Source organism: Hypanus sabinus, chromosome 14, assembly GCF_030144855.1.
Source record: "Hypanus sabinus isolate sHypSab1 chromosome 14, sHypSab1.hap1, whole genome shotgun sequence".
Classification (NCBI taxonomy): domain Eukaryota; kingdom Metazoa; phylum Chordata; class Chondrichthyes; order Myliobatiformes; family Dasyatidae; genus Hypanus; species Hypanus sabinus.
The window spans coordinates 96,980,783-97,052,871 of record NC_082719.1 but is presented as its reverse complement, the minus strand read 5'-3'; the positions used below and the strand labels follow the sequence as shown (position 1 = coordinate 97,052,871).

Sequence of the window (72,089 nt, the reverse complement as noted above, 5' to 3'; positions counted from 1 at the left end):
AGAAAGGACTGTCTGTTTGGAGAAGGCCAGGGAGCTATAACACTGCCCGTAATTTTCAGTTCAATCAATTTGCTCTAAATTTGGGGACAATTCCTCAACACAAAAGGAAATCATAAGATGTAGGAGCAGAATTAGGCCATTTGAACCACCAAGTCTCCTCTGTCATTTCATCATGGCTGATCCATTTCCCTCTTAGCCCCAATCACCTGCCTTTTCCCTGTATCTCCTCAATTTCACACAAATCCACAATTTCCTGTTCCCAAATCCATATTTCTGTGGCTCCAATATTAAATGTTATTTTTGATATCATTTTACCATTGAATAATTAAGCTCCTTTCAATTTTGGGTACTAAATATTGGAAATAATATGGTGAATTTGCCAATGATACAACTGTTGTTGGCAGAATCCCCGATGGTGATGAGGAGGTATACAGGAGTGAGATAGATCAGCTGGTTTATTGATGTTGCAACTACAGCCTTGCACTCAATGTCACTAAGAATTGATTGTGGACTCAAGAAGGGGAAGTTGAAGGAATGCACACCAGTACTCATCAAAGGGAGAGGATGGGCAGTTTCAGATACTTGAGAGTCAACATCTCTGAAGCTCCATCTCAGTGCAATTACAAAGAAGGTATGTCAGCAATTATATTTCATTAGGATTTTGAGATTTAGTATACAACCAAAGATACTAACAAATTTCTACTGATTAACCGTGGAAAGCATTCTGACTGGTTGCATTGCTGCATGAAGGAGCCACTGCGCAGGATCAGAAAAAGCTGCAGTGACATGTAAACTCAGCCAGATACATCATGGGCACTAGCCACTCCACCATTGAGGGCATCTTCTAAACCGATGCCTCAGAAAGGCAACATCCATGATTAACAACCCCCATCTACCAGGACATGACCTCTTCTCAAAGCTACCATCAAGAAGGAGGTACAGGAGCCTGGAAATGCACACTCACTGGAAACAGCTTCTTCCCCTCCTCCATCAGATCTGTAAACAGACAATGAATCAATTCATGAACACTACCTCACTATTATTGCTCTCTATTTTGCACTTCATGTATGTGTGTGTGTGTATATATAGTAATTTATGTCAATTTTAAATATTGCAATATACTGCTGCTGTAATACATCAAATTTTATGGGCTATGTAGTGATATTAAACCTGATTCTGAATCTGATTCAGTGCCTCATTGTCTCAAAAATCCACTTAGCAACCAGCCTTGGTAGAGCTCAGGTGCTAACTCTAATAGCTCTGAAAACAGGCATGAGGATTACAATATGCAATTCACCCCAATCCCTTCTCTGAAAGGTGGGAAATGAGCCAAGTTCATGCTGCTTTCTCATTTGGCACAAAACAAAAACCACGAACCATGCTGTTCAATAGTTAGTTGCTTCAGCAGGGAGCCACTATATTGAACGTTACCAGTTAAAGCTGGACTACACTGAGGTCCTCTGTATTCTAAAGGGAGATGTGCATCATGGCTGCAGCTACAGAGCCATAATCAGAATCTGAATCAGAATCAGGTTTATTATCACTGGCATGTGACGTGAAATTTGTTAACTTAGCGGCAGCAATTCAATACAATACATAATCTAGCAGAGAGAAAAATAATAATAAATAAAATAAAAATAACAATAATAATAATTAAACAGGTAAATCAATTGCGTATATTGAACAGATTTTTTAAAACGTGGAAAAACAAATATTGTATATTTAAAAAAAAGTGAGGTAGCGTCCAAAGATTCAATGTCCGTTTAGGAATCAGATGGGAGAGGGGAAGAAGCTGTTCCTGATTCGCTGAGTGTGTCCCTTCAGGCTTTTGTACCTCCTACCTGATGAAGTAAGACATAGGAGCAGAATTGAGCCATTCAGCCCATCGAGTCTACTCTGTCATTCAATCATGGCTGATTTATTTTCCCTCTCAACCCCATTCACCTGCATTCTCCCCTTTGTCACCCTAACTAATTAAAAGCCTATCAACCTCTGCTTTAAATATACTCAATAACTTGGCCTCCACAGTCGTCTGTGGTAATTAGTCCCACAGATTCACCATCCTCTGGCTAAAGAAATTTCTCCTCCTCTCTGTTCTAAAGAGAGTTTCTTCTATTCTGAGGCTGTGCTCTTTGAAACTAGACTCTCCCATGATTGGAAACATTCTTTCCACATCCACTCTGTCTAGGCCTTTCAATATTTGGAAGGTTTCATTCTTCTAAACTCCTGCGAGTACAGGCCCAAAGACATCAAATGCTGTTCCTACTTAACCCTTTGATTCCCAGGATCATGTTCATAAACCTCCTCTGGATCCACTGCATTGCCAGCACATCCTTTCTTAGATTCTGGGGTGGTGGAATCAGGTACAATATTTATATTTAAGAAGCATTTGGACAAGCACTTACAAAATCCAGGCACGGAATAATATGGCTCTAATGTAGGCAAATATGGTTTTAAGCTCATTGCCTCCTTCCAGCTTTGTAAGGATTTGCCATTAATATAGGGATTTTATTTATTTATTGAGATACAGTGCAGAATAGGCCCTGCCGGCCCTTCAGGCCATGCCATCTAGCAATTACCCAATTTAATCCTAACCTAATCATGGAACAATTTACAATGACCAATTAATCTATCAACCAGTATGTCCTTGGACTGTGGGAGGAAACCGAAGAACCCAGAGGAAGCCCACGGGGAGAATGTACATACAAGCTCCTTACAGGCAGCGGCAGGAATTGAACCAGGGCTGCTGGGACTGTGAAACGTTGTGCTAACCACGATATTACCATAACAATTTTGCAAGGCGTGTTGAAGAACAAATTAAATTGAAATGCATAATGGGATTGATTTTGAGCTTAAATCTGAAGAATAAACAGTTTGCAAGTTGATAAAAGCATATGGTGTGTTGGCCTTCATTCATCGGGGCACTGAGTTCAAAAGCAGCATGGTAACATTAAGGTCTACACAGCTCTGGTTGGGTTCACACTGGGAGTACTGAGTTCAGTTCTGGTCGCCTCATTATAGGAAGGATGTGGAAGCTTTAGCGAGGGTACAGGAGATTTACCAGGATGCTGCCTGGATTAGAGAGCATATCTTATTAAGATAGGTTGAGTGAACTAGGGCTTTTCTCTTGGAGTAAAGGAGGATGAGAAGTGACTTGATAGAGGTGTACAAGATTATAAGAGGCAGATCCTGAGTGGACACCCAGAGAATTTTTACTAGGGCAGAATTGGCTAATAAGAGGGAGTATAACTTTAAGGTGTTTGGAGGTAATTAAGGGAGGTTATGTATTTAATATTTCAATAATAACATAGTAACCTTGTATATATTGGTTGATTAAGCATTCTTGTTTGTTAGATAGTTCATTATGGGTTATATGAAAAAATACGATAATTTCATACATAATCACATTACCACGTGATGCATGCACACCTAACGTAAAGTAAAACTTGAGCTAAACCTGCATAATTGGACTCCCATCTTCATTTGAATTAGTTTAATGTCTTGAAGTTACAGAAATAATGGGGGGGGGCGGTGGTGTCAGAGGGAGGTGTTTGTATGTGGAACGTGTTGCTAGGGTTGGTAGTAGAACCCAATTCTTAGATAGACACATGGGTGAAAGGAAAATTGGGGGTTATGTAAGAGGGAAGGGTTAGATAGGTCTTAGAGTCGGTGAGCAGATTGGTACCACATCGTGGGCCAAATGTTAATTCTATGTTAATTCCTTCTTATCATTCCAGTCCCGATCTTCCATCACTTTTTTTTATTGGTTTCAGTGTTTGATTCTTCAAAGTATACTCACTCTTCATTTCACACTCTACTTGCTTTCCGTGCAAACTCCTGAAATGATGTGAAGCAACACAGACAAAATGCTGGAGGAAGCCAGCAGGCCAGGCGGCACCTACAGAAAAGAAAAGACAGTCGACTTTTCAGGCTGAGACCCTTCATCAGGACTGGAAAGTCTTCTCCTCTCTCTTCTCAGCCCTGATGAAGGGTCTTGGCCAAAGACATCGACTATTTACTCTTTTCCACAGACCCTGCCTGGCCTGCAGAGTTCCTTCAGCGTTTTGTATGTGTTGCTTTGGATTTCCAGCATCGGCAGATTTTCTCGTGTTCCTGAAATGATTTGTTGAGTTCCATCTTTATCTATCTCAATAACTGTAACCAATACTATTCTCAAACCTGATGGCTCTTCATTGAAGATTTATACCTTTCTGCCGTCTTACTTTATTTCTGCACTTTCTGTCTGGAGCATTTCTGGTCTTTTATCTTTGAACTGTTAATTTTCTGACCTAATGTTTAAAATCAATCCCATTCTGCATTCAATTTAATTTGTCCTTTCCCATTTGCCTTCCATATGTCCTGCACAATTCTTTCTCAATGCTGTCCCGAGGCAATACTCCATATTATTTACATTCTTGCTACAACCACAGTCCAACTCTTGAGGCTATTTCTGCAGGCACTGTTGCTGTCACTAAGCCGTTGCACATTTTTTTCAAGAAAACAACTTTATACTTTGCAACAAACACAAATTGCTGGAGGAACTCAGTAGGCCAGGCAGCGTCTATGGAGGTGAATCAACAGTCAGCATTTCAGGTCATTAGGACTGGAGAGGGAAGGGAAAGAAGCTGGAATAACAGTTGATGCATCTGCTGAATCTCTTGTGTTTAAACTTTATACTTCATCAGCAAAAAGGAAAAATCAAAACTGCAGGTATAACAAGGAAGATCCACAATGATTATCAAACTTAGTAAACATTTTGAAAGTCTAATTATGGATTTGTGTTTGTGGCAGAACAACCTATATCAGAATCTGGAACATGGCAAAATGTTACTAAAACACTGTTACATCACACACATCTGCATCTGCAGACTTTCTCATATTTGTGACTAAAGCATTGTATCAACTTTATGCCACCCTTGTGGAGAGGCAGCAAGAGATATTTTACTTTAAGAGACGGCATGAAACAGGCCTTTCTGGCCAAATAAGCCAAATCACAGAATAATTCACAATGACCTCGTGCATCTGCAGACCATGGAAGGAAATCAGGAACCCAATGGCAATCCACATGTTCACAAGAAGGACGTGCAAACTCCTTTCAGATGGCACCAGAAGTGAACTCCGAAGCCCCAAGCTGGAATAGAGTCGTGCTAACCACTATGCTTCTGTGCTGCCAGTTACTTGGGATAAACAATAATACCAAAGCTCATATCAAAGTTAATGGAATACACAAAGTTAAGAATGACTCCAGGAGATGTAAGCAGGCAAACAGTTCATTGAAGGGAATGTGAGATATGAGCTCCTGCTGCCAGGTACACAATGCATTTTTGTGCACCTGGAGCTCATGGGAATTCTGAGAGATTTTGGCGCATTGGCTTTGATAGGGTACTGTGGTGGCATTGTGTATAGTACACCTCTATCATATATTGGGTCACTCCAGAGTTTGGAGTTCAATTCTGATGCTGTCTGTAAGGAGTTTGTATGTTCTCTCCATGAACTGTTTGGGTTTTCTCCAGGTGCTCTGGTTTCCTCCCACATTCCTTAGACATAATGGTTAGCAGGTTAATTGGCCATTGTGAATTCTTCTGTGATTCGACTAGGTGGGTTGCTGGGCAGTGGGGCTCATTGTGCTGGAAGGGTCTGTCTCATAAATAAAAGTACTGAATACAGGAGTTGGGATGTTATAATGACGCTGGACAAGATGTTGGTGAGGCAAAATTTCACCCACCTACAAGAAAGATGCTGATAGGATTGGAGGGGTAGTGAGAAAATTCACAAGGATGTTGCTGCAACTTGAGAATTTGAGTAACAGGGAAAGGTTGAGTAGGTTAGGACTTTATTCCCTGGAGAGAAGGAGAATGAGGGGAGATTTGATAGAGATAGACAAAATATTCTGAGGGGTATAGAACAAACTGCCAGTGGAAGTAGTAGATATAGGTTCGATTTTAACACTTAAGAGAAATTTGGATTGGTACATGGATGGGAGGAGTATGGAAGGCTGTGGTCCGAGTGAGGGTTAATGAGGCAAGACAGAATAACAGTTTGGCTTGGACAGGATGGGCTAAAGAGATTGTTTCTATGCTGTTGTGCTCTATGATTCTATGTCACTATGTTAACAAAGCTGCTAAATCTCTTAAAATAAACAATTACATAACTGCAGCACAGAAGCCAGCTCTTTTGTGCGGATTTAAGCCCCATTTCATCTGACATCTCCATTGAATCAGAAGCAAAAGGATCACGTGTGGATTGCTTCTGCTGGCAGCTTGTTCCACATTCACACTGTCCTCAGAGTGAAGATTCCCTGTAGATTCCCCTTAAGCATTTCACAGTTCACCCTTAACCTATGACCTCACCCAATCTCAGCAGAAAAAGCCCACTTGAATCTGTCCTGTCTATACCCCTCTATATCACATTGATGCTGTCAGCAATAATCTGGTATTGAGTCTATGTACCTGTCAAAGAGACTTTTAAACATATAAAATTACTCAAATTTTAATTCCTGCTTTAAATGGGTAACTGTGTGAAACAAGTTAATAGACATTTACTAATGCTAATTGATAACAAAAACTTCTATATTCTGAGTCACCAGATACCTAAGCAGTTGAAAACACCTTTGTCATGGTGAACCAGAGTTGACGGGCCAAGTGGCTTAACTTTGCTCTTATGCTTTATAGTCATTTGTAGTATATAATATAATTGCAATCACATCTGTGGTTTCCTCTGACAGATTCAGATTCATTTATCATGTGTACATTGAAACATAGAGTGAAATGTGTCATTTGCATTAGCAACCAACGCAACCTAACGATGTACTGGGAGAAGCCCATTAGCAGCATACCAACCTCCCTCTACATGAAAGGCTTGCTGCTCAGGTCATTTTTAAATACTTCCCCTCTCGACTTTGAGACACCATCCCTACCCCACCTCCCCCAGGAAAATTACTATAATCCAGCTTCTCAATGCCCATTCTGTAAAAGGGCTGGATGGTTTGGAGCTTGCAAAATGTGTGCAGGATAGTTTTTTGCAACAATACATAGAGGTACCAACTAGAGAAGGGGCAGTCTGGATCTGCTGTTAGGGAATGAGATAGGTCAGGTGATGGAGGTATGTGTTGGGCAGCACTTCAGGTCCAGTGATCACAATGCTATTAGTTTCAATATAATTATGGAGAATAGGACTGGGCCCAGGGTTGAAATTTTTGATTGGAGAAAGGCTAACTTTGAGGAGATATGAAAGGATTTAGAAGGAGTGGATTGGGACAATTTGTTTTATAGGAAGGATGTAATAGAGAAATGGAGGTCATTTAAAGGTGAAATTTTGAGAGTACAGAATCTTTATGTTCCTGTTAGGTTGAAAGGAAAGGTTAAAAGCTTGAGAGAGCCATGGTTTTCAAGAGATATTGGAAACTTGGTTCGGATAAAGAGAGAGAATTACTATAAGTATTGGCAGCATGGAGTAAATGAGGTGCTTGAGGAATATAAAGAATGTAAAAAGAATCTTAAGAAAGAAATTAGAAAAGCTAAAAGAAGATACAAGGTTGCTTTGGCAAGTAAGGTGAAAATAAATCCAAAGGGCTTCTACAGTTATATTAATAGCAAAAGGGTAGTGAGGGATAAAATTGGTCCCTCAGAGAATCAGAGTGGACAGTTATGTGTGGAGCCGAAAGAGATGGGGGAGATTTTGAACAATTTCTTTTCTTTGGTATTCACTAAGGAGAAGGATATTGAATTGTGTAAGGTAAGGGAAACAAGTAGGGTAGTTATGGAAACTATAATGATTAAAGAAGAGGAAGTATTGGTGCTTTTAAAGAATATAAAGATGGATAAGTCTCCAGTTCCTGACAGGATATTCCCTAGGACCTTGAGGGAAGTTAGAGTAGAAATAGCAGGGGCTCTAACAGAAATATTTCAAATGTCATTAAACACAGGGAAGGTTCCAAAGGATTGGCATATTGCTCATGTGGTTCCATTGTTTAAAAAGGGTTCTAAGAGTAAACCTAGCAATTATCGGCCGGTAAGTTTGACGTCAGTGGTGGGTAAATTAATGGAAAGTATTCTTAGAGATGGTATATATAATTACCTGGATAGACAGGGTCTGATTAGAAACAGTCAACATGGATTTGTGCATGGAAGGTCATGTTTGACAAATCTTATTGAATTTTTTGAAGAGGTTACTAGGAAAGTTGACGAGATGTTGTTTATATGGACTTCAGTAAGGCCTTTGACAAGGTTCTACACGGAAGGTTAGTTAGGAAGGTTCAATCATTAGGTATTAATATTGGAGTAGTAAAATGGATTCAACAGTGGCTGGATGGGAGATGCCAGAGAGTAGTGGTGGATAACTGTCAGGTTGGAGGCTGGTGACTAGTGGTGTGCCTCAGGGATCTGTACTGGGTCCAGTGTTGTTTGTCATATACATTAATGATCTGGATGATGGGGTGGTAAATTGTATTAGTAAGTATGTAGATGATACTAAGATAGGTGGCGTTGTGGATAATGAAGTAGGTTTTCAAAGTTTGCAGAGAGATTTAGGCCAGTTAGAAGAGTGGGCTGAAAGATGGCAGATTGAGTTTAATGCTGATAAGTGTGAGGTGCTACATTTTGATAGGACTAATCAAAATAGGACATAGATGGTAAATGGTAGGGCATTGAGGAATGCAGTAGAACAGAGTGATCTAGGAATAATGGTGCATAGTTCCCTGAAGGTGGAATCTCATGTGGATAGGGTGGTGAAGAAAACTTTTGGTATGCTGGCCTTTATAAATCAGAGAATTGAGTATAGGAGTTGGGATGTAATGTTAAAATTGTACAAGGCATTGGAGAGGCAAAATTTGGAGTATTGTGTACAGTTCTGGTCACCAAATTATAGGAAAGGTGTCAACAAAATAGAAAGAGTACAGAGGAGATTTACTAGAATGTTACCTGGGTTTCAGCACCTAAGTTACAGAGAAAGGTTGAACAAGTTAGTTCTTTGGAGTATAAAAGGTTGAGGGGGGACTTGATAGAGGTATTTAAAATTATGAGGGGGATAGATAGAGTTGATGTGGATGGGCTTTTTCCATTGAGAGTAGGGGAGATTCAAACAAGAGGACATGAGTTGAGAGTTAAGTGGCAAAAATTTAGGGGTAACACAAGGGGGAACTTCTTTACTCAGAGTGGTAGCTGTGTGGAATGAGCTTCCTGTAGAAGTGGTAGAGGCAGTTTCGATATTGTCATTTAAAAAAAAATTGAATTGGTCTATGGTTATATGCCCTTAATGATTTTATACACATCTGTAAAGGATCTTTCCAGGAAACCGAAAACTTTGGTAGAATTTACTTGTTGCTTCATTAACATACTAATATCCTTTCAGAGGCGATCCGCTACTAAATGGATTTATCTCTACACATTTCTTTGACTTTGGTCGTTAGACAATATCTGAGTACCTCCTGAACGAATAAAGTGGCCACTGAGTGTATATCCGTTGTCTTCTGCTGCTGTAGCCCATCCATGTTCTCTATAAACTCTAGAAACTGTTGTGTGTGAAAATCCCAGGAGATCAGCAGCTTCTGAGATATTCAAACCACCCTATCTGGTACCGGCAATTATTCCACTTTCGAACTCACTTAGATCACATTTCTTCCCCCATTCTGGTGTTCAGTCTGAACAACAAATGAACCTCTTGACTATGCCTGCATGCTTTTATGCATCAAGTTCCTGCCACACGATTGGCTGATGAGATATTTGCATTAGCAAGCAGGTGTATTGATGTACCACTGAGCGTATGAGGCATTGCCATTGAAATGTCGATTATAATCGATACCTGTACCTGGCTAGAAGCCCAGGATTATTTGGCTGATTAGATGTTTCCATTAATGAGCACTATACAGGTGTACCTAATAATGTGACCACCGGGAGTACATTTTGCACTAACGATCAAAAATTAATTTCTCCCATATCAAAACTGAATGCTCAACACAAGTGTTGTCCACTTGCTGCAGAACTCTTGCCTGTTATCCTTTTGAGTTTAAGATTATGCGGCATAGTTGAGTGGACAGCCAGCGTCATTACTCCAGTGCAGCAATGCCCAAAACCAGAGGATATCCTTTTAAGGTGAGTGGGGGAAATTTGAGGGGAGATGTCAGAAAAAAATGAGTGGTGAGGTTCCACGTGGCCAGGTTTAGAAATAGTTATTACCCTCCAACCATCAGGCTCCTTGACCAGCATGGAAAAGTTCACTCACCTCAACTCTGAACTGATTCCACAGCCTACTGACTCACTTTCGAGGACTTGACAGCTCACGTTCTCAGTGTTATTCATTTATTTATTTACTTTAGCTTGCGCTGTTTGCCTTCTTTTGCACATTGGTTGTTTGTCAGTCTTTGCTTATGTCAGGTTCAGAATCAGAATTTCTTTTCACTGAAATATCAAAGGTTAATTTAGTATCAGACAATGTGCACAGTATACAAACTGAAACCTGTCTTCTTCACAGAAATCCACGAATCAAGCACTCCCATAGAATGAATGATAGAAACATTGAAGCCCCGAAGCCCCCTCCCTCTCCCCTTGAACAAGCAGCAGCAGAAGTATCAACTCCCCCCCCCCCCATTGTGCCAATGGAAGTACCAACAGCCCAGAACACCCAAAGAGATCTTGATCCAGAGTCCAACAAAACTACAGTCCATAACTCAGCACTTCGGTATCTCAGACAGGCTCTCTCCCTGCATTTTGCTGGAGAGTGGCAGTACAGTGCAATACAGAAAATGCTATAAATTATAATAAGAAGTATATACAGATATATATATAATAAGTAGTGCAAAAAGAGAACAAAAATAATAGTGAGGTCGTAAGACCATTTTTTCATAAATTCTTATGTATTTCTTTATTTCCCTGTAAATGCCCACAAGTAAATGAGTCTCAAGGTGACATATCTCATGATGACGTATAATGTATGTAGTTTGATAATAAATTTACTTTGATTTGGGTGCCTGGAATGCCCTGCTGGTATTCATGGTAGAGGTTGATACAGTAGAGACGTTTGTGCTTTGGGTGTTTGATGTTTTCTTGAACAGATTCCATGGCGTTTCTCTGTTTCATGGCTGCCTGCAGTGGGGTTGAATCTCAGAGTTTATTCTGTATGCATACTTTGATAACAAATGTACTTCTGATCTTCGAAGACTCTTAGCTAGGCTCATGGATGTAAAAAAGATGGAGGGTGAGAGGGAGAGGGTTAGACTGATCATGATGTAGGTTTAGACAGGTTAGCATGACATGGTGGGCTGAAAGAACGTACTGTGCTGTACTGTTCTATGTTCCTGTGGCAGAGGCTTTACTGAGCTTCAACAAACATTATGCTGTTCGACAACCTCATTGTTTACTCTTGCTTTTCCATTTGTACTAATACAAAAATAAAAACTATATAAATTGAAAACGGATTGGAAAAATGAAACATCGCAGCAAATATCTGAAGGAAGAGATGAGCGATGTCTAGAGATCTGTTTACATATTACTGCAATCGCCATTAATTTTAGATTCAAGATGTCATTCCCAGTACACAAGTGGAAAAGGACAACAAAATAATTGTTACTCTGGATCTGATGCAACACAAAAAAAAACAATGAAATAAAGGGCACATTAATAAAAAATACATATGAATAGCTTATATACATAGATTGATTTCTGTAATGTGACACTAGGCACAGTAGTGTCTACATAAGACGACTTTGACAGGAAATGATAAAGTAGTGATGGTTGGGGGTGTGGAGGGGTGGGTTATTGGGTGGAGGTGTTGATCAACCTCACTGCTTGGGGAAAGTCACTGTTTTTAAGTCTGGGAGTCCTGGCATGGATGCTACATAGCCTCCTCTCTGATGGGAGTGGGGTAAACAGTCCATGAGCAGGGTGGGTGGGATCCTTCATGATGTTACCTGCCCTTTCCGGCATCTTTTGGTAATCGGTCGTTGCTGGGGATACATTGGGCAATTTTGACTACTTGTTGTAAAGCCTTCCTGTCCACCGCAGCAGCATGCAGTGATGCACCTCTCTTCTGTGCTCCTGTAGACTAGTGTGAATGTAGACGTGCATCGTCCAGCTCTCTTCTGCCTCATCAGAGAGTAGAAGCGTTGGTGATTCCATGCAAATTCCAGTACTGGTGAACATGATGTGTCATAATGCTTGTGACCATGATGACCATGACTTTTTGTCATCGACAGTGTATTATAAATAGGGCCCTTCACATCATCAATGATTTCTCCCATCTTCCAACAATTTACGAAGAAAAAGCATTTCAGGATGTATATTGTATACATTTCTCTGACATTAAATGTACATTAATGACATTAAATCCCATTAGTACAGGGACTGTTAGGGAAGGGAACAGCTTCACGTATGAAGTACCAGTACTGCTATACTACTTACCTTTTAACTGGTCTCATAAATACACATTATAAATGACAATCTTATGAATATATGTTTTTATTTGTTAATTTTTTATGAGTTGTGTGTGACTTACATGTACTGTGTTGTGTCCCTTGGTCCAGAGGTACGTTGTTTCGTTTGGCAGTATACAACTATACATTTGAATGACAATAAACTTGAACTTGAGTTTGTCTTGAACTTGAACTAGAACATTTCTCTGGAAACACTACCGGCCACTTACAGAGAAGCTCAGTTCCACAGAACTCTGTTTATTGCTGCTGCCCAGCTTAATAACATTCTCCCCACAGAATGCGCAGGTTTTGTCCGGGTGCTCCGGTTTCTTCCCACAGTCCAAAGACGTACTGGTTAGTAGGTTAATCAGCCATTGTGAATTGTCCCATGACTAGATTAGAGTTAATTCGAGTTGCTGGCTGATGCAGCTTGGTGGCCTGGAAGGGCCTGTTCTGTGCTGTATCTCTAAAATAAACAGAATAAATAAATATTCAGTCAGTTTACAGTCTTCTTTGAGTTTTGTTACATTGAGCTTTGGAAAGTGCTCTGTGAATCAAAAGATCAACAAAGACAATCTCCTCAAAGTTGGATGAGGTGGACTATTATTTTACCATTTAACCCTCTTTACAGTGATGATCCCCTGGGCATACAGGAGGTCTAGAACCACAAAGCTAAGGTCAGAAATTGTCAAACATGGTCAGGGACACTGAGAAAGAGGGTAAGACTTGTTCATCGCAATTGACATAATTCATAGGACATAATTCATGTGTAGTTTACACATATCTTACATTAATTTATTTTAATAATATATCACATGATTTACCTTGTAGTAATAAATATTGAAAGGCCTAGGTACAATGGATGTGAAGAGGCTGTTACCTACGGTGGGAGAGTCTGAGAGCTAAGGACATGGCCTCAGAATACAGGGACGTCCCTTTAGAACAAAGGTGAGCAGGAATTTCTGTAGCCAGAGAGTGGTGAATCTATGGAATTCTTTCCCATGGGCAGCTGTGGAGGCCAAGACACTGGGTATATTTAAAGCAGAGGTTGATAGGTTCTTGATTAGTCAGGGTGTCAAAGATTACAGGGAGAAGGCAGTAGAATGGGGTTGAGATGGATAATAAATCAGCCATGATGGAATGGCAGGGCAGATTTGATTGCCCAATGGCCTAATTCTATTCCGATGTCTTATAAACTGTAGGTTGCACAATCAATTCAGAGCTGTGTTGAGGTGGTTATCCACATGTATTCAAGAGCCTGGGGGTGTGGAACCTAAAGTTCCTGCCCAACGGAAAAAGCTATCAGTGAACATGGTCTGGATGTTGGAGGACCTTGCTGATGGATACTGCTTTCTTGTGGCAACGTTCCACATAAATGTGCTCAATGATCAGGAGGGCTTTGCCTGTGATGGACTGGGTTGTATCTACCACTATCTAGAAACATCTCCATTCCTGGTTATTGGTGTTTCCATACTAAGCTGTGATGCAACCATTTAAGATACTCTACACTCTGCATCTATAGAAATTTGTCACAGTTTTAAATGACATGCCAATCTATGCAAGCTTCTTTAAATTCCTCAGTGTTATCATTTCAGAGGATTTGTCCTGGGTCCTGAACATAAGGGCTGTTACAAAGAAAGCATAGCAGTGCCTCGACTATCTTAGAAGTTTGCAAAGATTCAGCGTGTCATCTAAAACTTTGACAAACTTCCATCGGTGAGTAATGGAGAGTATATTAACTGGTTGTGTTAGAGCCTGGTATGGAAACACCATTGTGCTTGCACGGAAACTCCTTCAAAAAGTAGTGAACGCAGCCCACTCCACCACAGGCAAAGCCCTCCCCACCACTGAGCACATCTAAATAAAGCACTGTCCCAGGAAAGCAGCATCCATCATCAAGGACTCACAACACCCAGGTCACACTCTCTTCTCGCCGTTGACATCAGGAAGAAGATATAGCCACCTTAGGACCTTCACCACCAGGTTCGGGAATAGTTATTACCCCTCAACCAACAGGCTTTTGAATCAGAGGGAGGAGATAAGAGGGCTCCAGAAGGCAACTTCTTCAAGCGCATCGTAGAAACAGCTTAAACTCCTCTCTTTAAAGTCTCTTTCTCCCTTTTCAAATCAAGGTGGCTGGGGTCCTTTCAGAGTCCGTAAGCTACAGCTGGACTCAAATTGCTGTTCTTTATCGCAGTCTCAATGTTACAGTCTGAAACGACACCTGTTTGAGCTCACCCAATTTGAGAACCATCTCAAGAAGGGATAAAAAGTTATATCTGTTTCATTCATCTCTTCAATCTGTCACCATTTGTTAATTATGGTCTTTCAACAGTGCAAAACAATTAGATGCTGAGTGGTAATTATCATTATGCTAAAAGTTAAAAGATTATGCCCTCTAACCGAACAACTTATTTTCACAAACCATGTCGTTTTTTTCTCACTCAGTTGCTTATTTCGATACTCTTTGTTTACCACCTTTTAACATATTTTGAGTCCTATCCCCACCTTTCCTTCTCTTCCTCTTCAACTTTCTGACTGTATTCACTGTAATTCTTTTCTCTTCACCATGATACCCTCTCTGATTTCAGAGCCTCCACCATGAACTCTCTCTCAATTTCGATACATTTCTTCTCAATTCCCTCTTCATTTTTATCATAGTCTGTATTCTATCCAGAGTGTCTATAATAACGCTGGCATTTTCTCTCCTTACTCTCCGTTTTCCATTCTATCTCTACATTTTAAACCTCTTGTTATCCATTCCCATCTCTGTCTCTGAATCCCCTGCTTTCCCTTTCGTCACAAAATCTCATTTGTTTTCCTAATTACCCACCTCACATCTACACACACACTCCTGCGAGCTCGCTCTCTCTCTCTCTCTCTCTCTCTCTCTCTCTCTCTCTCTCTCTCTCTCTCTCTCTCTCTCTCTCTCTCTCTCTCTCTCTCTCTCTCTCTCTCTCTCTCTCTCTCTCTCTCTCTCTCTCTCTCTCTCTCTCTCTCTCTCTCTCTCTCTCTCTCTCTCTCTCTCTCTCTCTCTCTCTCTCTCTCTCTCTCTCTCTCTCTCTCCTCCCCTCCCCTCCCCTCCCCTCCCCTCCCCTCCCCTCCCCTCCCCTCCCCTCCCCTCCCCTCCCCACCCACCCACCCACCCCATCTCCATTCCTCTGGCTCATAGACTCAGGCTTCTGTAGCTTGATGTATGTTTTGTGAACAGTGGCTATCCTCCTCTGTACAGATACTGAAATTTTTGCAATATCACATAATCTCATTTGATCAACTTTGGGGGGCAAAATAATCAGTTACTTCGGATTTAACAGATGTCATTGTACAAGTAATGGATGCCAATAAAGAAGATTCAAAAATAAGAATATACCTGTATTCACTGGGAATATACCTGCTTATTAATTTATATATCTAATCAGCCAGTCATGTGGCAGCAACTCAATGCATAGAACATGCAGGCATGATCAACAGGTACACTTGCTCTTCAAACCAAACTTCAGAGCGGGGAAGAAATGTGATCTAGGTGACTTTGATTGTTGGTGTCAGAAGGAGTGGTTTGAGTATCTCAAAAACTGCTGATCTCCTGGGATTTTCACACACAACAGTCAGAGAATGGTGCAAAAAACAAAAAAAATCCAGTGAGTGACAGTTCGTTGGGTGAAAGTGCCTTATTAGTGAGAGAGGTCAAAGGAGAACGGCCAGACTGGTTCAAGCTGACAAGAAGGCGACTCTAACTGGAAGAACCACATTTTACCACAGTGGTGGGCAGAAGAGCATCTCTGAATGCACAACGCATCGAACCTTGAAGTGGACGGGCGACAGCAGTAGAAGACAATGAACATATACTCAGTGGTCACTATATTAGGTACTTTCTGTACCTAATAATGTGGCCACTGAGTGTAGATATCTTTAAGTGTCTCTCTAAGTCCCATAAGTTTATCAAATGCCACTGTAACCAGCTTGTGATCCGAACAGAAATATAATACTAGTCACACCTATTGTTCAAGTAAACTGACATTACTAGGTTACATTATTGCTTAATGTAACAGTTCTTTAAGTTTGTTATAGGCAGGTGTGGTAATAGGAATAAGATCCCTGTCATAGCGGCCATTTGCAGGACTGGGCCTGGGTGCGGAAGAACAGCAGACTCTCTCACAGCGGGCACTGGCAATGACTCAACCTAGGAGTGGAGGGAATGTCAGACCCCCCATGAAGAGGCAGAAACAAGTGGTTATTCATAGGAATGCCAACAAAGCATCAGAGACACAACCAAGCGAAACGAATCATTATCTACATGCACAAGGGCTCCAACCCCAGCGCTAGTCAAGAGTCCAGATTAAATAACTATGGAATGTGGAAAACCCGTGCCAGTCACAATTAACTTAACAAGAGTAAACTGAAAGCACAAGGGATTAATAACTCTAGTTAAGAGAACAATTTGTAAATAAAGGTGCTCAAGAAACCTAGAAAGCGAGCCGCAGAGGCCTGCGGGATTCTTGACACTCCAGCTACACTGTAAATACTCCCAATAGTATGCTTCTTACAGATAGTTTCTGACAACAAAGTCCAGCTCCTGGCCTCAAGTATCAGGTAGCTATTAAGCTCAGTGACATTTTGACTGACAGGAAACAGGGCAAAGGCAAGTTACTGTCATCTTAAAACCAGTCTCTTCAGGCAGATGGGGTTTGTCAGCCATGGTTGGCAGCTTATCTAGGAGAAGGAAAACTCTGATCTCCAACTTCTGCTGTCTTGTGATATGCCCACTCACGAGGAAGACTTCAGGAGTGAACTCCCAAGAGAAAAATCTGGAGCTGGAGTCCTTAAGGCAGTCCTACATTGTGCTCAACACTGACTGTTCACTCTGCAATGCTGTTGGTGCCAAACAATATTGTTTCTTCCGTTCCTTTGGGCTCATCAGCTACGTGAAAAGGGGGAGCTTGCTGCATGGGCAAAGGCGTGCTCTCCACATCATTCTGCCCTGACCTGTGTTATTGGCTCGTGTATCATGTAGACAAATGGGACGCAGCATCTATGGTGGAAACTGCCCAACAGAGGGCCGCTCAATGGCTTAGTATCAGAAATAATACAAGACTCCATTCATGAACAGCAATTAACAAAACAGAGTAGAAAAAAGTTCTTGTAAGAAATTTTGTTACATAAAGCTATTTATTTTCGAGTTACATAACTGAAAATGATTCTTTTCCAGAGTGAACACAATAAAGACCATTTTTAAGTAATTTCACAATTCTCTGAAAATTTAACCAATTACACTCAGTTGTCAGTCACTGAGGCAATTTCCACACTGCGATACCTGAGATCATGACATTCCTGCAGCAACATTTCATTTTGGGTGCTGCAGGGAAACTTGGAGGATGGAGTCTTGTGAGTCAGTCATCGTACACTCCCAGGAATGCACAGGCCTCCTAGTCTAGCATCATCTGGCAAGTAGGTCAGTTACTCATCTTCATCTCTTGGCCAACACCTCTCCACAACTTGCCAGTCTTCCCTGTGATCCTCTCCCATCACCAACTAAATTTCTCTTCAGATTGATCACCCCATGGCTTTGCAACCAATCAATCTACCAATTTGGTTCCGTTCCACAACATACAAATCTCACAGCAATTACCTTTATTTTAGCCAAGTTCTTTTTATTCATGCTGTTGTTAAAAGCAGCCTTATCAAACGCTATCTTTTGTATGTTTAAAAACAGAACCTGGTTTAATATCACTGGCCTATATTGTGATATTCGTTGATTTGGCAACAGCAGTACAGCACAATAGGAGGCTCTCTGCTGGTCGGGATTGACCATGGATGTTGCATCCTAGCTGTCTATGTTTTAGTCAATATGCAAGCCAGGACAATACAATATGGAGAGCAAGCTGTTGCCTATGTAACAGGCTCCCCTTCTCCATGTAGCTGATGAATCCAAAGGAACGGCAGAGACCGATATCATTCGGCACTGGCAGCATCGTGGAGTTGCAGTCAGTGTTGAACTCAACATAAGAGCTCCAGCTCAGAATTTTTCCTCGGGGTTTACTCCCGAAGCCTTCCCCATGAGTGGATATAGCTGCAAGGCAGCAGAGGCTTGAGATCAGAGTTTTCCTCATCCTAGATCAGACAGACTGACAGACATACTTTATTGATCCCAAGGGAAATTGGGTTTCGTTACAGCCGCACCAACCAAGAATAGTGAAGAAATATAGCAATATAAAACCATAAATAATTAAATAATAATAAGTTAATCATGCCCAGTGGGCATGACACTCCTAGGGAGGAGTTGTAAAGTTTGATGGCCACAGGTAGAAATGACTTCCTATGACGCTCAGTGTTACATCTCGGTGGAATGAGTCTCTGGCTGAATGTACTCCTGTGCCTAACCAGTACATTATGGAGTGGATGGGAGTCATTGTCCAAGATGGCATGCAACTTGGACAGCATCCTTGGAGCTGACACCCACAGCAAATGAGCCCCTTCTGCCCGAAGCGACTGGCTTTAAGGCGCCAGTAGCCCACTTTGCATGGTCAGCAGTAACAATTTCACTGGACTTAGTAGCTAAGGCACCAGTAACTTGCATTTGTCCCTTCTCCTATCAGTAGAAATCGTACCACTGGGCTTAGTAGCTAAGCCACATGTGAAGGCCAGGAGCTGGACTTGATTGTCAGAGGCTTTTTGAGACACACGCCATTGGGAGCATTTAATAGTGAGGGGAGGGGGTCACAGGTAGATAGGGTTGTAAAGAGAGCTTTTGACACATTGGCCTTTATAAATCAAAGTATTCAGTATAAGAGTTGGAACGTTATGGTGAGGTTGTATAAGGCTTTGGTGAGGCTGAATTTGGAGTATTGTGTGCAGGTTTGGTCACCTAATTACAGGAAGGATATTAATAAGGTTGAAAGTGCAGAGAAGGTTTACAAGGATGTTGCCAGGACTTGAGAAACTGAGTTACAGAGAAAGGTTGAATAGGTTAGAACTTTATTCCCTGGAGCGTAGAAGAATGAGGGGAGATTTGATAGACCATATAAAATTATGATGGGTGTAGATAGAGTGAATGCAAGCAGGCTTTTTCCACTGAGGCTAGGGGAGAAAAAAAAAACAGAGGACATGGGTTAAGGATGAAGAGGAAAAGTTTAAAGTGAACATTGGGGGGGGGCTTCTTCACACAGAGAGTGGTGGGAGTGTGGAATGAGCTGCCAGATGAAGTGGTGAATGCAGGCTCACTTTTAACATTTAAGAAAAACTTGGACAGGTACATGGACGAGAGGGGTACGGAGGGATATGGTCTAGGTGCAGGTCAGTGGGACTAGGCAGAAAAATGGTTCGGCACAGCCAAGAAGAGCCAAAAGTCCTGTTTCTGTGCTGTAATGCTCTATGGTTCTATGGAGGGGTTGTCTCCATTACTCCCCTGGTATGACAACCTTAAGGAACCTACAGCACAACACATAGTATTTTCTAACAGCACAATATATTAAAGATACTCTGTTATAATAAGAAATATATATAAAATATAGTGCAAAATGGGGGCAAGCTAGTGAGATGGTGTTCATGCGTCATGGGAAATTGCAAGCTCTGGTGAGGAGACGCATGATTGCCAACATTCAGCTCAATTCTGGGGGCTGCACACTCAGAATGTGGGGCTTACACTGTAAGTATAAGCTTACTGAATAGAGAAATGTTATTGTTACATAACAGGACAAAAATACAGCATCCTGTGCAAATTCTAATCAATTAACAGTTTTTCGGGATTAATGAATGGAATGACATTAGTCTCTAAGAAAAGCCTCTTGTGAAGTGCAAGAGTTTTCTTGTAGGGTTATCACTTTCCTCCTCTTTGTTTCCATCAACACAATGAAAAGGGGAGACATCTTCTTTTCTCCTTTCTTTTCGTGAGTGCAGTGTCAAGCCTCGTCTTTCAGGTACAAACTGACCTGATTTCTGTTTACAGCAATTCCTGTGGTTTTTTTTTAAATTTTTCATACAGCCTTTGTACTTTTTGTTAAATTTTTATCTCTCCATGGGTAAATTTCACTCCTTCATGCAGCCAAAAAAAAGATGTGGGGGAGGGGGTGAGAGGGTAACTGGTTCAGAAGAAAGTAGCCACAAACCGGTCCCATCCCACACAAGTACACACATCTCCTGTCAGCTGACCAGAGGTTCAAACGTGAAGCCCGCTGCAGCCTAATCATTCAGGGTCTCCCGAATGAGACAAAAACCCTGCAATGGGAGCCTTCAAAGAAATAGCTCGCATCAAATTTAATTAGAAAATGACACAAAAGTCCTGTAGGCTGTAATGAACAGTAAACAATTTTGGAGTTACCTTTGGAAAATGGCTGTAGAAGCTTGCAGGTCAGATTGCAGTCTTCCATTATCCTTTCAGTCCTTGCAAGTTTAATCAAAAGAATTTAAAAACATACTTCAAAATAGTAAAAACACTTTTAATTTATGAAAGCAAAAAAAGGGTGAACCCACAGCTGCCATTTTATATATACACACACACATCTCATTAAGTATATTCTAGTATAGGGTCACTGTTGTCAAAGGAATTGCTTACTTTAAGTGCAATTATAATGGACAGGGTATATCCTCTCATCACAAAACAATATTTATTCATGTTTAAACCATTGCCAATATTAAGCCATTATTTTTAGTTTGTTTGGGGGCTATTTCAGAGTCCAGTTAATGAACTGGCTTCCTGCTCACTATCGGGAGACAGTGATTGATACTGGTCAGTTGATCATGTGATAAAAATTGATCAGATCTGACTGCAATTTAGAGAAGGCTCTCCAGACATTTGGTTGCTAGGCAACTGTATGTAGCCTTTGGTCAGTGGTGGTCAGTAAAAGCCTTTGTCCCAGTGTTGAGAGTCAGACACTGACCTCTAATCTATACATGTAAAAATTCTCTCTCTCTCTCCCCCCTCTCTGTCTCTCTAATCAAATAAAGGGGTGACCTTAAATATTTACAGCTTGTGGCCATCCTTACAATTTTCCAAGAGAACTGCTTAACCCCTCAAATAAAGAATTTTCAGTTCCTTTCAGCAGATAAAGCAGATTTAGACCTTCGAATTAGTGTGAGCACTTTCAACCATTAAAAAATGGTTCCAAAGGCTTTGGTGAAATATAAAATTATCCTTCTTGTTGAAATGTCGGAAGGAAAACAAAATGGCTAATGGCTGTTGGAAATGAAAACTGGACTCATCTGAACAAAAGGATTAATAAAGAACAAAAGGAAATTCAAACAATCACTAATTTCATCAGTTCTGGCCTTAAAGTTATAATTCTTTGCAAATATGCACACTTTTAGTTGATGCTGATGAAAAGGCCGATTATGAATATTATAAGCCTCAGATACTTTATTTATTTTATTTTAGCGGTACAGCATCGAGAGTGCCCTTATAGCCCTTCGAGCCACGCAGCCCCGGAAGCCCTGACAAACCGGATTAACCTTAAATCTAATCACAGGACAATCACCAATTAACCTACCAAGTAGCTCTTTGGATTGTGGGAGGAAACTCGCACAGGGAGGACGTACAGAAACTCCTTACAGAATGGCGCCGGAATTGAACTCTGAACTCCAGAACACACAAGCTGCCACTCTACTGTGGTGCCATAATTGGGCAGGACTTTGCAAAATTACATAACAGATTGATGAGATTCTGAGAAAGAAAGCACGTCACAAGCTAAATTTGGATTATATTCGCCATTTTTATGTTTATTCTATTTAGAGATGCAGTATGGTAACAGATTCATCCAGCCCAACACAATCAGGCAGCCCAATTACACCCATATGAGGAAACACACGTGGTTATGGGGAGACTGTAGAAACTTCTCACATAAATTGGTGGAATTGAACCCGGATGACAGGTGTTGTTACAGCATTATTTTAACCACTATGCTCCCATTCTGCATTGTTATTGGTTTTCCTTAATCCAGCCCATTGCACTGTATAATGATTTATATTTGGAGATAGAGCATGGAACATGTCCTTCTGGCACCACAAGCCATGTCGCCCAGCAATCCACCTATTTATTTACTTACGCCGCTGGCATTTAGGGCAGCAATGAATGCCCATCTCGGACTGTCCATACAGTCATACACAATTATAGAAGGATTTTTCATTGCAGTTTTCATCACAATTTTTTCTTTGACCAGTCAGGATTGTTAGCCCTGAGCTGAACTCCCCTGAAACTGAAGGACCAGTGGGCCTCTCCCAGTCTGGTCCCTACCCTTTGACCTGTTTGGTATGGGTGGCCCTACCAAGAGCCAAAGCACAAGGCCCTGACTCCAGCCGATATCGCTCTCTGGGTCTTTGAGGCATACAAGACACCAAACCCTACAACAAGGTTGTGGTCCTCTTGGAAGAACCACCTCAGCCTAATCATAGGACCATTTACAATGACCAATTAACCTCCTCACTGGTACATCTTTGGATTATGGGAGGAAACCCACACAGTTCACGGGAAGAATGTACAAATCCTTACAGACAGTGTCAGTATTTAACTCCGAACTCTGACACTCCAAGGCATAATAGCATTGTGTCAGCCACTAAGCTACCGTGGTGCCCCAAATTTGATCTGCATGAACAGTACACAAGGTAAGTTTTTCACTGTATCCTGGTACATGTGACCATAATAAACCAATACCAACTCTGGAGCAACAAACAAACTGCTACAGGTACTCAGTAGGTCAGGTAGCATCCATGGAGGTGAAGGACAATGGGTTTCAGGTTGAGACTCTGCATCAGCTTTGTAAGTGTAAAAGGGAGAGTCAGTATAAAAAGCTGAGAAGAAGGGGTGAAGTAGAAGCTGGCAAGTGATAGGTGGAACCAAGTGAGGAGTGTTAGATTATTTTACTTATTTATTTATTGCCCTGCAAGTCGCACCACCCAACAACCCACCAATTTAACCCTAACCTAAACACAGAACAATTTACAGCGACTAATTAACCCACTAACGAGAATATCTTTGGCCTGAGGGAGGAAACTGGAGCAGCCGGAGAAAGCCCACACGCACATGGGAAGAAATGTACACTTGCCTACTGAGGACGCTGGAACTAAACTCTGAAGGTTAGCATAGCAGTTAGTGTGACATTATTACAGATCGAGGCATCAGACCATAGCATTGATGGGCAGGAGTGAGGTGGGGAGGGAGGGGTGGAGGTAGTAACAGAGAAGGGGATTTGGTAGTTCTTTAAAAATAAACCTATACACCACCACCTTCCCCTTCCCTGACTCTCCAACCTAAATACCTTTTACATACCTCCTCCACTTGGAGTACTGTGCTCAGTTCTGGTCGCCTCACCTCAGGAAAAATGTGGAAACCATAGAAAGGGTGCAGAGGAGGTTTACAAAGATGTTGCCTGGATTGAGGAACATGCCTTATGAAAACAGGTTGAGTGAACTCGGCCTTTTCTCCTTAGAGCGACAGAGGATGAGAGGTGACCTGATAGAGGTGTATAAGATGATGAGAGGCATTGATCGTGTGGATAGTCAGAGGCTTTTCCCCAGGGCTGAAATGGTTGCCACAAAAGGACACAGGTTTAAGGTGCTGAGGAGTAGGAACAGATGAGATGTCAGGGATAAGTTTTTTTTTAAACAGAGAGTGATGAATGCGTGGAATGGGCTGTTGGCAATGGTGATGGAGGCGGATACGATAGGGTCTTTCAGGAGACTTTTAGATAGGTACATGGAGCTTAGAAAAACAGAGGGCTTCAGGTAAGCCTAGTAATTTCTAAGGTAGGGACATGTTTGGCACAACTTTGTGGGCCAAAGGGCCTGTATTGTGCTGTAGGTTTTCTATGTTTCCATAACAATCTCAAGTGATTCCCTTCATATGAACGTACGACTTGATGTGCATCACTACATAAGAACATAAGAAATAGGAGTGAGATTAAGTCACCTGGCCAGTCACCCTGCTCTGCCATTCAATAAGATCATAGCTGATCTGACCATGGACTCATCTCCACACACCTGCCTTTTCCCCATAACTCTTAATTCCCCTACTATGCAAAAATAAATCCAACCTTCCCTTAAACATATTTACTGAGGTAGCCTCCATTGCTTCATTGGGCAGAGAATTCCACAGATTCAGCACAATTTGAGAAAAGCAGTTTCTCCTCATCTCCACCCTAAATCTACTCCCCCGGAATCTTGAGGCTATGTTCCCTAGTTCTAGTCTCACCTTCCAGTGGAAAAAAACTTTCCTGCCTCTATCTTATCTATCCCTTTCATAATTTTATATGATTCTATAAGATCTCCTTTCATTCTTCTAAATTCTGGCAAGTACAGTCCCAGGCAACTCAATCTGTCCTCATATTCTAAACCCCTCATCTCCGGAATCAACCTGGTGAGCCTCCTCTGCACTGTCTCCAAAGCCTGTATATTCTTCCTCAAGTAAGGAGACCAGGATTGCACACAGTACTCCATATGTGGCCTCACCAGTACCCTGTATAGTTGCAGCGTAACCTCCCTGTTCTTCAATCCAGTCCCTCTGGTAATGAAGGCCAACATACTATTTGTCTTCTTGATTGCCCGCTGCACCAGCAAACCAACCTTTTGTAATTCATACTCAAGCACTCCCAAATCCTTCTGCAGAGCAGTAAGCTGCAATCTTTTAACATTTTAATAATAATCTGATCTTCTATTTTTCCATCCGGTGGATAACCTTGCATTTTCCAACATTGTATTCCATCTGCCAGACGCTTGCCCACTCACTTAACCTGTCTATATCTCTCTGCAGACTCTCTGTATCCTGTGCACAATTTGCTTTTCCACTCAATTTAGTGTCATCAGCAAACTACACTTGGTCCCCTCTTCCAGATCGTTAATGTACATCATGAACAGTTGCGGGCCCAGCACTGACCCCTGCAGAACACCGCTCATCACTGTTTGCCGACCAAAAAACCACCAATGTATCTCAACTCTCTGCTTTCTGTTAATTAATTGATCCTCTATCCGTGCAGATACATCACCCCCAACTCTATGCATCCTTATCTTAAGGATAAGTCTTTTATGTGGCACCTTATCAAGTACCTTCTGGAAATCCAAGTAAATAACATCCATCTGTTCCCCTCTATCCATTGCACTATCTGCATCACTGATATGCTATGCTGTTTAAGGTAAATGAAATTCCAACTGAAGATCAGATTTACATCAATAAGTATGTATTTTCTTTTTATTTAGCAATACAGTGAGGAGGAAGCCCTTTAGGCTCTTTGAGCTACACCACCCCAGCAACCCCTTGCTAGGAGATATTCTGGAGTTAGGGTATAAAGCAAACATTAATTTCAGCAACTAACTTCAGCAAGCAATCTTTAGACCTGAACATGGATTGTAGATTAAGTTTAAAATGCAGCCCTGGATAGTCTTCTGGAGCTGTGGTCTTCAGTTTACTGAAAACCAGACAATGCTGATTAACATTCATTTTGGGTGCCTGGAGTGTGGGGGTAAAGAAGGAGGTGTGAATGTTATATGTAATTCAAAGGAAGCATGTAACTACAGAATTGTGCTTTGATCTTTAGCACATAAAATGTCTCGTAATATTGGGTCATCCAGGGCTCTTTCCCAATAGAGTCTCATTTTGTTGAATAAAACTCTTCTGTATTTACTAGCTTCAGTGTCTCTCTGGTGACTTTGTTCACATTACAACATCCTTGACAAATCCAATTAACCCTAACCTAATCAATAGACAACAGGTGCAGAAGTAGACCATTCGGCCCTTCTAGCCTGCACCACCATTCAATCTGATCATGGCTGATCATTCACAATCAGTACCCTGTTCCTGCCTTCTCCCCATATCCCTTGATTCTGCTATCTTTAAGAGCTCCATCTAACTCTTTCTTGAAAGCATCCAGAGAATCACAAGACAATTTACAATAACCAATTAACCTACTCGTCTTTGGACTGTGGGAGGAAACCGGAGCACTCTGGGAAAACCCACGCGTTCCACAGTGAGGATGTACAGACTCCTTTCAGAGAGTGCCAGAGTTGAACTCTGAACTCCAGAACACTCCGACCCTACCATACCCTACCATGGCGCCCATAACAAGCCGGTAGAATCAGCAAAACTAGTAATTGTGATCAACAAATTAGATATGTTCTTATGACAGTCTACCAGTTCCATCGTTACCATTTCTGATATTAGAATATAAAACACAGGAGCAGTATAAGGCTATTCAGCCCCTTAAGATCATGGCTGATTTATTATCCCTCTTGACCCTATTCTCCTGCCTTCTCCCTGTAAACTTTGATGCCCTAACTCGGGGGTCGGCAACCTGCGGCTCCCGAGCCATTTGTGGCTCTTTCACCTCTGTGCTGCGGCTCCCTGTGGCTTTGGGAAATAATTGGTCAGTATTTAATTAAAATGTATTTTATGTTAGTTTGTTAGCTTTTGAAATGTAATTCTAAATTTGAAGATTATGGTGATCTTGTACAATCTAAGTGTGGCGACACATTTCCTGGCACATCCGAAACGGCTCACAATTAGCCAGCATTCCGGCTAAGGGAGATAGCCTACGGGGGTTTGTGAGTACGCGTCTTTTGCAGCATCTGCGTCCATGGGGGCTGGGTTGAGGGAGGCTTAAAAGCAAGGCTGTTTAGTTCGAATAAAGTTATTCGACTGCAGTTTACTGACTGCGTGAGCACACCGCTACAACGTGTTTTTATCGCTATTAATATACGTCACCACTGCCAATACCTGACACCCGCCAGTGCGCGATTTCTTTAATTTTTCGATCCAAGGTAAGCCAACTATGGAGAATTCTAAAAAAAGAAAAGTGACTGAAGAAAACAGAACGTTTAATGATACGTGGACAGATTCATTTGCTTTCACTGTTGACGAGACTGGTTTACCGGTATGCTTAATATGCAATGAGAAACTAGCAAACAACAAAAAGTCAAATGTCGCAAGGCATTTCCAGAATAAACACGCAGCCTTTGCTCAAAAATATCCGGATGGAGATGAGAGAAAAAAAGCCGTTTCGGAACTGATGCGGAAGGTTGATCTGAGCAAAAATCATTTCCAGAAATGGATGAAGTCTGGAAAATCAACGACATACGCCAGTTATATTGTCGCTCAGGAAATAGTCAGGCACGGGAAGCAGTTTACAGATGGTGAATATATAAAAGAATCTTTCATTAAGATTTCAGAACATCTATTCACGGACTTTAAAAACAAGAGTGAAATTGTGCAGAAAATCAGGGATATGCCCCTCTCTGCAAAGACTGTCAAAGACAGAACCATAAAAATGGCAGAAGACATCACAAGACAGCAAATTAAAGACATCAATTCAGCTGTGGCCTACTCGATTGCCTGTGACGAGTCTAAAGACAAAGGTGATATTGAACAAATAGCGTTGTTCTGCCGGTATGTAAGCTCTGCCGGGCCACAGGAAGAACTGATTGAGTTGACACCTCTAAAAGACCAAACACGGGGGGAGGACATCTGTGAGGCTGTCTTGAATTGTTTAAGAGCCAAAGGAATAAAGACCACCCATCTGGTGTCAGTAGCTACTGATGGGGCACCGAATATGACGGGAACGCACAAGGGATTTGTGGCTTTACTGCAGAAGTCGCTGGACAGAAAGCTGCTGACTTTTCACTGCATCTTGCACCAAGAGGCACTGTGCGCTCAAACATTTCCTCCGGAATGCACAGAAGTAATGGATGTTGTCATTCAGATTGTCAATAAAATAATGGCAAAAAGTTTAAATCACCGTCAATTCCGTTTGTTACTGGACGAGCTGGAAAGCGCATATTCTGATCTCCTGCTGCACAACAAAGTCCGGTGGCTGTCCAAAGGGGAGGTGCTGAAACGCTTTGTCGCGTGTCTGGAAGAAGTGAAAACTTTCCTGGGCAGCAAAGGGCTCACCTTTCCTGAGCTGGAACAGCCAGAGTGGCTGGAAAAGCTACACTTCATGGTAGACATGACAGCGCACCTGAACACGCTGAACACAGCTCTTCAGGGGAAAGGACGCACAGCCCTGCACATGTTGGAGGATGTCTTGGCATTCGAGCGCAAGTTGACAGTGCTTGCCAGAGATTTACAGAAAGGCACTTTGTCTCACTTCCCCAATTTGAGAGAGTTCAAACAAGGTCACGACATGATAATTTCGGAGTATTTACATTCTGCAATCATCGCAATGCAAACATCGTTTGGGAAACGCTTCTGTGAGTTCAGAGAGGAAAAAAACACATTATCCTTCCCGGTCACTCCCTTAAGCATCGATCCTTCCCTACTGAATACGACTGCATTGGCAGGTGTGAGTCAACCTGATCTTGAGATGGAACTGGCCGACATAGCCGACAAAGACATATGGGTATCCAAGTTTAGACGCTTGACAGCAGACCTTGAAGATGTTGCCCGTCAGAAGGCCGTTCTTGCTCAGAATCACAAATGGAGTGATATTGAAAACCTTCCAAAACCGGACAAACTTGTGTTCGAAACATGGAATGCTATGTCCGACATTTATGTAAACATGAAAAAGTATGCGCTTGGAGTCCTGTCGATCTTTGGATCCACATATGTATGTGAGCAGGTGTTCTCCAACATGAACTTTATTAAAAACAAACATCGCGCACGCCTCACAGATGACAGCTTGCGATCCTGTGTAAAGATGAAGGTGACGTCATACAGCCCTGATGTGCAGACGCTGTGCGCTGAGGTCCAGGAGCAGAAATCCCATTAACCAAGTATGATAAATATTTTAATTGCCTATTATTTTATGTATATTCATATTTTTTCATTGTTCAGTGAAATAGTCCTTTTATTTTTCAGGCTGACAGCTGGCTGATGTTATTTTTGGTTTGCTGCTGGCGGAAAATTTAAGTTCGGCGTTTTTCATAAATACAAGAAGGACTCAAATAGACATTGAGTATTTTACTTAAAAGTAACTTTCAACCCAACGTCTTTTTTTCGGAGTTCAAAATGTTTTTGTTGCATGCAGAAATGTAATTTCGTTTTCTCTGCAGGAGTTCATCAATTTCATAAATGCAACACATTATAGTTTGTTTATACATAGCATAAAGGCAAAAAAAAAACGTTGTATGCAGTGTTATTTCATTTTAAATGTCAAACGGGTTTTGCGGCTCCCAGTGTTTTCTTTTCTGTGGGAAACGGGTCCAAGTGGCTCTTTCAGTGGTAAAGGTTGCTGACCCCTGCCCTAACTAATCAAGAACCTCGGGGACTCTGTGGTTCATGTTCTGTGTATTTTTTTTACATTTTTATTGTTTGCACAAATTGTTTTTATCTACACTTTGGGTATTTGACGGTGTTTGTTTTCTGGGGGTTTTCACAGACTCCATTATGTTTCTTTGTTTTATGGCACCCTACAAGAAGACGAATCTTAAGATTGTATATGGTATTCATACTTTGATAATAAATGTGCTTTGAACTTTGAAATTTGAAATATACCCATTCCCGCCCATTCTCCTTCCCCCACTCCTCCATTCAGGGCACAAGGCAGTCCTTCCAGATGAGGCAACACTTCATCTGCAAGACTGTATAATCCAGTGCTCCTGTTGCAGACCCTCTACGTCAGTGAGATCGGATGTAACTTGGGGTAATTTCTTCCCTCCCCTACCCTCTTCTTCCATTTCCCACCTTGGTTTCTCTCTTACCCCCATCTCCTCTCACTTGCTCATCACCAGCCCCTGCTGCCCCTCCTCCTTCCTTTTCTCCTGTGGTCCACTCTCCTCTCCAATCAGATTCCTTCTTTTTCAGCCCTTTACCTGTTCCACCTATCACCTCCCAGCTTCTCACTTCAAACCCCTTCCCCAACCACCTACCTTTCCCTTCAGCTGGTTTCAACTCTCACCTGCTAGCTTGTACACCTTCCCTACCCCACACCTTCTTATTCTGTCTTCCTCCCTCTTCCTTTCCAGCCCTGATGAAGTTTCCATATGTCTTGCTCATATTTCTATTTGAGTTGCTGATTTCCTCCAGCATTTTCTATGTGCAACTTCAAAAATTTCCAGCTGCATTGCACACAAAATTGCACAAGTATAATATTAACTTTTATAAGGATATTTTTCAAATTTCAGTACACACAAACTCACAAGGATGCACATCATAACTAGCCTCTTCAAAAAGATTTTTAAAGATTACAGCATTGGACTAGCTTAGTTTGGCTGGTTATAAAATTCAACTCCACAAGATGCTGGAAATCCAGAGCAACGCACACAAAATGCTGGAAGATCTCAGCAGGTCAGGCAACGTCTATGGAAATGAATAAACAGTCAACATTTTGGGTTGACACTCTTCTTCAGGATTGGAGAGAAAGGGGGAAGAAACCAGAATAAAAAGTGGGGAGAGGGGAAGGAGTACAAATGAGAATGTGAAAGGTGAAGGCAAGTGGCTGGGGTTGGAAATAAGAAGCAAAGAGGTAATAGGTGGAGAAGGTAATGGGCTGGGGAAGAAGAAATCTGGTAGGAGAGGAGAGTGGACCATGGGAGAACAAGGATGAGGAGAGTCACGAGAGGAGGTGATAGACAGGTGAGGAGAAAAGAAGAGGTAAGAGAACCAGAGTGAGGGATGGAAGAAGAGCGAAGGGGGAGGGGAAAAATTGTTGGAAATTAGTCTACCCAGACTGAATATGAGGTGTTGCTCCTCCAACCCGAGAGTGTTATCATTGTAGCATAAGGGGAGGCCATGAACCGACGTATCAGAATGGGAATGGGGACTGGATTTAAAATAGTTGGCCACCATGAAATTCTGCTTTTTGCAGGTCGAGTGAAGGTGCTCAACAAAGCAGTCCCCCGATCTAAGTCAGGTCTCATCAATACGGAGGAGACCTCATCAAGAGCACAGGACACAGAAGACAACCTCGACAGGTGTTGTGATGCCTCACCTGGAAGGACTGTTTGGGGCCCTGAGGGTAGATAAGGGAATAGGTGCATGGGCACGTGTAGCACTTCTTCCACTTGCAGGGGTAAGTGCCAGGAGGGAGATTAGTGGAGAGGGGCAAATAAACAAGAGAATCATGGAAAAAGCAATCCCTGCATGTGGAGAAGGCAAGAGAGTGGGGAAAAGGAAGCAAAGATGTGTTCATGGTAGGATCCCGTCGAGGATGGCAGAAGTTGCAGAGAATAATGCGCTGGATGCAGAGGCTCATGGGTGGTAGGTGCAGACAAGAGGAATTCTATCCCTATTAAGGTGGCAGGAAGATGATATGAAAATGAATATTGGGGAAATGAAAGAGAAGCAGGTGAGGGCAACATCAATGGTGGGCCCTGTCAAGGCAGCAGGAACGTGGGGTGAGGACAGGGATATCTGGGAAATTAAAGTCATCGGCCTTTTCATTATTTCTTCTGCAGAAGAACGTCATTGCAAGACCTTTAACAGCATTGATGAGCAGAAGGATCTTGGGGTGCAAGTTACAGCTCCCTGAAAGTGGATACCTAGGTTGATAGGGTGGTCCAGAAGGCATATGACATGCTTGCCTTATTAGTCAAGACACTGAGTTCAAAAGTCAGGAAGTTATGTTGCAGCTTTATAACACTCAAGGTAGGCCACATCTGGAGTACTGTATACAGTTCTGTCCCATTATAGGAAGGATGGGCTTTGGAGAGGGTGCAGAAGAGATTTACCACATGCTTCCTGGAGTAGAGGGTATGTGCCCTAACAAGAGGTTGTACAAACTCCGGTGGCTTTCTCTGGAGCAGCGGAGGCTGAGAGGAAATCCGATAGAGGGGTATAAGGTTATGAGAGGTATAGATAGAGTAGATAAAGAGTATCTTTTTCATAGGGTTGAAACGTCTAATGCCAGAGGGTATGTGTTTACAGTGAGAGGGGGTAAGTTCAAAGGAGAAGTGGGGGTGATGGTAGAGCCAGAAACATTAGGGACTTTTAAGAGTCATTTAGATAGGCGCATGAATGTGAAGGAAACGGAAAGACAAGGACATTATGTAGACAAAAGGAATTGGTTTAGTTGGGCATTTGATTACAAATTTAATTGGTTTGGCACAACATTGTGGGCCAAAGGGCCTGTCCCTGGGCTGTACTGTCCTATGTTCTACGAGTGCATCCATACTAACGTACTCAATTCATTAGTTAGATTCAAAATAAAGGAATTTTAAAAGTATATCCAAACTGATGCCTTCACTAATCAAGAACCTTTAGGAGGTTTGCTGTGGTGTGTTGGTGAAAAACATTCAACAATGATAAAGAATAGAGAATTATTACAAAAATGAAGTTGGAGAATAAAGTATAGATGTCAAAGTTCAAAGTAAAAGTATATAAATGTCACCATATACAACCCTGAGATTCATTTTCTTGCAGGCATTTACAGTAAATGCAAAGAAATATAATTGAAAAAATGAAAGACTACGCCTAACAAAAGAGTCCTTAAAGTGAGATAATTGGTTTTGGGAACTCTTCAATGGTGGGGCAAGTGAGTGCGGTTATTCCCTTTTACCTGAGAGCCTGATGGTTGTGAGGAGAATCTGTTCTTGAATTTGGTGGTGCAAGTCCTGGGGCTCTTGCAACTTCTACCTGGTGGCAGCTTCAGAAAAGGGTTACCCCTCTGGTTCAAGAGACTGATGGTTGAGAGGTAATAACTGTTCCTGAATAAAATAAGGAATATAATATGCATAAATATATAAATATCAGCATGTATTTACATTGTAAACAGCCTGGCGATATTCCAGATCTGAGAATTCACAAAACGTGGTGATGCACCATCAATAACTCACACTGAGACGTAGGCGAGATATCGGCTTTTATTGACTGGAAGAAGGAACCAGGAGTGAGTGTCTATCATACAATGTCTTGGAGACTGAGGCCGAGCGTCAGGCCGCAGGTCTCCTTAATACAGGGGCCTGTGGGAGGAGCCACAGGAGCAGTCAGCAGGGGCGTGTCCCGACAGGCACATAGTTCACCACACGTGGCTCAGTCTCAAAATATGGTACAGCAAATCAATCTGTTATCATTTGTGAAAATAAACTCCAAGACCATGATATTGTGCATCCAACATGAGATACCAATGACAACCAAGGGAGAAAGAACAGCTGTGAGGCAGAGAAATTAAACTTTGTTTCAAATGAGGATGCAATCAGGAGCGACACTTACATCATAGTGATGAAGTTGGAGATTTTTATAGCAGACATTTGCTCAGTTCTGTTGAATATAAACGAGGTATTATTGTCAGCAGATGATAAGTGCTTTACTTCTTTTATAACAATGGACATTCTCCACAATACTATTATATTTTGTAACTTCAGAACATTAAACTAATTCAACAAAAGACATGGGAGTCCAAAATGTGAGTTTACTTCATGTTTACTTTAAGCGAGGCACACACATATCACATGGTAGTATGATGATATATGCGATTCTCATATTTGTACATATAACCAATCATGAATTATTTAAACAAACAAGAATGCTTAGTCAACATATATATAGATATATAGATACACACACACATATATATACATAAACTATGTGCATATACTGTAAATATGCAAGATTACTCATATATCAGTGGTTCAATGTACTGTATACAGTATACAACCTGAAATTTTTATTCTTTGCAGACATCCACGAGACATTTAAAAAAAAACAAAGAATGTTGGCAGAAAACTTGAAAGCCACGAAGATCCCTCCCATGTACAAGCAGGAGCAAAGGCCTCAACCTTCGCGCCCCCCCCCCACTTCCCCTCCCCTGACTTGATCCAGCAAAAGCATCAGCCCCCACCACCTACCATGCAAGCAATAGCAAAGCTCACAGAGACCATGATCTGGAGTCCATCAAAATCTACTGTCCACCCCATCACTTCAACATCTCAGACAAGCCCTCTCTCACTAGTGATATCACTCCTGCAGCAGCACTGAAATATCAAATGCACAACAAATACATAAAAATGTTTATGATGAATGGACGTGAATCTTCAGAATCAGAATCAGAATTAGGTTTAATATCACCTGCATATGTCATGAAATTTGTTGTACAGTGCAATACATAATAATGAACACTGTAAATTACATTACATATATATTAAAAAGTTAAATTAAATAAGTAGTGTAAAATTGTACAAGGTATTGGTGAGGCCAGATTTGGAGTATTATGTGCAGTTCTGGTCACTGAATTATAGGAAAGATGTCAACAAAATAGAGTACAGAGGAGATTTGCTAGAATGTTACCTGGGTTTCAGCACCTAAGTTACAGAGAAAGGATAAACAAGTTAGGTCTTTACTCTTTGGAGTGTAGAAGGTTAAGGGGGGAATTGATAGAAGTATTTAAAATTATGAGGGGGATAGAGAGAGTTGACATGGATAGGCTTTTTTCCTTTGAGAGTAGGGGAGATTCAAACAAGAGGACATGAGTTGAGAGTTAAGGGGCAAAAGTTTAGGGGTAACATGAGGGGGAACTTCTCTACTGAGAGAGTGGTAACTGTGTGGAATGAGCTTCCAGTAGAAGTGGTAGAGTCAGGATCGATTTTGTCATTTAAAAAAAAATTGGATAGGTATATGGACAGGAAAGGAATGGAGGGTTATGGGCTGTGCAGGTAGGTGGGACTAGGTGAGAGTAAGCCTTCGGCATGGACTAGAAGGGCCGAGATGGCCTATTTCTGTGCTGTAATTGTTATATAGTTATAAAAAGGGAAAAAATAGTGAGGCAGTGTTCATGGGTTCAATGTCCATTCAGAAATATAATGGCAGAGGGGAAGAAGCTGTTCCTGAAATGCTCAGTGTGAACCTTCAGAAGTCTATACCTCCTCCTTGATGGTAGCGTTGAAAACAGGGGGTTTCAACGATGGGGGTCCTTAGCGATGGTGTTCCGGTTTTCAAGTTCAAAGTGCCAAGTAAAATTTATTATCTAAGTGCATGTATATCACCACATATAGCCCTGAGATTCTTTTTCCTGCAGGTATACACAGCAAATCTATAGAAAAGTAATTGTAAACAGGATCAACGAAAGAACAAGTGAAGCATAGAAGACAACAAACTATGCAAATACAAATATCAATAAATAGCAATAAATAACAAGAGCATAAACTAACAAGAAAAAGAGTCCTTTAAGTGGGAACATTGGTTGTGGGAACCTCTCAATAGATGAGTGTAGTTTTCTTCTTTTGTTCAAGAGTCTGATAGTTGAGGGGCAGTGACTGTTCTTGAACTTGGTGGTGCGAGTCCTGAAGATCTTGTACCTTCTACCTGATGGTAGACCTACCGCAACCTGTAAGGAGTTTGTATGTTCTCCCGTGACTGTATGGCTTTCCACCGGGTGTTCCAGTTTCCTCCCACATTCCAAAGATGTACCATTTGGTAGGTTAATTTGTCTTTTTTAATTCTCCTGAGATTAGACTAGGATTCAGCTGGGGGATTGCTGGGGCAGAAGGACTGACTCAAGTGCTGCATGTCAATAAATAAATAAGCAAACATGCGTAGTTTGCATTAACAAACAACACAACCTATGGATATGACACACATTCCAATGCCACATATATTGGCACCAACATATCATACCCACCAGGATCAGCAGAACAACACAGTGAACAACAAAATAACAGAGAAACAAGCCCCATTCGTCCCTCTCACACCGCAACATCAATTATTTTCTGCCAAATACCAAACCCCCAAAAAACCTTTCTGGTGCCCTGTTCCCAGTATCCATGCTAAGTCCATATACCACACATACAATTAAACATGACCAGGAGTGGGCCTCCTAGCTGACGCACCACTCAGTATCATTGTGATGTACAGTTGGAAGTGAGTTGACACCATTTAATGCTGTTTAGTAATTTCCACTCTCCCAACCCCATAAGGCCATTCTAAACAAAGAAATACAAAGGATGGCTTTTTACACAGAAAAAAAAGAAATTATGGAATCAGATATGATGACTACATATAAGTGGCACTTACACAGACAATTGAATAAAATTTCAAAGTCAAAGTAAATTTATTATCGAAGAACATATAAGTCACTTTTTGTGGGCATTCACAGTAAATACAAAGAAACAAAGTAATAATCATGATAATAATACTAAATAGACAGGCAATAAATTAGAATCAGGTTTATTATCACTGGCATGTATCATAAAATTTATTAACTTTGCAAGAGCAGAACAATGCAATACAGGATAATATAGAAAGAAAATAAGAAATAAAATAAACAAGTAAATCAATTACAATAAGTATATATGTATATTAAATAGATTTCAAATAGTGCAAAAACAGAAATATTTTTTTTTAAAAGTGAGGTAGTGTTCATGGGTTCAGTGTCCATTTAGAAATCGGATGGCAGAGGGGAAGAAGTTCTTCCTGAGTCGCTGAATAGGTACCTTTAAGCTTCTGTACCTCCTTCCTGACAGTAACAGTGAGAAGAGGGCATACCCTGAATGATGGGGGTCCTTAATAATTATTGCCACCTTTCAGCAGCACTGCTCTTTGAAAATATCTTGGATTCTAATGAGGCTAGTATCCAAGATGGAGCTGACTAATTTTACAACTTTCTGCAACTTCTTTCGGTCCTGTGCAGTAGCCACTCACCAACGCCCCCCACCCCATACCAGACAGTGATGCAGTCTATCAGAATGCTCTCCATAGTTTACCTATAGAAGATTGTAAGTGTTTTGGGTGACAAACCAAATCTCTTTAAACTCCTAATGAAATATAGCCACTATCTTGCCTTTTTTATATCTGCATTGATATGTTGGGACCAAATTAGATCCTCGGAGATCTTGATACCCAGGAACTTGAAACTGCTCACTCTCTCCACTTTTGATCCCTCTGTGAGGATTGGCTTGTGTTCCTTCGTCTTTCTCTTCCTGAAGTCCACAATCAGCACCTTTGTCTTACTGACATTGAGTGCAAGATTGTTGCTGTGACACCACTCCACTAGCTGGTATACCTCACTCCTGTACTCCCTCTCATCTCCATCTAAGATTCCACCAACAATGGTTGTATCATCAGCAAACTTCAATGTTTCAAAATTTCAATGTGCATTTCTTATCAACAAATGTATAAATTATACATCCTTGAAATTTGTTTGCTTTCAGGCAGTTGCATAGCAAGGAACCCAAAAGAACCCAATTAAAAAAATAAGACCAAATCCCAGTGCCCACAGAGAAAGAGAAAAAAAATTATATAAACAACAACAGTCTTCTTCACACAAGGTTTGCTCACGCTGCTTCTGCCTCCCAGAATCCTCTCAGAGACTGCAGAATGCTGGAAATCAAACGATTTCCAAACTGCAAATCACAGGTTCCAACTGTTCCAGAATCACATCCAAGATAAAAAAAAACAAACATAATAGACATAAAAGAACTGACCTACATAGTTTCAGGAGCTATCTGAAAATGGCAACCAAAGGAGTGTTGTAAGCAGGTGCCATCATGACCGGAAGTTCTTTAAACATGAGCACTAATTAACCCCCCCAAATATTCACCCTGATTGACTTCAATTAATTTTGATTTTTTTAATCTCAGCTTTAATTCTTGACACTATTTTCTATTTAATCATTGTATTTTATAACATGGCACATGCAGTACTTGAATGGGGCAGCCACTGTTTCTTTAAACTTTAAAGTTTTTAATTCAGTTGTAACTTAGGTATCGCGGTAAATAACTCAGACGTTATTTTAAATGTAGTCATTGAGTTTTTAGTAATTTAATTACCTGGATGCTGTTTTGCTCTGAATGGAGCGGCTCTGCAATCTCTTTATCTTCAGCAGTGACAATAAAGCTCCAACTTAACTCCAGTGCATCTAAACGCGAGAATCAGAGTCAGAATCGGGTTTAATATCACTGACGTGTGTTGCAAAATTTGCTGTTTTGCAGCAATTGTACATTGCAATATGTAATATTTTTAATCTATAAATTACAATAAGAAAAAAATATATATATAATTAAATTAGCTAAGTAGTGGTAAAAAGAACAAAAAAATAGTGTAGTAGTGATCATGGATTCATTGTCCATTTAGAAATCTGATAGTGGAAAGGAAGAAGTTGCTCCTGAAATGTTGTGTGAACCTTCAGGTCTCTACACCTCCTCCTTGATGGTAGCAAGGGGAAGCGGGTCCTTAATGATGGATGCCACCATTTTGAGGCATCACCTGTTTAAGGTGGCTTGGATGCTTTAGAGGCAGGTGCCCACGATCGAGCTGGCTGAGTTTACAACTTCTTGCAGCTTTCTGCAGTCCAATGCAATGGCCCCCTCCATACCAGCCAGTAATGCAACCAGTTAGAATGCTCCCCGTCGTACATCTTCAGCATGTACGGAGGAACATACTCCAGTAACATTCGTTCATGATATTCTTTCGGAGTCAGTAATTGGCCAGAACATTTAATGTTCAAAGTTCAAAGTAAATTTATTATAAAAAAGTACATTTATGTCACCATATACTAACCTGAGATTAATTTCCTTGAAGGCGTACTCAATAAATCCAAGAACCATACTAGGATCAGTGACCACACCCAACAAGGTGGACAAGCAAACAGTGTGCAAAACACAACAAACTGCAAATACCAAAAAAAAAGAAATAATATTAATAAATAAATAAGCAATAATAATACGAGTTTAGCTAACAGTTAATTATATTGAAACAGCCAGTTTAAAGTATCTTTTATTATAGATGCTTTGAAGTTTATCGATAAATAAATAAAGGTTAGCTTTATTTATCACTTTTATTTCAGAATGTAATGCACCGTTTGCTTCAAATCAAATCAATGACAACATATCATATCCACAAAGTTCAAAGTAAATTTAATTTCTAAGTAAATATTTGTCACCATATGCAAACTCGAGATTTGTTTACTTGCAGGTGTTCACAGTAAACAAGCACAAAATTCAAACAAAATAATAATAATAATAATAATAAATAAATAAGCACTAAATATCAAGAAGATGAGATGAGGAGTCTTTGAAAGTGAGATTCCTAAGGTTGTGGGAACAGTTCAGTGATGGGGTGAGTGAAGTTGATTGAAATTATCCCCTTTGGTTCATGAGCTTGATTGTTGAGGGGTAATAACTGTTCCTGAACCTGGTAGTGTGAGTCTTGAAGTTCCTGTACCATCTTCTTTATGATAGCAGCAAGAAGATAGCATGGCCTGGATGGTGGGGTCCTTGATGATGGAATCTGCCTTCCTGCAACAGCGCACCATGTAGATGTGCTCACTGGTGGGGTGGGCACCATTCACTAATCCTAACCAGATAGCTTTGGATTGTAAGAAGAAACTGGGCCATCTGAAAGAAACTCACACGGTCCTGGAGAGAACGTAATCCCTTGTAATCTCATGCTCCCATAACACTGAAAAATTTCCAAACAATATAAAGTTGCATGATAAGTTACTTTCTTGTGCCAATTCACATTCCCTTAAATTCCCTTTGAAATAAGATCATAAAACATAGAAGCAGAATTGCTTTCAATCATGGCTGATTTATTATCCCTCTGAACCCTATTCTCCTGCCTTCTCCGTTACCTTTCTGAATCAAGAAACTGTCAAACTGCTTTAAATATACGCAATTACTTGCTCTCTACAGTCATCCGTGCCAATGAATTCCACAGATACTCTACCCTCTGGTTAAAGAAATCCCTCTTTATCGGTGTTCTTAAGGGATATCCTTCTATTCTGAGGCTGTGCTCTCTGGTCCTGGACTCCCCCACCATAGGAAACATCCTCTCCACATCTGCTCTTCAATATTCAATAGGCTTCAACGGAATTCTCCTTCATTTTCTAAAATCCAGCAAGTACAGGCTGAGAGCTATCAAGTATTCTGGAATGGCCTGGATAAAAATTCAGAATATTGAACATAGAGGACAGGGTAAAGGCAATGCTGCTAAATACCCAAGGTAAAAGGTTAAACTCCTGCTGAAGGTAATCATTGCCTGTCAATGCTATGTTACAGATGTTACTTTCTGCTTAATGTTATCGATGTTATCTGGGTCTTGTTATAGAACATGATTGGGTACAGATGCAAACAGTGCAAAGAGTTAAATTGTACCACAGAGTCAATATTCAAAAGGGCAAAGAATGTAGGACTGAACGTGCTGTATTTAAATGCACAAAGTATTCGGAGTAAGGTGAATGAACTTGTGGTGCAGTTAGTGACTGGTCAGTATGACATTGTGGTATCGATAGGACTGGAAGGGAGGCACAGGTGGTGGTATGACTCTGTTGGAAAGAGATGGAATTACACCTTTAGAAACATTTATTCATGTTTCATTTATATTTGCTTAAAAATTAATAAAAAGATTTAAAAAGGAAGAAAAAAGTGACATAGGGTCAGAGAATGTCAAATCTTTGAGGATAAAGTTAAGAAACTGCAAGGGGAGAAAAAACCATTATGGGAATCATATATAGGCCTCCAAATAGTAGCCAAGGTGTGGGTTTGAGATTGCAGAGGGAGCTGGAAAGGGCATGTAATAAGGGTAATGTCACAATTGTAACAGGGGTCTTCAATATGCAAGGAGATTGGAAAAAATCAGGTTAGTGTCAGGTCACAGGAGAGGTTTGTTGGATGCCTACAAAATGACTTTTTAGGATAGCCTGTGCTTAAGCCCAGTCAGAGAAAGGCTGTCTTAGGTTGGGTGTTGTGCAATAATCCAGATTTTATTAGGAAGCTTAGGAGGCAGTGATCATAATATGATTGAATTCATAATGCAATTATGAGAGGGAGAAGCACAAGACACGTGTACATGTATCGGTATCACAATGGAATAAAGGGAATTACAGAGGCATGAGAGAGGAGCTTGTCCAGGTGGATTGGAGGAGGATGCTGGTGGAGATGACGGCAGAGCAGAGATGGCTGAAGTTTCTGGCAATAGTTCACAAGGCGCAGGATAGATATGTCCCACAGAAGAAGAGGTTCTCAGATGGCAGGGCTAGGCAATTGTAGCTGACAAGAAAAGTTAAGGACTACATAAAAGCCAGAGAAAGAGCATATTATGTAGGAAAAGTGAATGGGAAGTTGGGTGATTGGGAAGTCTTTAAAATCCAACAAAAAGCAACTGAAAAAGCTATAAGAAGGGAAAATTGAGGGCAAACTAGCCAATAATATAAAGCAGGATACGAAAAGTTTTTTTTCAGCTATATAAAGAGTAAAAGGGAGGGGGAGAATTGATACCGGACCACTTGAAAATGATGTTGGTGAGGTAGTAATGAGAGACAAAGACATGGCCAATGAACTTGATAAGTACTTTGCATTCGTCTTCACTGTGGAAGACACTAGCAGTGTGTCAGAGGTCCGTGCGTGTCAGGGAGCAGGAGTGAGTGCCATTGCTATTACAAAGGAAAAAGTGCTAGGCAAACTCAAAGGTCATAAGGTGGATAAGTCACCTGGGTCAGATGGACTACATCCCAGAGTCCTGAGAGAGGTTGCTGAACAGATAACAGATGCATCGGTTATGATCTTCCAATAATCACTAGATTCTGGAATAGTTCTAGAGGACTGGAAAATTGCAAATATCACTCCACTCTTTAAGAAGGGAGGAAGACAAAAGAAAGAAAATTATAGGCTAGTTAACCTAACCTCAGTGGTTGGGAGATTTCTGGAGTCTATTATTAAGGATGAGGGTTCGAGGTACTTGGAGACTAACGATAAAATAAGTCAAAGTCATCATGGTTTTTGTAAAGGGAAATCATGCCTGACAAAATTGAGTTCTTTGAGAAAGCAACAAACAGAGTGTATAAAGGAGAGGCAGTGGATGTCATTTACTTGGATTTTCAGACAGCATCTGATAAGCTGCTACACATGAGGCTGCTTCACAAGATAAAATCCCATTACAGGAAAGATAAGACACTGATCAGGCCATACTTTGAGTATTGTCAACAGTTTTAGGCCCCATATCTCAGAAAGGATGTGCTGTCATTGGAGTGAGTCCAGAGGAGTTTCACGAGGATGATTCTGGAAATGAAGGGGTTAACATATATGTAACGCTTGGCAGCCTTGGACTTGTACTCACTGGAATTTAGAAGAATGCAGGGTTCTCACAGAAAGATACCAAATGTTGAAAGGACTAGATAAGGTGAATGTGGGGAGGCTGTATCCTATAGTGGAGGTGTCCAGAACTAGAGGGCACAGCCTCAAATTTGAGGTGCGACCCTTTAGAACAGAAGTAAGGAGGAATTTTTTTAGCCAGAGTAGTGAATCTGTGAAATGCTCTACCACAGACAGCTGCGGACACCAAGACCATGGGTATATTTAAAGTGAAAATTGATCGTTTCCTGATCGGTCAGGGCATCAAAGGTTATGGCGAGAAGGCAGGTGTATGGGGTTGAGAGGAATCTGGGATCAGCCATGATGGAATGACAGAGCAGGCTCGATGAGCGGTTGACCTAATTCTGCTTTTATGTCCTATGGGTTTATGGTCTTAACATAGAAAACAGAACATAAATCAGTATTGCACAGTATAGATCCTTCAGTCCACTATGTTGTCCTGACCTTTTAACCGACTCTAAGATCAGTCTAACACATCAGGTTGGGCATAGGCCTATCAATCGCATCCAGTCAAAACCCTGTGCTACAGAAATACCAACAGAAACTCCAAAGACCTCATCCCTGGGAGACGAAGGAGAAGATGGGCTACAACTGGGATGACTTGAAAGACTGGCCCAGGTCAGAGAACTCTGGTGAGCTACTGTCGGCAGCCTATGCCCCAGTAGGGGTGATGGGCTTAGGTAAGTCAGTTATTTGCCAGTAGTATTCTGTGCCCACTCACCAAACCTATGAACGTGATTTCACATAGATAGGGCAGAGTCTTGATATTGGGTTTGGTCAATGGTGCCCTGATGTCAAGGGCAGTCACTCTCCCCTTGACTGTAGAATTTGTTTCCTTGTTGGGACCAAGGCTTTGATGAGGAATAAAACTGAGCAACTCTGATGAAACCCAACTGAGTTCAAGTCCCAGTTTAATTGTCATTCAACCGTACATATGAATACAGCCAAAAGAAACAGCATTCCTCTAGGGCCAAGGTGCAAAACACAATACCAACAGTCATATATAATTACAAGCACAGCAAAGCTTACAGTCACAAAATGAATAACAATGGAGGCAAGGTCCCTGAGTTTCATGGCCTGTAGATTAATGGTGCATGGGATGTTGTCATGGAGTCACGTTTCTGCAAGATTGAGCATGCAGTGGTTCCTCTTCTCACACTATGCAGCTGTTGATGAATGATATCCAGCATGTCTTCCATCAAGCAAACACCGGAGGAGTCAGCCCCCAACCCAGCATGGATGCCCATCGCACCACACTGCCTCCTCCCCTGGGTGGCTGCAATAGGTGACCCCGTACTCCGGTTTACTCCCACATTCCAAAGACAAGGTTAATGGGTTGTGGGCATGATATATTAGCACCTGAAGTGTGAAGGTACTTATGCGCTGCCCCAGCACAGATTCAAACTATGTTGGCTATGATGCAAATGATGCACTTCACTGTATATTGTGAAGTTTGAAAGATTTGATGCACATGTGACATGTAAAGCTAATCTTTATTGACTAACTACAGTCATCCATTCCAAACCACTTCCTGGTGAGTCTCTTGCTTTTTTATTATTGTTATTCTTTCAAAGTGATGGTGAGCTGGCTTGTTAAGGATCAAGGACCAGCTTTATATATAAACTGTACATTTATTTACTTGGGCAAGTTGAGTACGCCATATCTGAACGCTTGGGGCTAGAAGTATTTTGGGTTTCAGGTTTTTTTAGATTTTGGAATATATAATGAGACAGTTAGGGATCACAATCAGTTTTGAATTTATGTGCTATTGGTAAGCAGTCGTCCTCTTACACTTGTTCATCACACATGCAGTATGCACTGCTGCAGCCATTCAGCATGTTCAGTTTTCATCAGTGACAATCTCAGCAATGAACTTCTCTTCCTGATCAGCAGATGCTTTATCATAGTAGCTTTTGTATATCTTGAGAGGAAGCTGCACTAAACCAGACAGTAATGGTAGAAATGAGGGTGCTCTCTACAAAAGCTGTGTACCAGTAAGTTCTGGGGAAGATGGAATTTTACCAGCTGCCTCAAGAAGTACATCCTCTATCAAGCCTCTTTGTTAATGAATTAATAAATTGCCATAGAAAGGGAGTTCCAGGATTCAACCAAGTGATGATGAAGGAACAGCAATATTCAAAATTCAAGATTGCTGAATGTCATTCTCAGTACACAAGTGTAAAGGAGAACAAAATAATTGTTTCTCCAGCTCTGATGCAGTACAAAAAGACACAACAATTTTTAAACACATTAAATAGAAATACATAAGATAGCTTGGATAACTAGGTTGATTACGTGACCATAAAGTGACGCCAGGCACAGGAGTATCTGTATATAAGATGACTGACAGGAAATGATAAAGGAGTGGTGGTTGGGGTTGTGGAGGGGTGGGTTAGTGGGTGGAGGTGTTTATTAGCCTTACTGCTTGGGGAAGGTAACTGTTTTTGGGCTTGGCTGTCCTGGTAAGTGACCTGGAGGGCAGATCCTAGGAGGTGGTGTTCCCCCAACCCCCACTTGCTTTTTGCTGACTTGTTCTCCTCCCTGGTAGAGGTGGTGGGTATGGACGATGCTGTCTAATGAGCTTTGGAGGTGCATTGCATTCTGCAGATAGTACAAACTTTGGCTACCATGTCTTAGTGGAGGAGTGAGGGAATAGTTGAGGATGGGGTGCCTATCAAGCTACAGTCTTGGGTACATATATATATATAGCTAGGGAACCTCAGACTTTTGCACAGGACTGGGGTAAGTTCATGTATTGCACTGTACTGCTCCCGCAACAAAATAAAACAAATTTTATGACATACAAGAGTCATACAAGACATAGATGATAAACCAGATTCAGATATGGGTCTCTGTTGTCGACTGAGAGTGAGAACGGGGCAGGGAGAGGGGAATCATGGTCAGGAAAAAGGGGAGGAGAGATGGCAGGGAGTGGGGAGCATTAGAGAGACATTCTGAGATGATCAGTAAACCAATCTTTTGAAATCAAATGACCTGGCCTGGTGTCCCAGGGCTGAGTGGGTCTGCACCCATGCCAACCCCACCCCTGGCACTCCTTCTCTGCCACCTGACTCACACCCCTCCCCTGGCGCTTCACCCTTGTCATTACCAATATCCTTTGCTCCCGGCAAATTTGCAAATTCGCTCTCCAATCTGCATTTACAAATACAGTACTGTGCAAAAGTCTTAGGCGCCCTAGCACAGTACTGTAGGCATGGACCCGAAGGATGTCCAGACCCGATGTCTGCAGGCATGACCTGAACACAGAGCAACAGAGATGATTTAGCAGTGAGCAATAACTTTAATAATAGACCGTAAAATAATAAGCCATGAGGGGTTACAAAAGAAGAGAGAACAGAAACTGAACATAACCCACAGCAAAGTAAACTTCAGGCAGTCAGAGAAAGTTAGGAGCAACTGCACAATAAAATCTGCAGATGCTGCAAATCCTCTCAAAATACACAAAATGCTGGAGGAACTCGGCAAGCCAGGCAGCATAGCCCTCCCCCACCCCTCTTCTTGCTCTGACTTCTTTTCTTCCAGTTCTCATGATAGGTCTTGGCCCGAAATGTCAGCCATTTTCTCTTTTCCATAGAAGCTGCCTGGCCTGCTGAGTTCCTCCAGCATTTTATATGTGTTGTTAGGAGCAACTGGCTGAAGCCGGCTGGTTTGTTGAGTGAAAAGGGACTGAAAATTGGGGTTAAGTAGGTTACAGGTGCTGAGTCTCTGACGTGCAGCAGGTGAGTAGACGTGCAGACTATTAGCTGGGTAGAGGCTGGGAGGTGGTTGCATATGCAGTCTGGGAGGTGACAGCAGGAGCAGTCCTCTCATATGTTAAAAAGCTTGAAGTAAATTTATTACCTAATTGTGTATATGACACCATATACTACTCTTAAATTCATTTTCTTGCAGGCATTTTCTATAAAGTGAAGAAACAATAGAATCAACAAAAAAACTACACATAAACAAAGGCTAACAATCAATGGGTAAAAGAAGACAAATAGTGCAAATATGGAATTAATAATGAGAAATAAATTGTAAGTAAATAAAACTGAGAACGTGAGTTGTCAATTCCCTGAAAGTGATTGCATAGGCTGTGGAATCAGTTCAGAGCTGAAGGACGTTACCTCGGAGCCTGATGGTTGTAGGTAATAACTGTTCCTGAACCTGGTGGTGTGGGACCTGAGGTTCCTGTACCTCCTTCCCAAAGGCAGAAACAAGAAGAGAGAATGGCCTTGATGGTGGGGACCCCTGATAATGGATGATACTTTCTTATGGCAGCAGCCCTTGTTGATGCTCAGTGGTGAAGAGGGGTTTTCCTGTGACGGACTGGCTGTATATGCTTCTCTATTCTTGGACATTGGCGTTTCCATACCAGGTCCCAGTGACTTGCATTGTATCAAACTTCCTGAGTGTTATTAAAGCTGCACTCCTTTAGGCAAATGGAGATCATACTGCTGACTGCCAGTGTGGAATGCCCTTCTGCTTCAAAACAACCACCATTGTTCCTGATTCTAAAAGGACCAAGTTAGCATGTCAGATTGACTGGCATCCTGTCGCACTCACCTCAATAATAAGCAAATGCTTTGAGAGGCTGGTCAAGGACTGCATCTGCAGCGTGCCACCACTCACAGCTGACCCCGTACAATTTGTCTACTGACACAACCGATCAACTGGTGACACAATAGCCACAGCTCCTCACACTGTCCTTACACATCTGGAGAAGGAAGATGCTGTTCTTGGACTACAGTTCAGCATTCAACACTATAGTCCTCTCCAGGCTCGACAAGAAGCTCAGAGATCTTGGCCTTCACCCTGCCTTGTGCAGCTGGATCCTGGACTTCCTGTCAGATCGCTGGCAGGTGGTAAAAGTGGGCTCCCTCACCTCCACCCCTCTGACTCACAACACAGGAGCCCCCCTGAGCCTCCTCCTTTACTCGCTGTATAGCCATGACTGTGTTGCCACCCATAGCTCCAATCTGCTAATTAAATTTGCTGATGACACCACACTGATCGGCCTAATCTCAAATAATAATGAGACAGTCTACAGAGAAGAAGTCATCACCCTGACACAGTTGTGTCAAGAAAACAACCTCTCCCTCAATGTTGCAAAAACAAAGGAGCTACAGGAGGATGGAGATAGGCTAACCCCTATTGACATCAATGGATCTGGCATTGAGAGGATGAACAACTTTAAGTTCCTCAGCATAAATATCACAATAGTGCCTCTTTCACCTCAGACGGGTTAGGAAGTTTGGTATGGGCCCCCAAATCCTAAGGACTTTCTACAGAGGCACAATTGAGAGCATCCTGACTGGCTGCATCACTGCCTGGTATGGAAACTGTACTTCCCTTAATCGCAGGACTCTATAGAGAGTGGTGCGGACAGCCCAGCGCATCTGTAGATGTGAACTTCCCACTATTCAGAATATTTACAAAGACAGGTGTGTAAAAAGGGCCCAAAGAGACCCCAGTCACCCCAACCACAAATTGTTCCAGCTGCTACCATCCAGGAAACAGTACCGCAGCATGAAAGCCAGGACCAACAGACTCTGGGACAGCTTCTTCCACCAGGCCATCAAACTGATTAATTCATGCTGACACAACTGTATTTCAATGCTATATTGTTGTACATACCACTTATTATAAATTACTATAAATTGTACATTTCACATTTAGACAGACATAACGTAAAGATTTTTACTCCTCATGTATGAGGAGAATGCCACTCTTTTCCAATGCATCACCTGCAGCCTATTCAAATCCAGCTGTCACCCACAGTCCTTGTTCACCCATCAAACCCTCCAGCCTCAATCAGTTGTTCCTAGGTGTCTCTCCCTGCCTGAAGTTTAACTTGTTACCTGCTGTGTTTAGTGTCTGTTCTCTCCTGTTCTCTGGTCCCTGTTGGTTTGTCATTTTGCAGTCTATTACTAAAGTTACTCTTCACCACTGCATTGTCTCTGCTGCTCTGGTTTTGGGTCCAGCCTCCTCTACATCTCCTGACACCTACGGCAAGTGCAAGTGAATTGATTCAGTCCTTTTGCCCCACACAATAAGAATATATTCTTTGTGCATCTCCCCTTTCCTCAAAGGGAATCTTACCTCATACAGGAGCACCTTAAATTGCATCTGCCTTCTCTCTGCCCATTGCACTAACTTTGCTCTTGGCATTTTTCATGGGCTGCTTAGCTATTCCCCAAACGGATCAGACATTATCCCTTCCTTTCTTAACTGTGAGCCAGGACCAATTCCTTCATGGTCTTGTTTTTCCATACATTTGAAAGATTGCCAGAGTGGTTTTAATGACAATAAGCAGGACATCACGCAGTCAGGCACTTGCTTGGAGTTCATTAACGAAAACCTTGGTCTAGTCGGGTAAGTAGGGGGACGTTATTCCAGTCACATTTCACATTTCGCTTGCAGCCGGGGCATGGATAGAAACGGCGCTGCTGCAGTGTGCATGTGGAGTGTGGAGGCACCTCGGAGCAACGCTACGTATCACCAACGCAACCACCTACCACTTCTGCATTGCAGAATTTCGACTCCGTCCATTTTTATTTCACATATATAAACCAGAACAATAGATTGCTAAAATAATCGGATTTGCTGACTTTCTTTTCCCGCTCCCCCGTCTCTCTCGTTAAAATAAGCGAACAGATATGGGTCTGCTGCCGCTTTACTGATGAGCTGTTACACCATGAGGACTTGCAGGATGGTTCGTATGGCAAGTGTGTTGGGTTTGGTGATGTTAAGCGTCGCTCTCCTAATTCTATCACTGATCAGCTATGTCTCACTCAAAAAGGACAACCTCTTCGCCACGCCGAGATATTTGGGCTCGGCGGGCCCTAGAATGTACATGCTGCACAGCGGATTTCGGTGAGTAGACAGAGAAAAAAAATCGCATTTATTTTTTTTAAAAAAACGTTGGATCAAATTCAGCTGTAAATCTGTGGACAGTTATACGCTTTATGAAATGCAGCCTCGATGTCCGCTTTGTTTTGCAATCGATTGGCCATTTGTAACCCCCCCCCCCCCCCGCGCCTCTCTTCACACACTCACTAAATCTGCATCATTTAATTTTTTTTGGGGGGGAGGGGGTGTTGTTTGTAGAAAGCAATGATCATATTGTTCGAAGGCCGGTTCAGCAGCGCGTTCACGTTGCATCTGATCTGTGTTAGGATCCCTGACATGTTCAGTCGTTCTCCCCACCCAATCGGACAATACCATTTATTCGATCCATTCCCCGCCCCCGCGTCGGATCGTGTAAAATCCCCATGTTGGGGAGGTGGGGTTAATGCCAGATGTTATGTTGGTGGGTGGGTTGGGGGTGTTGGTGGAGTAAATGAGTTGCAACCTTCGGAATTGCTGCTAGCGGCCGCACCCCCGTGCAGTTCCCCGGCGTCGTTGCACCGCTCGCCGCTGGGCGCCGGGACTTTAACTGCTTGCAAAAGCATCTTGCGAGTGGCGATCTGTGGGGTTGGAGGAGGGGAGAGGCGGCACACGCTCCTGTGTTGCTTTGGGTTAACGCGGATGTTGGGGGCAGCATGCATTTAAACATTAGGTTTCACTGTGAATCAGCGGCTGTATTCTGGTGGTGGGGGGGGGGGGGGGAACAGTATGTTAAGGCTGCAACATTACAGATACTAGAAATATACATTCCGGTTCTTGAAAAAATTGACTTAAAGTTGATACAAATTGAAGAGGAGAAAACTTGGATAGTGGGCCATTATAATGCAGGGAGCATATCACCTAAAAGCTGAATTGGCAGTGATAATTCCTTTACAGAGTGCAATTCACTTCCCCTGGAACAAATCCAACACAATTATATATCCTTTGTTAAAACCATTCAGGTTATTTTAAGCATTCCACAAGTTTGCATTAGCAATTCTTTTTGCTGACGCATTCTAAAGACAATTTTAGTTTTCCATATAATAATTTGTGAAAATTGATTACATTAAAATACAGTCAATGAACACTACAGTGCAGAAGCAGCACCTTCGATCCATTAGTCCATACTTACTGCCCGCCGAACCACGGCCATTTAGGGCAGCAATGAAGGTCCTCCATCTCTGGTGGTGGTCAGAGCTTCACCGTGTCAGTAGCTTCCTCTCGGTTTTCACTACTCTCAGTCATGCAAGTACCAGGTAGAGGCTCAGGAATACTGTCACACTCAGGGGTAGGAGGATTCTTCACTGTGGTTGACCAGTCAGGGTTGATAGCCCTGAGCTGAACCCCCGAACCCGGAGGACCGCTGGACCACTCTTGGTCTGGCCTCTACCCTTTGACTTGTTGGGAATGGGTGACCCTACACCCTCATGCCAGCCCATGCAGACATTGAGGCACACAAGCCAACAAAGCCGGTGACAAGATTGTAGTCTTCTTAGAGGATTTAGTCCATACCAAACCATTAATCTGCCTAGTCCTATCAACCCGCACTTGGACCATAGCCCTCTGTACTCTCCCTTCCATGTAAATAACCAAGTTTCTCTTAAATTTTGAAATTGAACACCACTTCTGCTGGCAGCTCTTTCCAAACTCTCAACACCCTCTGAGTAAAAAAAAAGCTCCCCCCCCCCACCATGTTCCCCTTAAACATTTCTCCTTTCACCCTTAACCCATGTTCTCTAACCTCACCCAACCTCAGTGGGAAGAACCTGCTTGTATAGTTTCACGTAGCTTCTCAAACTCATTTCACCATTGCAGTGCGGCATTAGTGTTGATTTAGAACTTAGACGGCCCTGCAACAGAACACTCGTTCATTAAGCACCTTTAGTAAAATACCTCTTGCTGGTTCACAGGAGGGTGATCACCTAAAGAGTTACTTAGAGATTCAGATTCAGTTATTTCTCACATGTACGTCAAAACATACAGCGAATGCATTTCTGCATTAACCTACACAACCCGAGCATGTTGTGGGCAGCCCACAAGTGTCACCACATTCGGCACCAACAGAGCGTGCCCAGGATATTCAGCAGAACAACAGCAACAAAACAACAATGGCAAAGCAATTTTGCTTTGCTTTTGCAATTTTGCTTCCCGGATTTCAGTGCTTTAAAAGGGATAGAGGGGGGAAAAGTGGGAGGAAGGGTGGCATTACTGGTCAGGGATACTATTACAGCTGCAGAAAGGGTGGGTAATGTAGCAGGATCCTCTTTTGAGTCAGTATGGGTGGAAGTCAGGAACAGGAAAGGAGCAGTTACTCTACTGGGGGTGTACTATAGGTCCCTTGGTAGTAGCAGAGATACCGAGGAGCAGATTGGGAGGCAGATTTTGGAAAGGTGCAAAAATAACGGGGTTGTTATCATGGGTGACTTTAACTTCCCTAATATTGATTGGCACTTGATTAGTTCCAAGGGTTTAGATGGGGCAGAGTTTGTTAAGTGTGTCCAGGATGGATTCCTGTCACAGTATGTTGACAGGCCGACTAGGGGGAATGCCATACTAGATCTAGTATTAGGTAACGAACCAGGTCAGGTCACAGATCTGTCCGTGGGTGAGCATCTGGGGGACAGTGATCACCACCTCCTGACCTTTAGCATTATCATGGAAAAAGATAGAATCAGAGAGGACAGGAGAATTTTTAATTGGGGAAGGGCAAATTATGAGGCTATAAGGCTAGAACTTGCGGGTGTGAACTGGGATGATGTTTTTGCGGGGAAATATACTATGGACATGTGGTCGATGTTTAAGGATCTCTTACAGGATGTTAGGGATAAATTTGTCCCGGTGAGGAAGATAAAGAATGGTAGGGTGAAGGAACCATGAGTGACAAGTGAGGTGGAAAATCTAGTCAGGTGGAAGAAGGCAGCATACGTGAGGTTTAGGAAGCAAGGATCAGATGGGTCTATTGAGGAATATAGGGTAGCAAGAAAGGAGCTTAAGAAGGGGCTGAGAAGAGCAAGAAGGGGGCATGAGAAGGCCTTGGCGAGTAGGGTAAAGGAAAACCCCAAGGCATTCTTCAATTGTGTGAAGAACGAAAGGATGATATGAGTGAAGGTCGGACCGATTAGAGGTAAAAATGGGAAGATGTGCCTGGAGGCTGTGGAAGGGAGCGAGGTCCTCAATGAATACTTCTCTTCAGTATTCACCAATTTGAGGGAACTTGATGATGGTGAGGACAATATGAGTGAGGTTGATGTTCTGGAGCATGTTGATATTAAGGGAGAGGAGGTGTTGGAGTTGTTAAAATACATTAGGATGGATAAGTCCCCGGGGCCTGATGGAATATTCCCAGGCTGCTCCACAAGGCAAGGGAAAAGGTTGCTGAACCTCTGGCTAGGATCTTTATGTCTTCGTTGTCCACGGGAATGGTACCGGAGGATTGGAGGGAGGCGAATGTTGTCCCCTTGTTCAAAAAAGGTAATTACAGACCAGTGAGCCTTACGTCTGTGGTGGGAAAACTGTTGGAAAAGATTCTTAGAGATAGGATCTATGGGCATTTAGAGAATCATGGTCTGATCAGGGACAGTCAGCATGGCTTTGTGAAGAGCAGATCGTGCCTTACAAGCCTGGTAGAGTTCTTTGAGGAGGTGACCAGGCATGTAGATGAGGGTAGTGCAGTGGATGTGATCTACATGGATTTTAGTAAGGCATTTGACAAGGTTCCACACGGCTTATTCAGAAAGTCAGAAGGCATGGGATCCAGGGAAGTTTGGCCAGGTGGATTCAGAATTGGCTTGTCTGCAGAAGGCAGAGGGTCGTGGTGGAGGGAGTACATTCAGATTGGAGGGTTGTGACTAGTGGTGTCCCACAAGGAACTATTCTGGGATCTCTACTTTTTGTGATTTTTATTAATGACCTGGATGTGGGGGTAGAAGGGTGGGTTGGCAGGTTTGCAGACGACACAAAGGCCGGTGGTGTTGTAGATAGCGTAGAGGATTGTCGAACATTGCAGAGAGACATTGACAGGATGCCGAAGTGGGCTGAGAAGTGGCAGATGGAGTTCAACCCGAAGAAGTGTGAGGTGGTACACTTTGGAAGGACAAACTCCAAGGCAGAGTACAAAGTAAATGGCAGGATACTTGGTAGTGTGGAGAAGCAGAGAGATCTGGGGGTACATGTCCACAGATCCCTGAAAGTTGCCTCACAGGTAGATAGGGTAGATAAGAAAGCTTATGGGGTGTTAGCTTTCATAAGTTAAGGGATAGAGTTCAAGAGACGTGATGTAATAATGCAGCTCTATAAAACTCTAGTTAGGCCACACTTGGAGTACTGTGTCCAGTTCTGGTCGCCTGACTATAGGAAGGATGTGGAAGCATAGGAAAGGGTACAGAGGAGAATTACCAAGATGCTGCCTGGTTTAGAGAGTATGGATTCTAATCAGAGATTAAGGGAGCTAGGGCTTTACTCTTTGGAGAGAAGGAGGATGAGAGGAGACATTATAGAGGTGTACAAGATATTAAGAGGAATAGACAGAGTGGACAGCCAGCGCCTCTTCCCCAGGGCACCACTGCTCAGTACAAGAGGACATGGCTTTAAGGTAAGGGGAGGGAAGTTCAAGGGGGATATTAGAAGGTTTTTCACTCAGAGTGTGGTTGGTGTGTGGAATGCAGTGCCTGAGTCAGTGATGGAGGCAGATACACTAGTGAAATTTAAGAGACTACTAGACAGGTATATGGAGGAATTTAAGGTGGGGGGTTATATGGGAGGCAGGGTTTGTGGGCCGAAGGGCCGGTAATGTGCTGAACTATTCTATGTTCTATGTAAAGCAACATAAGATTGGAGCAACCTAGCAGACCAAGCAGCATCTATGGAAGAGAGTAAACAGTCGACGTTTCAGGCCAAGATTCTTCATCAGGACTGCAAAACAAACCCCCTTCCTCACTCCCAGTCACCCTCCCACTCACACACACAGACAGTCCTCTAAACCCAGGACAGACAGCATCCAGGCCTCTAGCCTCCATTGGACTAGCAGACATTGGGCTTTCCCTGGTGTCTCTCAGACCCAGGACTTCCGGACTTCCAACTGACTTACGTCATTAAGGATTCTCATCACCCAGGACATGCCTTCTTCTCATTGTTATCATCAGGGAGGAGGTACAGAAGCCTGAAGACCCACACACAACATTTCAGGAATAGTTTTTTTTCCCTCTACTCTCTGCTATTGGATTGCTGAATGGATAATGAACCCATGAACACCGTCACACTACTTTTTTTCTCTCTTTTTGCACTACTTATTTAACTTTGTAAATATAAATATATGTGAAATATTTATATACTTACTGTAATTTACAGTTTTTATTATTATGTATTGCAATGTGCTGCTGCTGCATAACGACAAACTTCACAACATATGCCAGTGATACTTAACCTGGTTTGACCTTCGGGCTTTGAGCTTTGGTTTTATAATCAGTATTCTGAAACAGTAGAATTACTGATCAAAAATGTAGGATTGAATGTAGGGCTGAATGGCCTAATTCTGCTCCTACGTCTTATGGTCTTATGGACTTAAAACAGTCATCAATGTAGGGAACTTCAGAGGAGATAGATAATACAAGAGACTTTACATATACTGGAGAAGATAGGAAGTTTTATTTTGGGAAAACCAGTGGAATTAAGGGCTGTGATAAACTAGTACAGAGGAGGGATAGAGACCTTTTTTTTGGACCAATGCAGATTTGAGATGCCAAGTGATCTACTCTCTCATTCTCTTATGGTCTTGTGTGAAGATTTCCAGAGCTTCAAACTAGACAGTAGAAAGCAGTTACCAATGGTGAAGGAAAGATGTAAAGTTTGGTCAAAGGGTCAGAAGTGAGGCAACTCACCTTTGCTGTCTTCTAAGTAAAAGAAGGAAATTTCATCTGGAGATAAATATTTAAACAAAGCCAAAAAAAAGATCGAAGTAAGATCAAAGGCAAAATACCAGAGATCTGAAATAAGAATAGGAGTTGCTGGAATAAGACACATTTTTGTTGCAAAAGAGTTAGCTTTCAACGTTCAAAGTAAATTTTATATTCAAAGAACATGTGAGGCCTTCCATTGGTCAGGGTCGACCATGGATGTTGCATCCCAGCTGTCTACGTGATGTGCAAGCCAGTGTGCAAGACAGGGCAGACATGGAGAGCAAGCTGTTGTCAATGCAGCAAGCTCCCCCCTCTCCATGCAGCTGATGAATCGAAAAAACGACAGAGACCGATATGGTTTGGCGTCAAAGTTGCCAGTCAGTGTCAGACTCAACAAGGGACTGCCTTAGGGACTCCTGCTCCAGATTTTTCCTCGTGGTTTACCTGTGAAGCCTTCCCCATGGGTGGGTATAACCACAAGGCAACGGAGGTTTGAGATCAGAGTTTTCCTTCTAGATGAGCTGCCAACCACAGCTGGCGAGCCCCATCTGCCCAAAGAGACTGTTTTTAAAGGTACCAGTAACCCACCTTTGCCCCTTCTCCTGTAACTAGATATAGTTCCACCAGGCTTTGTAGCTAAGCCATACAAAAAGGCCAGGAACTGGACTTGATTGTCAGAGGCTATTTGAGATGTACACTATTGGGAGTATTTAATAGGTAGTGGGTGCTTATCCTTGTTACCACCCTCAGCTATAACAGCCTTAAGGAAACAAAGTACATGTATGTCACCAGAAACTGCACTGAGATACATTTTCTTTCAGGCATTCACAGCAGATTCAAAGAAATACAATAGAATCAATGAAAAACCGCACACAAAGACTGACAAACAACCAATGTGGAACTGAGGACAAATTGTGGAAATGCAAAAAAAATTAATAGTAATAAATTCTTAGATAGATAGACAGATAGATAGATAGATAAATGGATGGATGAATAAATAAATAAAATTGAGAACACATGTTGTAGAATCCCTGAAAGTAAGTCAGTAGGGTGTGGAATCAGTTCATTGTTAGGGTGAATGAAGTTATCTTTGTTGGTTCAGGAGCCTGATGGTTAACTAATCCTACAAGTTGATGATCTTAACCTAAACTGCTGCTCTAATAAGAGCTCCCAATAACTATTACTGCCATCACAAATATTGGATAAACTGCTAATCTGGATCAGTTTGTTTTGATTACCCTGTATTTTTTTCTGAATAAAGACAATTTATTTTCAAACTTACAACCTCATTAACAATGATGCCTCATTGGTTATTGGTCAAGAATAGAAATGCATTAGATAATATTAAATCTATTTTTATTGACCTTGCTGAATTAACATACCAAAAGCACAATCAACTCAATGGTCCATTAGAAACATAGCTTCAAATTTAAAGATAAGGATTAGCTTAATTTGTTTCATGTTCATTGAAACACAGCCTATACACTCACTTTCAAGGACTCTGCAGTATGATTTAATTATACTCTTTATTATTTACACAATGTGTCTTTTGCACATCGGCTATTTATCGGTCTTTTATGTTTATACAGTAGTTTTTCATACATTTTATTGTATTTCTTCATTTTCCTGTAAATGCCTGCAAGAAAACAAATGTCAAGGTAGTACTTTGATGATAAATTTACTTTGAGGTTTGAACTTTGAACATCAAAACATACAGTGAAATATGTCATTTGCAGCAGCAACCAACACGGTCCAAGGATGAACTAGCGGCAGCCGGCAAGTGTTGCTACACTTCCAGGGCCAACATAGCATGTCCACAACTTATTAACCCTAACCCATAAATCATTAGACTGCGGGAGGAAACCGGAGCACCTGGAGGAAACCCACACAGTCACGGGAAGAATGCACAAACTCCTTACATACAGCGACAGGAATTGAACACAGATCTTTGGTGCTGTCAAGTGTTACAACACCTTGGCTCAATCGAAAACTTCCACAGCAAGTGAGGTACAGTAGCTTGGAGTCATTGTCCCAGCTGCAATGTAGGGCTAAAGTCCGGGCCCCATTAATAACACTCACATGTATGTCTTAATCTCCATCTCCATGGCAACAATAAAGAGACCAGAAAATTTAAAATGTTAAACAAGGAATACAGCTAGGAGAGCTTCAGGATTACTCAGAAAGCAGCCTCTGTCAGCAAGGATCCCCACCATCCTTGCTATGCGCTCTTCTCATGACTACCATCAGGAAGGAGGTACAGGAACCTTAGTTCCCACACCACCAGGTTCAGGAAAAGTTATTACCCCTCAACTATCTGGATCCTGAATCAGCGTGGATAGCCTCACTCAACTCAGCTCTAAACTGATTTCACAACCTTTGAACTGACTTTCAAGAACTCAACAACTAATGTCCTCAGTATTATTTATTTATATGTGTGTGTGTGTGTGTGTGTGTGTGTGTGTGTGTGTGTGTGTGTGTGCGTGTGTTACTATTTGCGCAGATTGTTGTCTTTCCAAGTTGGTTGTTTGTCAGTTTTTGTGTGTAGTTTTTCATTGATTTTATCGTATTTCTTTGTTCTACTGTGAATGTCTGCAAGAAAATGAATCTCAGTGTTGTATACGTTGATATATATGTAGTTCGATAATAAATTTACTTTGAACTTTTTTTTCTTCTGCTTACAGGTTAGCAGCTTATTTAAAAGGTGATAAACCTGATTTGGGTAACTTCAGCGTTATTAACCAAATGCCAAATTAAATGAGAAACAGATAATCTAGATCCAGAGGAAAAGATTCTATTGATACAACCTGTGAAGTTGACAGAGATAACTGGAGATTGGGTCTCTATTGATTTGAACATAGCACTGTGGGCATGCTATGTTGGTGCTGGAATGTGTGGTGACACCTGTAGTCAGCCCCCATCATGTTAATTGTTAATGCAAATGATGCAGTGCACTGTACAGTATGTTTTTATCAGAATCAGATTTAATATCACTGACATATGTTGTGAAATTTGTTGTTTTGCAGCAGAAGTACATTGTGATATATATTCTTTTTTAAAAAAATATAAGTTCTAATAAATATATTAAAAATTAAATAAGTAGTTCATAAAGTGTATTTGGGTTTATTGTGCATTCAGAAATCTGATGGTGGTGGGGAAGAATGTTGAGTGTGTGGCTTCAGGCTCCTATACCTCCTCCCTGATGGTAGCAATGAGAAGAGGGCATGTCCTGGGTGCTGGGTCCGTAATGATGGATGTCACCATTTTGAGGCATTGCCTTTTGATGTAAATCTGATAAATAAATCTAAATGTGAATCTGAATCTCAACATTGAGAACACTATTCATTCCCTTTCTTGAGCTTTGTCAAAACATTTCAAATAACTCTACAACATTTGGAGAGCTCAAGCAGGTTACATGGTTGGCACAACATTGTGGGCTGAAGGGCCTGTAATGTGCTGTAAATTTCTAGGTTCAATCCTCAGAACTCGACGTAGAGTTGGCTGAGTATGAGTGGAAGATATTCATGAGAGCTTGAACATCAGATTGCAGGAAATTCAGATGGAAAAGGGTACTGATACTTACCCCCTTTCTTTAGAATTTCTTGCAATCTAATGTTAAATGTTGAATGCTGCAGAAATTAATATAAAAAAATGAATAACGTTTTGGAATAGTTCATCAAAAGTGTGTATTCCAAAGTGACTTAGGTTATGGAGTGAATTGGTGAACACATTTTGGAAGGCATATATATTAGACTGGATACAAAAAAAATCAATCTTTGTCAAGAATATTGCTCACTTACGCAGAAAAATACCTTGGGGCAAACTGAACAAATTTACACCCCAGAAGAAATAAAAAGGGACCTTCACAGTTTAAATATAAAGATGCATATATCAAATGCTGTGAAGCAGAATATTTAAAGTTACTGAAATGGCACTGCTGGAGGATGTGGATTAAAATTAATACACTTTAAATATTTTGTAAATAATTGATAAAAATATTTGGTCAGAATTAGAACCAGGTCTATTATCACTGACATATGTCATTAAATATGTTGTTATGCAGCAGCAGTAGAGTGCAATATACAAAAAAGAACTATAAATTACAGCAAGAAATAAACATATATATTTATATATGTGTGTATAAGTAAATATATGTATAAACACACACATATATACACACATATATTTACAATCATATGTATATGTTTATTTCTCTCTCTCTCTCTCTCTCTGTGCAAGAAGAAAGAAAATTAGTGAGATGGAGTTCATGGGTTCCTGGTCTGTTCAGAAATTTGATTTCAGAGCTGTTGCTAAAATGTGGAGTGTCTTCAGGGTCCTGTACCTGCTGTCTGATGGTGGAAATCTAATGATGGCTTAATCCAGAGAAGTGAAAGGGTCAAAAGGATTAGGGTCTTCCAGAATAATTTGGTGCAAGTGGAGGTGAGCTGGAGCAGCAGAGCTTAGGTCAGCTGAACAGCAATAAGCATCATTATTTTAAAAAGCATTTGAGGAGATTTAGTATGGCCTCAAAGACTTTAGCAAATTTCTGCAGAGAGCATTCTGACGGGTGGCAATACCATCTGGTATGGCGGGGCCACTGCACAGAATTAGAAAAAGCTCCAGAAATTAGTAAATTCAGTCAACTCCATCATGGGCATTAGCCTCCCCACCATCAAGGACATCTTCAAAAGCTGATACCTCAAAAAGACAGCATCCAATCTTCAGGACCCTGACGAGACAGGACATACTCTCTTCCTATTACTACCATGGCAGAAGAAGTACAGGAGTCTGAAAATGAACATTCAGTGTTTTAGGTTTAACTTCTTCCCCTCTGCCATCAGATTTCAGAATGGACAATGAATCGACTTACAAGTACTACCTCATAGTTTTGCTCTGTTTTTGCACTAATGTGTATATTAGATGGTGGGGTGGAGACATGTCTCTACCAAAGGAGGTATAGGACACTCCTTCTTTCTGCTAGCCTGCAGCTCACCCTTGAGCAAGGCGTAGAACCTGCTTAGCCTCCCATTTGGTCACTTGAAGTCATGGGAGCAGGTGGTGGATGGTCACACGGGAGCAGCCGGTGCATATCACAAGTCCTGGTTACGTGACCACTGATACCAGGCAGACAATCTCTGAAGAGTATTGATAATGGCTGATATATGTGAACATAGAACATAGAAATCTACAGCACATTACAGGCCCTTCCGCCCACAATGTTGTGCTGACTATGCAAACTACTGTAGAAACTGACTAGAATTTCTATAGCGCATAGCCCTCTGTTTTTCTAAGCTCAATGTACATATCTAAGAGGCTCTTAAGAAACCCTATTGTATGTGATATATATATTATATATAATAGTAATTTATAGTATATTTCATGTACTGCACTGTACTGCTGCCACAAAACAACAAATTTCACAACATATGTCGGTGACATTAAACCGGACTCTGATTCTGATCCATGGCTTGCATTTTACATTCTTGCAACAAGCACTGAGTAAGTAGTGAAAGGACCGAGAGGAATCTACTTGACCACACGGTCCCAAATTAGAAAATGGAATGTGGGGGAGCGCATTCACCTGGGGAAAGGTGTTGGCTCATGATCAGAAAAGCAGCAAGTCCTTATGTGCCATGATGAGTGTGTGGAACACACTGCCATGGATGGTGGTAGGGCCAGATATTAAGGGCATTTAAGAGGCTCTTAGATAGGCACGGGGGTGAAAGAAAAATAGAGGGTTATGAAAGTAGGAGAGAAGGGTTATATTGGAGTAGGTTGAAGGATTGGAACAACATCATGGAGCAAAGGGCCTTTAGTGTACTTTACTGTTCAATTTTCTACAGGGTGCAAAAGTCTTAGGCGCGCGCGCACACACACACATACACACACACACACACACACACACACACACACACACACACACACACACACACACACACACACACACACACACACACACACACACACACACACACACACACACACACACACACACCCAGGTGCCTAAGACCTTTTATGCAGTACTGTAGTAATTTTATGTATTGAACTGTACTGCTGCCATATAAAAACAACAAATTTCATGACATATATAAGTGATGATAAACCTGATTTTGATGTGGGCCTCTATTGTGGACCAAGAGTGGAAAGGGGGTAGAGAGAGGGGAATCATGTTGGGAAAAGGGGAACAGAGAGGGGAGGGAGCAGGAAGCACCAGAGAGACATTCTGTAATGATCAATAAATGAATTGCTTGGAATTAAGTGACCTTGCCTGGTGTCTCGGGGCTGGGTGTGCCGACACTCACAGTACCCCCTGCCCCGGAACCCCTTCTCTGCCAGCTGTCCCACACCCCTCCCGCGATGCTCCACCCTCACTATTTCCAACATCCTTTGCTTCTGCTAGATTTGCAAGCGTGTGTGCCTTAGACTTTTGCACAGTACTGTATATATTTGAGAAAAAAGACTAGCAAATTCTGAGCACCTGCTCTGCCTAAATATCAAAATCCCCATCAGACTGGGTAATCTTTGTAAACACAAGAGAATTTCCAGTGCTGAAAACCTGGTGCAGCAGCACACAAAATGCTGGAGCGGCTCAGCAGGTCAGGCACGATCTATAGAGAGGAATAAACAGTCAACATTTCGGGCCAAGGCCCGTCATTGGGACTCTTTAAGGCATTAAAGAAATGTATTGATCATGATATATTGAGATGCAGAGAATGAATCTGAATTCTTATGGTCTCTGATGCAGATAAAGCCACAGGCAGTAATCCTCAAAGCGAGTTAAACGTTGGCGTTTTCTCTTGCAGGTCACAGTTCGCGTTGAAGTTTCTGGATCCCGCATTTTTGCCAGTTGGAAGTGGGCGGGGCAACAATATCCAAAACAAACTTGCAAAGTGGACTTTCAACGTAACTTCCTTTTTACAGCAGAGGTATATCGTATCTCAAAGTTTTAATTTCTGAGCGTGGCTAAATGGCCAGAGCCAAGGGATATGGGGACAAGGCAGGGACTGGGTATTAATAGTGAATGATCAGCCATGATCTCAGAATGGCGGTGCAGACTCGAGGGGCCGAATGGTCTACTTCTGCACCTATTGTCTATTGTCTATTGTCAAACTTCATTTCCCTTCATTTGGATTTGAAGACATTCACATTTTACATTATCTCAAGCGTGTAAAGTGGATCGTTGCCACCCACCAATAAGTCATGGAGTCATAGAATTATAGAACACTACAGAACAGAAATAGGTGCATCAAACCATCTAGTCCATGTCAAATGATTAATCTGCCTAGTCCCTCCGACCTGCACCAGGACCATAGCCCTTGACACCCCTCCCATCCATGAACATTTCCAAATTTCTTTTAATTAGTGAAATCAAATCCTCATCCACCACTTTTGCTAGCAGCTCGTTCCACACTCTCACTGCCCTCTGAGAAGCTTCCCTTATGTTCCTCTTAAAATATCATCTTTCACTCTTAACACATGACCTCTAGTTCTAGTCTCACTCATCCCCAGTGGGGAGAAACTGCCTGCATTTTCACCCTATCCCCACCCCACAGTTCCTTCCGTGAAAGGTGAGGCTTACAAGTACAATCACCATCTGTTACGTTTATAAGATACAAAATGATAGAGTTTAAAGGATGTGTGTGAAAATGATCAGCTGAATCTTTAGAAGCAGAAGCAAGTTTATTTCCACTGATATATGTCACAAAATTTGTTATTTTGTGGCGCGTGCGCGCACACACACACACACACACACACACACACACACACACACTCTCTCTCTCTCTCTCTCTCTCTCTCTCTCTCTCTCTCACAAAACTCTGGTAGTATCCATAGGTTCAAGGACCACTCAGAAATCTGGAAGAAACTGTTGCTAAACTGTTGAGTGTGTGTGTCTTCAGGCACTTGTACCTCTTCCCTGATAGTGGTAATGAGAAGAGGGCATGTCCTAGGTGATGAGGGTCCTTAATGATGGATGTTGCCTTTTCGAAGTATCGCCTTTTGAAGATAGCCTTGATGGTAGGAAGGCCCGTGCCCATGATGGAGGTGGCCAAGTCTACCACCCTGCAAAGTTTTTTTCTGTTTTTGTGCAGTACCCCTCCATTCCAGGTCGGTTCAGAAATCTGCTGGTGGAGGGGAAGAAGCTCTTCCTAAATCACTGAGTGTGTGTCTTCAAGCTCCTGTACCACCTCTCTGACATTATCAATGAGAAGAGGGTATCATAATGGCTTAAGATATGGTCGTGTCAGTAAGAACATTTTAAGATATATTTGTTCTTTCATAGAATCATAGAAGAGACATGGAACACTACAGCACAGAAACAGGCCCTTCTGCCTATCTAGTCTGTGCTATAATGCTGCCTAGTCCCATTGATCTGCACCCAAATTATAGTTCTCCCTACTCCTCCCATATGATATATTTTTGTCCAATCTCCCCTCTGCAGTTGAAACATTGCTTTTATGAAAACATTTATATTAGACTTAGATAGTTACTTCAGGAATTCAAGTCTATGGGAGTGAATGAACTGAACTAATTTGTACTATGCATTTTGTTTTTTGTTTTAATTTAGGAAAGACATCAGTCGCTATGTCGACGTTTTTAAAAATTTCACCTTGATTAAGAAGAACGTGCGAGTTGGACAGTTACTGCACTATGACTATTCCAATCACAAATACGTTTTCTCTGTAAGCAATAGCTTCCGGTCATTACTTCCCGAGGTCCCCCCTATATTAAAGATGCACTATAATACTTGTGCAGTTGTTGGGAACAGTGGGATTCTAACGGGAAGTAGTTGTGGAGCTGACATTGATAAATCCGATTTTGTGTTCCGTTGCAACTTTGCACCGACTGAAACTTTTGAAAACGATGTTGGAAGAAAAACAAATCTCACCACCTTCAACCCAAGTATCCTTGAGAAGTACTACAATAACCTACTAACAATTCAAGATCGGAATAAATTTTTCCTAAATCTTAAAAAGCTGGATGGAGCCATTCTTTGGATTCCTGCTTTTTTCTTTCACACTTCTGCTCCTGTAACAAGAACTTTGGTAGATTTTTTTGTAGAACACAGAGCACAGCTAAAGGTCCAGTTGGCCTGGCCTGGGAACATAATGCAACATATCAATAAGTAAGTACGGTCTGAAGAACTTTTCTATGCCAGTAGTGTACAGATTCGGAAATAACAGATGTATATTTTTGTTAATTAATTAACATACTTCCTTTTCATTAGTTGAATTTCTGTACTTGCTTTCACTTGACCATTTAGTTACATTTGCAATAGCCAAATATACATTTAATCAATGTAAAATGTAGTTTTCTCAGATAATGTAAAATACAGTTTTGTGTTCAGATTTGTATAAACTCAGGTGAAAGTGTCCAAGAGACTTCCTTTTTAGGGGAAGCTCATTGGGTGTGTTTAAAGTGGAGGCTGATCGGTTCCTTATTAGTTAGGGTAACCAAGGTTACAAGGAGAGGGCAGGAGAATGGGGTTAAGAGGGAAAATAGATCAGCCATGATGGAATGATGGAGGATTTGCAAAGGACTGAATGACCTCAAGCTGCTCCTCTGCCTCATGGTCTTGTCTTATATGTGTAACACCATTCTACTAAAGTACAAGGTCTCCGCCCAAAATGCCAATTATTTATTCCTTTGCACACAGTACTGTGCAAAAGTCTTAGCCACCTATACTGCATAAGTTAGGGTGCCAAAGACTGCATTTACCAATTTGGAGCAGAGAGCGAGTTTGTAGATCTGGCGGGAGCAAAGGATATTGGGAATGGTGAGGGTGGAGCACCGTGGGAGGGGTGTGGGACAGGTGGCGGAGAAAGTGGCAGCGGATGGTGTGGGTGCAGACACACCCAGCCCTGAACCACCAGGCAAGGTTATTGATTCCAAACAATTGGTTTATTGATCATTATAGAATGCCTCTCTGGTGCTTCCCACTCTCTCCCTTCCCCTTTTCTCAACCATGATTCTCCTCTCCCTGCCCCCTTCCCACTCTCAGTCCACAATAGAGACCCATATCAGAATCAGGTTTATCATCACTCACATTTGTCATTAAATTTGTTCTTTTTTTCAGCAGCAGTACAGTGCAATACATCAAATTGCTACAGTACTGTGTAAAAGTCTTAGCACCCCAGCTATATATAGGTGCCTAATACTTTTGCACATTACAGTAGATGCTGCCTGACTTGCTGAGTTCCTCTGGGATTTTGTACATGTTATCATTCTACAAAGTAGACCAAACAAAATGTTACCACTGGACTTTCTTCATTTTATAACCTTTCAAGTTAAAATTATAACATCTTTACCACCACTTGACATAAACAATTTGCCAAATAAAAAATCATGAAATGATGCCTCCAAATGGCAGTCATTTCATGGCTCTTGTGGCACATGACCTCATGTACATACTCGTACCAATTTATTGATTAGTAAGCCCATGTGCTTGAATCTATTACATTACCCTTCTGAAATATTTAATCATTCTCAGTGACATTTTCTCCAACCAGTTGTTTCCCATGCATTCAATATATGTGTAACTCGTGAGACCCAGCTACCTTCACTTTCCTGCCATTTTAAAGAACTAGGCTCACATTTGTTCCCACCCACCATTTTGCCTAGCAGACACGGGGCAAACCAAAGTCCACTGACCACATTCTTGGGCAGCTGGTTTATCACAGATCCCCATTCACGGGCAGTTTCAGTTGTGAATATTGAAATTGTTCAGCATCTGAGTATTTTTAAATATCCCTCTGGAAATTAGCATAAATGGTTATAATAATTGGATTTATAGCATTTTGAATCTTTATGTAATCATTTATGTTTAGAAATGAGGTGTGTACTTTGTTTAATTATTAGTATTGTGCATGTAAATATGTTGACGTTATCAAATGTTATAGGAATTTATAATATTGGAATAAACAAATGTACATTTAATTGATGTATCTATACCTAACAAGCAGATACTGGAGATCCAATTGCCTCAAGCCATGTGGTTATTAGGACCTTATCTTGAACTGGAATCTACCTTCCTCCCTACTGGCCCTGTCCAACCAATCCAATGTATTGAACCTCACTGAAAAACAAAACTGCAGATGTTGCAATTCTGAAGTAAAACAGAATGTGTTAGAAATTGCAGATCCAACAACTTCTGTGGAGGGTATAAATGCAGCTCACCTTCAGGTTGATAACCCCCATCATCAGATCATGGAGATTTAGAACCAAATGAAACAATGTTCCTCCGGACCAGTGCACCCACAAAACATATATCACACACAACACATAAAGCCAGATTGAGGGGTGGCATGGTAGCATAGTGGTTAGCGCAACACTCTACAGTGAAGGGGACCAGGGTTCAATTCCCGCCACTAGCTGTGAGGAGTTTTTATGTTCTACCCCTGACCATGTGGGTTTCCTCCGGGTGATCTGGCAACCTACCACACTCCAAACACATACCAGTTAGTAGGTTAATAGGTCATTGTAGATTGCCCCACGATTAAATCAGGGAGTTACTGGGTGATGCGGCTCAAAGGGTCAGAAAGGCCAATTCCAGCATTGTATCTCAATAAATAAATTAATTAGTTAATAAAATATAATTCAAAATGCAAGTAGTGTACAACACAAGTAAACAGTAAACATGTCCTAGTGGTGAGACCATGGTGGTGGTAGGGTATGCACTAGACTCCCGTGATACATTATAGATTTTATTAAGAATATGACAACCAGAAGGTGAAGAGAGAACCATACAGAAATAATCAAGACGATAAGCATGCCACAGACATTCTATAACACATTGTCCAGAGATTTTGCAGGTGATGTAAATCTTAAGCAATACACACAAAATACTAGAGGAGTTCAGCAGGTTAGGCAGCATTTATGGGGGGGGGGAATAACCAGTTGACATTTCAGGGTGAAAATGATTGGGGGCATTGGCCAGAAATATCGACTGTTTATTTCCCTGCACGGATGCTGCCTGATTAGCTGAGCTTGCATGAGAAGGCCCAGAAACCCCCTTGTATTTAGACCATACATCACATGATTGGTATAAACTTGCGCAAAGAGTCCGAGGTTACAACACTGAGAAACCCTGAGAGGAAATACAGGAAAGAGTGGCAGGCAAATTTAATGACAATATTAAGGAATGAGGGGAGATCCCATTGAATATTGAAAGGCTTAGATAGAGTGGAAGTGGAGAGGGTGTTGCCTATAGCGGGTGTGTCTAGGACCAGAGGGCACAGCCTCAGAACGCAAGCACGTCGCTTTAGAACAGAGATGAGGAGGAAGTTCTTTAGCCAGAAGGTGGTGAAGGGATGGAATTAATCGCCACAGGTGACTGCGGAGGCCAAGTCATTGGATTTGTTTAAAGCCGTGTCTGAGCGGTAAGGGATATTACGGGGAGACGGCAGGAGAATAGGGTTGAGAGGGATACGTAAATCAACCCTGATGGAATGGTTGAGCTGGCTGGATGGGCCGAATGGCCTAATCCTGCTCCTGGTCTGACATTTGAAAAACGGAGTCAGGCAGAACATTTGCACGAAAGGGCTATATTTTTCGAAAAAGATGTCGATGAAATATCGATGATTTTTCATCGACAACAGTCATGTGAATATGTCATATGAATTTGAGTACAGTATATGAGCAATTAGGTGAGTCGTGAAGAGAGGTCCCGGCCCGAAACGTTGACCATTCATTTCCATGCATGCTGCCTGACCTGCTGAGTTCCTCCAGCATTTTGTGTGTTTTGTTGTTTAAATGTTCTGCTCTTTTGCCATTGACTAGATACTGGAAGACGAAACACCTGTCCCCGAAGCGCCTCAGCACGGGCATCCTGATGTACACACTGGCGTCCGCCATTTGCGAGGAGATTCATTTGTACGGCTTTTGGCCTTTCGCTTGGGATCCCAACACGGGGAAAGAACTGCCATATCACTACTATGACAAAAAGGGAACAAAGTTCACCACCAAGTGGCAGGAGTCCCACCAACTTCCAGCGGAATTCAAGCTGCTCTTCAAGCTGCACACGGAGGGCTTGACGAAACTGACCCTTTCACATTGTGCCTCTTAAATGTGATGCTTTTTGAAGTATGTTTTCCCCATTATTGTTCAATTTGTGTTTCAAATGCATTATGTACCCAATGCGTAGGTTCTCTCTTGGCGACGCTACGTGGAGCACATACAACACTGTGGCCCCGACCTGTTCATGAAATTTTGTGCATTGGTATTTTCTATTTCAAAGTAGTCATAAGCGCTTAGACGTGAATTTTGAGGCTGTCCTTTACATACACAAATGAATGTATTGAATTATAAGATCTGTTTATACGTGATTATTTACTGACGGGAGAAACTGCGTTACGCTGAACAACGACGGGAACACATGAACTCGAATTGTCAGCGGTGGACGGCCGTGACACTCCATTAACGCAGTGTAGGCTTAAGAATTATTTAGGTCTGTTTTCTTAGCTGCAAAACTAAAACAAATCAAGAATAGACAATAACTGTCGGGATTGCCGACGAAGTTCAAGTCCGTGAATGAATTTAGACAAAAAAAAATGCCAACGCTCAAACTGTTCTAATCGTCTTAAATAACGGTGGTAAGTATTACCATGAGAGTGATTTCGCTCGATCTGACCAATCATCTGTCAGGGAGGGAATACTAAAAAGCCACAGTCTGATATTGTCTGCACAATTAACTTAATTGTAATCCAAGAAGTGTTTTTTTTTATATATTTCAGAAGTTTCTAGACCGATTTCTTGCGTTTTAACTTCTATTTCGGGCGCTCTGGTTGAGAAGCCTGTAAAAATGAAACGCTCTCCCTTATATATTACCGGAGACGACCCGTTCAAACAAAACATCACGCAATCATTTTAATAGCAAAATAACAAGAGGGAAGCGTTCGTGAATATTACAATGTTAGAGGATTGCAAAATAATTATTTATTTCGTCATGTCCATAAATAAAATGTAATATTCGACTCCTATTTATATTGAATATCGTTGTCAAAGTGGACGTCTTCGTCTTTTGTACGTCCGTTTCGCATTTTTTAATCATCAAATGGATGGTAAATGTACTACTTTTGTACCGGTATTTTAAGAAAAGCGTTATTTCTTTCGCCGCTTCAAAAGAGTTCGGGTTAGGGTTAGGCTTCAAATAAGTTCTGAAGTTACGATGAATACTTTGGCTGGTTTGCCGACTCAGTGTTGCTGTATTCCCCTGCAGCCGTGTTAACGCAGAATTTTCAGAAAAGGCCTCTACGCTCTGTTCTGTTGAGAAAATAATTTTGTTGATTTAAGTGTCAATATACTTTCCCATGCTTGCGAATGTTCATCTATATTAAATTAATTGTTCAATTATATGAGAACTGGCTTGAGCGTTTGATGTCCAATGTATAAATATTTTTAAACAACGTTTTGCAATGTAGTAAGAAAGCTCCGCTTTTAAAATTACTTATTTTCATTTTGTTGGAGATACAGTGCGGAATAGGCCCTCCCGGCCCAACCAGCCCCTCTGCCGAACAACCCATCCAATAATCCTAGCCTAATCACAGGGCAATTTACATTTCCCAATTAACCTACTAACCCTCATCTCTGTAAAAGGTGACACGCAGACACGGGGAGATCGTGCAAACTCTTTACAGACGACGCCAGAATTGAACTCCGACCTCCAGAACACCCCTGACTAATAGTATCGCGCTTTACCGCTACGCTACCGTGGCACGCCAAACGTTACAGGAAGCGTCGTTTATTGTTTCTTTTGTACTATGAAGAGTCCCATCTTTTCTTCAAGTACAGCTAGGCATTCTTTAAATTTTCTCTAAGATAAAACTGGCTTCAGTTTTGTGCACTGCAGGTCTGTCTATTTGAACTATAAAAGAGAAAAATATATATAACTACAACGAGCATGGCAACGCATAACTTTTGCGATAAGTAACCAGGATTTCTTGGAAATGTTTAGGCTTAAAGACCAGCATTCTGCGTGGCGATGTAGGTTGAGGGATTCACGAGGTATGCCTAAGGAAAGTTGTTGAGAGGGATAATAAATCAGCCGCGATGAAATGGGGTCATAGAGCACTGCAGCACAGAAACAGACATTAGTCCCAACTTTGCGTGCTGAAATCTTAATCTGCTTTGTCCCATCGACCTGCACCCGGTCTTCTTACCCCAACCATATATGTACCTATCCAAATTTATCTTAAATGCTAAAATCGAACCCGCGTTCACCACTTCCGCTGACAGATCGTTCCACTCTCGCACCACCCTCTGAGTGAAGAGGTTTTCCCCTCAGGTTCCTCTTAAATATTTCACTTTCCACCCTTAACCCATGACCTCCAGTTCTAGTCTCCAAACTCAGTGGGGAAAGCCTGCTTGCGTTTGCCTTGTCTTCACCCCTCATAATGTTGTGCATTCTAGGGAATACAGTTCCAGACCATTCAATCTTTCTTGACCGCTCAGGTACTCCAATCCTGGCAACATCCTTGTAAATTTTCTCTGTTTTCTTTCAATCTTATTTACATTTTTCCGGTAGGGAAGTGGCCAAAACTGCACACGATACGCCAAATTAGGCCTCACCAACGTCTCATACAACTTCAACATAACATCCCGTCTCTCGTAATAATACTTCGATGCATGAAGGCCAATGAGCCAAAAGCTTTCTATAGGGCCCTCATTCCCCTACGCTCTAGGGAAAATGGCGGCGCAGTCTCCCATCTCCTTTAGTTAGGCGGTGGAGCAAGAACGGAACGTGGCAGATGGAATGTTGTGGCATTTACTTCACCATGTAATCCGGACTAAGGGTAGTTTCGTATCCGTCTACTGGCTATCGAAGACATTTTCAAGTAAACCCTTAACTATACGACTTATGTGAGAGGACGGTCGTGAGGAGGAATTGCTTTAGATTTTGTGGAATTCATTGCAACAGACGGCTGCGGAGGTCAAGTTATTGGGCATATTTAAAGCGGAGGTTGATCGGTTCTTGATTAATCAGGACGTTAAAGGTAATGTCGAGAAGTCAGGAGAATGGGGTTGAAGGGGTGACTAAATCAGCAGTGACTGAATTCTGCGCGCGTGTCTTATAGCTTTATGGTTAGTTAAGTGTCGGTGTTGAGCAGGACGTGGCAGATAGAATATACAGTAATTTGAGGCATTTGGTTCTCGACGTTGATCGGAACAATGGAAAAAACAGAAGCATTTGAAAAGCAAAAAGGTCTGGAATTGTGGCCCTCACATGTCTCTTGCTACGACCGCATCTGAAAGTTGCACGGAGGTGTCGCAAAGGAACTTCAGAAACAAATTATACACCAGGCTTATTAAAGTGGAATTAAAACATACAAACAAGTCGCTGCCGCTATGAAGGGCCTTGGCGACACCACAATTAGCCACTGGGCTACCTGAACACGGTAACATTGAGGGCTTACAGAACTGCTTCCTCGGCTGAGGGCATTGTCAGACTACACCCACCTTACGTAGAGTTTAAGAGTAAAGATGAAACAGGGTCCTGAAAGGACAGGTGGTGTTGGAAGATGGGAGTAGTGTTTGAGGAAGGAATGAGGAATTAACCGGATCCGCCGGGTTGAGCAACTAGCGCATACAATCTAAAAATAGGGATCCAACTATTTCAAACGAAGCTGAGTTACCTGACCCGAGTAGTTGTGAAGCTGTGGATGTGGGTGCTTAGCTTTCGAGTTGTTCAAAGTGGTCAATGCCCTCTTCTCCTGACTACCTCCAGGGAGGAGGTACAGGAGCGTGAAGACACATAGTCAACGTTTTAGGAACAGCTTCTTCGCCGCCACCATCAGGTTTCTGAATGGACAATGAACCCAAGAACACTACCTCGCTAATTTACGCTATCCATCTAGAGATCTATCTATTTATCTATCTATCTATTGATTCATTGATTGTGATACAGCGCGGAATAGACCTTTCCGGCCCTTCGAGCCGCGCCGCCCAGCAGCCCCCGATTTAACTTTAGCCTAACGGGACAATTT

General features: G+C 41.8%; 1 protein-coding gene across 1 annotated transcript; it reads left to right on the top strand.

Moving 5' to 3' along the window:
• The first annotated feature begins 48,989 nt into the window (after positions 1 to 48,989).
• st8sia3 (ST8 alpha-N-acetyl-neuraminide alpha-2,8-sialyltransferase 3) lies at positions 48,990 to 68,173 on the top strand. The gene is made up of 4 exons (XM_059988625.1): positions 48,990 to 49,207; positions 61,914 to 62,036; positions 63,677 to 64,234; positions 67,888 to 68,173. The coding sequence occupies exons 1-4, from the start codon at positions 49,014 to 49,016 to the stop codon at positions 68,171 to 68,173; spliced, it is 1,161 nt and encodes a 386-aa protein (XP_059844608.1). The 5' UTR covers positions 48,990 to 49,013.
• Positions 68,174 to 72,089: the final 3,916 nt, after the last annotated feature.

What these genes read in the sequence shown, in the direction of transcription:
- st8sia3 (XM_059988625.1), top strand. Translation starts at nt 49,014, where the DNA reads ATGAGCTGTTACACCATGAGGACTTGCAGGATGGTTCGTATGGCAAGT. An exon ending in ATGCTGCACAGCGGATTTCG is followed by an intron (nt 49,208 to 61,913) that starts GTGAGTAGACAG and finishes TTTCTCTTGCAG; the next exon opens with GTCACAGTTCGCGTTGAAGT. An exon ending in ACTTCCTTTTTACAGCAGAG is followed by an intron (nt 62,037 to 63,676) that starts GTATATCGTATC and finishes GTTTTAATTTAG; the next exon opens with GAAAGACATCAGTCGCTATG.